The sequence below is a fragment of the Aotus nancymaae genome, unplaced genomic scaffold (genome assembly GCF_030222135.1).
Source record: "Aotus nancymaae isolate 86718 unplaced genomic scaffold, 86718_ANA_hifiasm-v0.15.2.pri h1tg000083l, whole genome shotgun sequence".
NCBI classification, from domain to species: Eukaryota; Metazoa; Chordata; class Mammalia; order Primates; family Aotidae; genus Aotus; species Aotus nancymaae.
This window is the reverse complement of record NW_026988498.1, coordinates 1,313,067-1,385,155: the sequence shown is the minus strand read 5'-3', so window position 1 is coordinate 1,385,155 and position 72,089 is coordinate 1,313,067. Positions and strand designations below refer to the sequence as shown.

At 37.4% G+C, this 72,089-nt stretch overlaps 1 long non-coding RNA gene across 1 annotated transcript; it reads left to right on the top strand.

Annotated features, from left to right (window-relative positions):
- Positions 1–21,349: 21,349 nt before the first annotated feature.
- LOC135271576 (uncharacterized) lies at positions 21,350–46,680 on the top strand. The gene is made up of 4 exons (XR_010339703.1): positions 21,350–21,425; positions 42,038–42,206; positions 44,631–44,751; positions 46,357–46,680. It is a non-coding gene; the product is annotated as an uncharacterized LOC135271576 (long non-coding RNA).
- Positions 46,681–72,089: the final 25,409 nt, after the last annotated feature.

The following is a 72,089-nucleotide window of genomic DNA, read 5'->3' as shown; positions in this document are numbered from 1 at the left end:
GTGAGTCTGGAGTGCAGTGATGTAAACTTGGCTCACTGCAACCTACACCTCCTGGGCTTGAGCCACCCTCCTGCCTCAGCTTCCTGAGTAGCTGGAACTGCAGGCACATGCCACCACACCTGACTAATTTTTATATTTTTAGTAGAGATAGGTTTTTGCCAAGTGGCCTAGGCTGGTCTTAAGCTCTGGGATTCAAGCAATGCACCTGCCTTGGCCTCCCTAAGTGCTGGGGTTACAGGCATGAGCCACCGCACCAGGCCTAAGGAATTATATCACATATGCCATTGATACGGTTTGGATCTCTGTTCCCACTCAAATCTCTTGTTAAATTGTGATCCCCAGTGTTGGAGGAGAAGCCTGGTGGATGGTGACTGGATCAAGCAGGAGGATTTCCCATGAATGCTTTAGCACCAGGCTCTCAGTGCTGTCTTCACATTACAACGAATGGGTTCTCTGGAGATCTGGCTGTTTAAAGGGACGGCACCTCACTTTCTCTCTCTTGCCTCTGATTCCACCATGTGATGTGCCTTCTCCCACTTCACCGTCTGCCATGAATGAAAGCCTCCCTGAGGCTGTACAGAAGCTGCCATGATGACTGTACAGCCTGCAGAACTATTAGCCAATTAAACCTCTTTTCTTATGAATTACTCAGTCTCAGGTGTTTATAGCAATGCAAGAACAGACTAATGTAGCCATAAAGAAAATTTTAAAAACTGTCAAATAAAGAAATGGCATAACCAACTTTATCTATAATAATGCAATCAAACTAAACACTGTAATAGCAGGAATAGAAATAAAAAAGTCATCTGATAATTTTAAAAAAAGAGAAGGAAAGAAAATGTCTCTTTGAGGAACTCACAGAAGAAATTATAAACTGTCTAGAAATTATACTCCATTTTCAGAGGACAATCAGTGCTTTATTCACAAAACAAAAGTCATAAATAGATTAAATTTTTATTATTAAAGACTGAGAATTGGAATACAAACTCAATGAAAGCAGAAGAAAGAAAGAAATACAGAAGAAAGCAAAAGTTAATGAATCCAAATGTGGAAAATGCTAGTGACTGATATATATATTCAAAATATCTTTGCAATAAAAGAAAACAATAAATCACTTAATAAGATAAAAAGGGATATGTTAAGGGGGTTAAAGTTTCAGAAAAGTAATTATAAGATTTAAATGCTATGCAAATATATCTGAAAATATGGCAACATGGCTAAACTTCTAGCAAAACCAAATGTCAAAACTGATTTCATAAGAGAGAAAATATGTTTATTATAAATTATATTAGGAAATAAAAAGAGAATATTATCAAAAGTCTAAGTAATAGATAAAGCTCATAGCTACATACAATTCAGAACAGATGGGGTGGAAGAGTTAACTTTAAAAAAATGAGGGTATATAAATTTAGAAAAGAGAGGAGGAGACTTTATTTCTTGTAAAAGGTTACAGCCTATAAGGTGGCCATCCCACAGGCTGGGAAGCACAGCCTCCAGCCAAGACCAGAGACAGGCACTTTGAAGGAGGAGGAGTTTGGGCAGGGAACTTTATGCTGAACAGACTGGCTAAACATACGCATTCAACAGGTAAGAGGAAGAGCTGTGAATATTCATGAAGGGAGTGCTGACACATGCTTAATGGGCAAATGTACATGTCACATACAACCCATGTTCACTTTGGGTGGAGACAACATATTACAATTAGGCCCCATACGTCAAAAGATCTTTTCAGGACACAAAGGCCCATGAGTGGTTCTGGGCCTTCTGGTTCTCTCTACAAAGATTGTAGACCGCCCAGAATCAGTCCACAGTTGATGATCTTAGCTGGAGAAAGTTACTGAAATCAGTCTCTTGTCCAATCAAAGGTGGAGTTATGGCTGATGAAACAGGCTCAGTTAGGCAGCATCTGTGAGCTGCAAATTGTTTCACTAGTGTTCATCTCCAGGCCAAGGCTCGTTCACCTGCTTGAGAAAAATACGAGCTTCATGGCAGTAGAACACAGTTTATTATTCAAGTATGGGGTGTGTCACTTCGCTGTTGCCTGACATGGCCTCAGGCTCTGTTTGTAGTCTGGTATCTTACTGTCAAAAGAACTCTGTTCTGTCAGCCTTCTGTTTTAACATTAATGCTGGTCAGTTGTTTTGTCTAAACAGCAAAGGAGAGGGGTATAATGAGGCCTCTGACCTCCAGTCGGGTCACGTTCAGGAACTCAGTTTTAAGGTTTATCTGGGGTCTCCTTGGGCAGGAGGGAGCCCACACACAGCCATTGGGGGCCTTAGGATTTTATTTTTAGTTTACAGGAAGCAGGACAAAAAGTCTCCTTGCTCAAACTCTTTTTCATAAAGTTTTGTTTTGAGATAGTCTTCAAGTAATGGAAAACTATATGCCCCACATCCACATATCCCCTTCAGCCATGTGGGGCTCACTGTGGACTACACTCTTCTCCTTTACAGCAAAAGCCCCCAGCCCAGAATCCCAGACTGCATTTGATGGTCAGGGCACATCAACCACCTCCAGACCAGGACAGTTCCTTAGTCTCCCCTGAGTATCACAACAATGCTTCTTCAGAGATTATAGGCCAGTGGTTATGTTGAATGTCCCTGATTTGGGGCCAGTCTTAATGATTAGATTCTTAATGATTACATTTTAATGATTTGATGTTACTTAATTACTGGATTCAGATGATGCTTTTTTTGGCATAAAAGTACAGAGATGGTGATGGCTTCCTTCACTGCATGCTACCAGAAGAAAAATGATGTCAATTTGTTCCACCACACTGATGGCAACTTTGCCAGGTTTCTCCATTGTAAAGTTATTCATTTTTTTTTTCTGTTACAATAGATATTTTGGGGGAGATTTGATATAGTTTGGCTGTGTCTCCACCCTAATCTCATTTTGAATTGTAGCTCCTATAATTCCCAAGTGTTGTGGGAGGGACCTGGTGGGAGATAATTGAATCATGGGGGTGGTTCCCCTATACTGTTCTTGCCGTAGTGAATAAGTCTCACAAGATTTGATGGTTTTATAAGGGGTTTCCCCTTTCACTTGACTCTCATTCTTTCTTGCCTGCCACCATGTAAGATGTGCCTTTTGCCTTCTGATTGTGAGGCCTCCCCAGCCATGTGCGACTGTGAGTCCATCAAACCTCCTTTTCTTTATGAATTACCCACTCTCAGGCATGTCTTTATGAGCAGTGTGAAAATGGACTAATAAAAGCTTCTTTGGGACTATATAGAGTCTCATCATTCGTGCCACCTTCATTAACTATTTTAGCATCCAATGAGGTTCCTTGTCTTAATTACAAGTCTGTGCCAAATAGTGATTTCTAATCTGAGAATTCCATCCACGTTTTTATTAATCGGTAAGGAAGAACTTTTTCTTCTCCTCACTAATTTATTTCATCAAATGTAGACTCATAGTTGTCTATTTTATTCAACGGAATGTAATCTGTTAGCATCATTATTTATTCTGATGCATAAGTTCAAGATTTAGCTAATGGAAGCCTTTCAAGATGGTTCCTCTGTCCTTCTGAAATGTCCTCATCTCTAAATATTTGGTAAAAACAAAATAAAAATAAAACTACTTAAAACTTATGAAAAAAGAAACTTCACTAATGGAAATTCTTTTTCCATTCTGTGTATATGTATATGTCATAAACCATTTGACTGGCACAATCTCCCCTGATATCATCACTTTCTAATAAATAATTTATGTTTTACACATACACAGAACTACATAAAGCTTATGTAGATATTTTGACTGATGCCTATCTCCATTAAGAAAAATCTGATAATTGAAAACACATTCAGTCCACATAAGGTAATGCAAATATGTTACAAACAGAGACATGCAAATAAGATATGCAAGTAAACATAGTTTTTTAAAAAAAATTATCCATTCAGTATTATAATAATACAATCACTGCAAACTTTTTGAGTGATTTTAAATATTCAACCTTTGAGTTTATGCTATTTCATTTTTTCTAATAAATAGAGTAGCTAAATTTGACCCTACATAATACTGTCAGGACAAACTTAATCTTTCAAAATGATACCACATTTTCAAGACACAAAAATCTTTCTGATGCCCTTAACATATGAAATTTCTGCTTTATAAAAGGCAAGATCTGCAAAAGACTCAAAAATGATGATGTTTATTCAGAGGTGATTTTTTTCTTTATTTTACAGTTGGACTATCCATGATAATAGATAGAGAGATAGATTTTTAGAAAAACCCCCATTAGATTGAGGTATATTTTAATTCTTTTTTAAGATTATAGGAACTAATTAGAAATATTTTGATCCTTTTTTCAGATTAGAAAAATGAATTAGAGAAAAGGTAACTGAAATGGCCAGAATTGCCTTGAAAGTTGGTGACAGAGCTTGAACTGTAGAACTCGGACATGCAGATTTCAAACAGGTAATAACCTCTTAGTTTTAAGCTTGTACCTTAATTAATTGAAAGCAAGCTCTACTAGGAAGAATCGTTCCGGGTTTGGCGGAACTAATGACATATTGGATGCTTCTATCTAAGTGACTATATTCTCGCAATTGCATGTTATCTCAGTAATGGACAATGTGGAACAATAAAGTAACTTACTGAAAGCCTTAGTTTTTGCTCTTTTTTTTTTTGAGTTTTAAGATAACTATATGCTCTCCTTAGTTGCAATAATTTTGGCATAGTGTTTAGCTCCTACTTTGTCCAGCAAAAATGGATTTTCCTCCTCAGGTTTATTACTTTGATAGTCACTTGAGCAACTGTGTTTCTAAAGCAATTTTGATCATGTCATTGGACATAGTTTAAGTAAGACAGGCTGACTGACGCCTTTTCATGTTTCTTACCATGGGTAATTGCTATTTCTACAAATGTCAGAAAGTGCCATGTTTTCACAGAGCTGTGAACAACATTGTCAATTCAAGGGCAGCAAAATGTGAAAACAATTTCAATGCTTTATGGGTATTGATTTAGTAATAAACAATAGAAATTCATATTTAATACTCAGTATTCTTGCTTATAAATCTAGTGCTTATAAGCTGCAAATATCTATTAATACAGTGGCTCCAGAAAATGCATAGAAAAGGATCTTGATAGTTCTGACAGAAAAACAATCATGACTTCCCTTAATCCTTTATATCCATCCTGCCAAGTCATATGCAGCCAATATCCTAAATTCAAGTTCCATTTTTAGTAGACTTCTGTGTTAACATTTTTCTTTGGCATGTGTTCATGCAATAAAGGGGAAGGTTTTAAGTGGCAGTTGTTATGTCCACAGGAAATTATAATGCCGTCCAGAATTAATTGAGAATAAGTGGTTGCTGGTGAAGTCGTGAAATGGCCTTGACATATTTCTTTATGTCTTTATTTCAAGTATTCAAACAGCAAAGATTTAATGCCTTCTCTGAGCAGAATACTGCTGTATGTTAATAAAGAATGAAATTTAATTTCCTCTGTTCATGGAGAGATAAAAATATCTTTTAGGTCTAGAAGAGAAGGTGGACAGATGATTTTTCATGCAGGTGTGGTGGGATTTTGTGAGTTTCCTTGGAAGTTCTCCACATCTCCAGGGAAGGTGCCTCTCTTAGGCTCCATCATGGACCACACTGGTGCCCTGGACCTGCTCACGGTGGCTTCTTCCCGGCAGGCGCTCCAGCCTGTGCAATCCTGTGGACCATTGCTCACATACAAAGCAGGTGGGGGTAGATGAAGGCCAAGCCCATTAAAGTCCTGTTGCCACAGTAAAGAGTACAACATGGCTTGAAAAGGAATATTCACAATTAGAGTAAGCAGAATTTTCAGTTCTGAGGTGGCACCTGCACAGATCCAATTGTTTAAAGGGTCATAAGACAGTGAGCTGCACTCCCAGATCATGCAGATTTCTCACCCCTTGGGACTATCCTGACCACTAGGGGTTTGGGTGTGTGTCTATGAAGAACTGGAAAAGCCCTGGAGTGGAATTCATTTACTACCTCAGCTTTTTAGTATGTGTGTGTTCCAGGTTCCTCTTCTGGTTTTCTGATAACTCGGTGCAAAATTGATAATAATCTACCTCTTCATCCTCACCAATCTTAAAAGCCGCACCAGACTCTGTAGCCTGGTCTGGCTCAGATGACGGCCTCTTTTGCCATAAAAATGGAGATATGTGAGTCAGTTAATGTAAAATGAGTCAACAGACCCTGCTGGGTCTCTGGCTTGGTGGGATAATGATAAAAGAGCAAACAAAGTTCATAGCTTGTTCTACCGCTTGAAAATCTTCACTCTTTGTGTGTCAAGAAAAAGGTGGGGAAATTGACCTTTTGACACTCACTGGCCAAGTTCATTCACTTTTAATTATTTATTTATTTGGCATGTATTTATTGGACACTCACTGTGTCCCAGGCACAGTTCTAGATGAAGACAAGAGACCCTTGGGGTGCTCATCTCCCAGTAATGGGGGACAGACAGTGATGTGATGTAAAAATAAATTACATAGTGTGTCAGAAGTCCCATGTGCCATAGACAAATAAGAAGTAGAGCAGTGAGAAGGATTGGGATAGAGGGAAGGGATTGTTGAAGTGTGAGCAGAGCAAGGAGGCAAGCTTCATTGCAAAGTTGGCCTTTGAGCAGACATGAAGGAGGTGGTTGCCAGCTGTGGGAATATCCAGAAGAATAGCACCAGGGCAGAAGGAGGAGGAAGTGTAACAGCAGCGTGGCCTGCAGGAGCAGGACAAGGAGGGATGTGCAGGGAGCTGTTTCCCCAGCATTGAAGAGACTGGGCTCTGCCGCTCCCTGCACTCACTCCCTTGGAATTCACATCTAGTCTTAGCATTACAGAGATTTCCATGTACTGAGGACTTCTAAATTTATACTTCCTATGCATACCTCTCCTGAACACCCAGTTTGCATGCATTTCTAGAAATTTCAATTTGGATATGTGCAAAACATCTCAAAGTAAACATTTTAAGAAGTGATTTTCAGACATGCCCCCAACTCAAAAAACACAAAACACACACACACTTGATCCACTGTCAGCCCATAACCTGCCAGTTGACAGTTCGACTGCTTGGAGTTGTTTATTTTTTCTCTGGATTTGTAGTAAACCCTGAAATTTCCCTTGGAAGAGTGAGGCAATGGAGGTGTAAATTGAATGTGTGTTAATATTACTCTCCATAACTTTTTATGTTAATGATTACTACTAAAACAAATGATTTCTCCCAATTTTTCTCTCTCTCACATGCATAAACACATACAAAAAATCTCTTTCTTTCTTAGATAACAGATGTAGAGGAGTGTAAAAAATTTTAATTCGTCAAATTGGTATCGTATGCTGACTGTTTTAAAGAAATAGAGTTTGATCTATCATTTAGTTTTGTACCATTGACATTTCAGAAAGAAACACCTAACACTATCAAGGACTGAAAGAATGCTCTGTAAATTAAGTGGCCTGAGCAGCCTGGGAAACATGGTGAAATCTCGTCTCTACTAACTACAAAAATTAGCTGGGCATGGTGGCAGGCACCTGTAATCCCAAGTACTTAGGAGGCTGAGGCAGGAGAATTGCTTGAACCCAGGAGGCAGAGGTTGCAGTGAGCCGAGATCAAATCACTGCACTCCAGCCTGGGCGACATAGCAAGACTCTGTCTCAAAAAAAAAAAAAAAAAAAAATTTAGGTGCCCTGGATTAGCAAAGATATTAGATTATTCAGTAGAGTAAAAAGTATTGCATTGGATTGAATGTAGTGTGTTTTGCTCATAAAAAAATTAAAAATCACTCCATGTGGTTTTAGAAGTATGACATTCTGCTAGAATAAAACCCACCTCACCCTAAAATATGTAATATTTGTAAATTACTATTATATAACTATGTATTTAGATTAAATGATCCTTGGTCAAAACAGAAACAACTTGACTAAAAGAAGACTCTTCTAGTCAAACAATAAAATTAGCGTTTATAATGTGTAAGCCAGTGTTAAGCCACAGCAATCGTAAATGTGTGATCTTTACCTACCTGTGAATAGCTTTGTGTTAAAATTATACTCATCTCAGCTGTTTGTTCATGATGGAAAATACACAAAGAAATTTGAAGAACTAATAATAGCTATTGCTTTTTGTTATGACAGTTGACTCTACTGCTTAATTGCTGGGTATGATACCATTCACTGCGACTGTAAACAATGGCAACTTTCTTTCATGCTATTGCAATTGCCTCGTGAATCACAGTACCGGGAGGCTGCAAAGGCATAATAATAAAAGTGTGTCGTAAATTTCTCTAAGCAATTATCATATTTCATGCCTTATTATTAAATGGGACTTTGAATTTTTCTACTTAGGTAGAGTTATGATTTTTTTTAAAATAAAAGCTCTTTTATTCAAAGGTATTGCGGTATGATTTGTGCTACACGTGATTCCACGATGGGGTTTGCGTCACTTGTGACTGTAAGGGCTGAAACTCAGGTGTGTATACTGGTCCACTGGCCTTCCTCATTTCCCCCACCTCCCTCATCCCACCGTGCTCAGGCAAACAAAGTCATCACAAATGATGCAAGTTGCTTTCTTCTCCATCCACTTGTTGTCTGAACCATCGTCTAGAAGAAGTGAATTCAAGCTCCTGTGTCTGCTTTGTGGTGCTCTGGAGGGCATCACTTTATCTCCATTGCAAATGGTAGCCCACGATGTCACTGACTTTCTTTCACTTTATTTATTATGTATTTATCTGAGACAGGGTCTCTCTCTGTCACCAGGCTGGAGTGCAGTGGCGTGATTATACCTCACTGCAGCCTCAACCTTCTGGGTCCAGGTGATCCTCCCACCTTAGCCTCTTGAGTAGCTGGGACTGTAAGTGTGTGCCACCATGGTCAGCTAAGTTTTAATTTTTTTTTTTTTTTTTCCAATAAAGAGGTCTTAGGGTCAGGCTGGCTGGTCTCAAAATTCTGGCTTCAAAGGATCCTCCCACCTCACCCTCCCAAGCCATTGAGATTACAGGTGCAAAACTACATAATTTTCTCAAAAATCTGAATATTTTAAGCTATGTAACTAATACATGTTATGAAGTACTCAAAATGTATATCAGAAGAATAATATACTCCAAAGGTATGTGTTGATTACAATCAACTTCTTAGTCTATGTTATTAGCAATAGACCATGAAACTCAGTTAATAACAAAGCAGAAAAATACAATATATGACCATGCTAGGGAAATTGATCTTTGTCCTTAACAAATACTCAATGACAGGAGATTAGTTTTGTAAGCACTAAAGAAGCTTTTGTGACACTAGGTTAAACAATTACTTCATATCTGGTTTTGTAATAGAAGGCGATTTACGCTAATGCTGTGATTTTCTCTGCATCTGACTCTATGGCTCTCCAGCACACACTCTGTTGGTCTTATTAATGCTATGGCCTAGTTAATAACCACTCCCTTCAGCTAGGATCACACTTTCCATTATACAGTGCACTGCACTAGAGAAATACCATTTGCTTTTCCCCAGCTACATGATGGCTATATATTTTGGTCACCATAAGCATGTTCACTAATAAGTCTTTAATACAAGATAAATGCCATAGAAAATACATCATGATTTTATTAAAATAGTTGTTACACTTGAGAGAGAATACTAAAGCCTGCACAATTCTTACCACCATAACCCACTTATCAAAATAAACATGCATGCATGAGCTCTCCAATTATTAAAAAAACATGCTGATTATGAAGTGTTAAGAAGTATGAGGGAGAGGAAAACATCCTGTAATTCCTCCACCCAGAAATAACATTAATAAAGTAAACACCTATATACATACTTTAAAAATACAATTTTATAGTACTACATTATATTATTGTGTTTTGAACATTTGTTCCTGCTGCTGCGTATTATATAGTCTAAATTCTGACTTTTTAGACTTTATCATGATTTGTATGAACAGTTTTCCACTATTAAACAATTAGGTTTTTAAATTTTAATCATAAAATATAGGGATAAACTTTATTCGATATAAAAAATTTCATTTATTTACCACCATTGCCTTTGGATATATTCTTAAAAGTAGCCTTTTTTCTTCAAAAGGCTTGAGCATTTATTGCATCAATATGTATTGACAACTGGCATCTATAAAGTTTGCATTGATTTGCAGCTTTCTCTTCACTATAAAGTTGTGCATTTTCCTGAATGTGAACTAACACGGAGTATGAGATGTTTTAATCATATTGGTTTGGTTACTGCTCTTCTAATTTACATCGATTATTGCTATAAGAAAAGAATATTTTTAGGTGTTTACTTGTCCTTTGCTTTTGCTTTCATGTATTACTTGCTTATACCTTGACAATTTTTCTATTGTAATGTTGGCATAGTTCTCATTGACTTATATGGGACTTAAATTATTAAAATGTATCATCATAGTTTATTGTGTGCCTTTTAGATTTTTTAATATTAACCTTTGCACACATTGTAAGCATTAACATAAGGACAAATTGTATATAAAAAAGTCAGGAAATAGTTGGTATACTCCACTTGCAAGTAACTGGGATAAAAACTTTATTAGATTTTTCTATTTCAACACAAAATTCCTTATTTTTGAAATGTACCTGAATAATAGATGTACAATCCATTAACCATCTTGTCCAGGACATTCTAAAGACAAGGGCACTTCATAATCATCATGAAAATATACAGTACAGTTAGTATTTACTGAATACTTGCTATGTGTAAGGCATGTGCCAGGGAGTTCCTTATACAGTAACATGCATGAGATTACAAAGCTAGTGTCTGTTCTACCACAATTTTACTCCAGCTAAGATTAAAAAACAAGTCCATAAAATTACCTAATGTTTTCAAGGTAGAGATCTTCTGTAATAAAATCTTAAAATTAATCTATTAAGCTGAACTGTATGAAATTATTCTTTTTCTTGTTCAATAGAGATTTAATATCAATATAATTATATAGTTCAAACTAATTAATTTAAAACTGGAAAAAACCGTAGAAAAAATTATGTTTCAACTAATTATAAAATAATTTTTTTACAGAAATATTATTGTTAAAGCCCAATTAATGTGTTTTACAGAGGTCAAAACTGAGACTGAGAGAGTTTAAGCAGACAAGTAGCAAAATGTTCAATTGGAACACGAACTCCAGCAATTTGTAAAAATAAATACATCATGGCCAAGTGGCCTTCATCTCAGGAATGTAAAGGTGTTTGTTCATAAAGCAATGAAGTTCACCATCTTGACATAACAAAAGAGAAGATTCATGTAATAATCTTATTAGATGCAGGTAAATCATTTGCCAAAATGCAACAAATAAGAAACACTTAGGATTACAAGGATTACAATGGAACATTTTCAGCTGATAAAAGGCACCTACTAAAATCATTAACCTAATATTTCACCTAATATCAAAATACAGGCAAGAGTATGGGTTTCCCCCACTTCTCTTCAGCATTGTCTTGGATTATCCAGGCAGTGCCATGAGGCAAGATAAAGAGAAAACACCATGGCAATTGAAAAGGAAGATGCAAAGTTGTCTTTATTCTTGGAGGTCATTATCATTTATATATAAATTATGTAGAAACTTACAAAACAACTATCATCAGGAATAAGTGAAAATAGTATGGTGGCATGATGCCTGGTCAAGAAACAAAAACTGTATTTTAATACTATAATAGCAAAGACTTGGAAAAAATATAAATACAAACGGCTTTTTAAAAATGCTATTTAGAAGAGTATAAAAATCATAAAGCATTTGGGGCTAAGTTTAATGAAGGATGTAGAAAGCCTCCATACTATTTTAAAACTATAGCATTTTGAATAGAGAAATTAAAGAAATATATAAAATGATCGTTATAACATGCTCATGGATTGGACATTATTATGTTGTGCATATGTCAGATATGTTGATTGTAGTATGTACCTAGGGGCAGGGAAGCAATCACTGCAATATTCCATTGACTCAGCAGATCCAGTATGAGACTGTCCTGGCCCCCATCCTCTCATTCTAAGAGGAGTTTGTGATACAACCTCAGGTGTCAAAGCAACATAAATTCCGAGCAATGTTTTCCATTATGTCCAGCTGTTCCCCAGTGTGTGGTTATCCATGTATATTTTAATATTTTTCTTTGAAGAAGCACAGGAGGAATCATTACTGTATATACTTGTTATGGTATGGATAGGTACTTCCTCATGGAAATTTGGTCTCTCCTTCAGACCAGTTCAATTTCTGAAAATTGGCTTAATTCTAGAACCTGGAGGCTAATTTTCAACATTATTTTGAGGCAGTATCTCTCAGCCACCTGATTGTCAGTCTCTGATGTCTTCTTATTATATTATAGAAGGATCAATGTCCTTAGTTGCCTTTGAATATGTAATACTTGTATCTATATTTTGTTTTGTTTTGATTTTTAGCACTAACTTTTCTGTTATCTCCATTGCTACCAGGGAACCAGGGTTAAAAGCATGTGCTGCTCTCAAACCTGGCCTACAGAAAAGAACTGACACAGACCTTCTCAGATGTTTTGTCTCTCTGTCACTGGCAGCTTTGATTCAAATCGGGGTAGTCTTCAGAATTCATGTTTAACCAGAATACATGGTTAACCATGTTTAACCATGTAAACCAGAATTCATGTTTAAGCATAACTTCTTATTTTTGACTACCAAAGAAAATGAACTAAAAATTTACCTACTGTTATCAGAAAATTGTCAGCAAAAATACAAAAAAAAAAAAAAACAAAAACCACACACCAAAAAACCAAAACACAGTAAAAATAAAAGCCCCACTGTTTCAACCTGTATTTTCCACATCCTTCAGTCATATTCACATGTGGTATCAAAAACTCTCAGATAGGACAAAGGAACTCACATAAAGAAATATAATTATTCAGCATGGTATTTAATCATGGTGGTACATACATTAGAAACATTTGGACTATTTGTTGAAACTGTAGGTTTTGGGGCCATGTATCTGATTTGTTGATCAGAATACGTTACAATTCCCAGAAGCCTGCATTTTTAAAAGCTCCTCACCCCCACCCCACCTTATTCTGATACACACTGTAATCTGGGAAAAAGTTACCTCACTAGGGAGGTACACAGAGTTAGTTACCATAATGTTGATCAAATAAAATATAATGGAAAGAGATTCCAAGTGGTGGTCTAGCAAAGTTAATATACATTTATGAGAAAGGAGTTTATATGTTGTCAGTTACAAGTGGCCCCAGGATGGTGGGAAAGTAATGTAGTCCTTTGAGGAAGGGAAATATTAGGACCAAGTCAGGTATTATGGTGTCCTGGAGTCTGTATCAGAGCCCTAGTCTGAGGCTGGGTAACTGAACACCTTAGCCAGTGACCTACTGAGAATGAAACACTGGTCTACGAATAGCTCTGACATCAGGATGCCTTGGGAGGTACTGGGACTCGGGGCCTATACTGATGTTGACAATTTCCATTTGATCATTAGGTCATTGGTCTTCTTGACAATATGGCTTAATTCAGAGGTCCAGAAAACAGAGAAATGCGGCTGTATTGACTCCTAATTCAGCTCCAAGGAAGATTCATCGTTAGACTTAGCACCGGGCTGCAAGGGACATAGTAAAGGAAAACCATGCACTTCTAGCAAAAGAATTTGATCCTTTTATGTTTTATTTAACTAGTTCTGCAATCCCATATTTTTAATAAAATTTTAAAGGTAAACAGCATATCCATAAATAGTCCACCAGCTGTTTGATTTTCTAGTTGTCTTATTGACATGTCCTCCCCTTATTTCTAACTGAGCTTCAGTTCTCCTTCCTAATATGCTCTCAGTCACAGCTCCTCTGTTCTGGACAGTGTCAGTGATGACTGTTGCGTGCTTTTTACTGAGAAGTCCTGGTTCATGATGCTACTGAAAAGACAGCTTTCAAATACAACCGTATTTTGCCTATGACAGATTTCAAAAGCAATTTCCTTCTAGTTGTAACAAAAGAATATTATTTTCATCGCTGCTTCTGTGCTGAGAGTGACTTAATGTGGTTGAGAAACACCGTTCAGTTCTTGATTTTTAAAATGTGACATGCAAATTATGCCATTTTCACAGCACGTTGCAAGCCATGCAAGATTGCTGACTGCAGTACCTTATTCTGACTGAGCTATTTGAAATGTTTCAGTGTGTGCTACTGATCACCTTTCATCTGTTTATGAATCATCCATAAACGCTGCCTAATGAACTAGGACTGGTAATTGTTCCAAAACTTTCACGTGTTTCCCAATGATTATTTAAATGCATAGCAACTATTGGCATCTCAAATTCTATCTTCAACTATTGACATCTTAAATTTTGATTATTAGACAAACACTATTTCCTGGAAATAACTTTATAACTTTCATTGGGTGAGTTATGTGGGCTTATGAGAGCTATTTGAGATGTATTTCAAAAACCCTTAATCCCTGTTTTCTTTTTGGTGCTAACGCCACATCTATAAAGATGTTAAAAATAGAATGCAACTCCAGTAGATGTGCTTATAATTCCTTCCAAGTCTATCAGGAGCATTTCTAGAGATATTAAACAGAAAACAGGTGAGGTGAAATTCGAATCGACATGTCAGTTTTGCTTTAATGGAGTTAGTGTTGTTTCCACCCTGCAGCGCCTTCCAATGGAGAGGCATTGAGCTACTTCTTTAATAGTCATAGTTTTAGCCTTGATTCGGTCAGCAACTGATTTAGGACCTTGTGCAATCCAGTTCCTGTATCTGGGCTTCTGTATACTTGGTCAAAAAATAAAAAAAAATTACGTATTGGGAAACGGACCCAGTTCAAGGTTCCTGCCATCTCTAAAATCCTTATCTTCCATGTTGAATAAATGGTGTTATCCTAAGTTTGTATTGGAGAAAAATCATTTACAGAAACATAAATTGTCATTATCCTTTGCTTCCTCCTCACATCTGGCTGGATTAGCTCTCTCCTAGTAACCTGACTTAACAACGATGGCTCTGGTTTGCCTACAGTGGTGGGATGAACTCGGGGATGCATATTCCCCGTAGAAGATATTCTTTGTCACCCCCAACTGGGACAGCTTAAGAGGCTATATGTTGCTGGAAGAGGAGTCAGTAACTAGTTATGTAATTATGGGCCCTGTCTTTCTTCTGTGGGCAATGGCAGGGCCCAGAAGTGCCACTCAGCTCTCACACTGACCCACTGGCATGGGTGCAGAAGGCACCATTGCTGGCCACTCTCCCCCACTGTGCGCTTGACCTAAACCACCACACCAACAAAGCCAGGCAATGCTCTGAAGGCCATTCCTCCACTAGCTGAAACAGAGTGGCTCTTCCCTTTGAGGACAGGCTTGGTGAGGTGAGGGCCTCATCCCTGAACAAGAACAGGGTCTCTGGAAGCACAGTTAACCCACTCCCTAAGAAAGCATTCCTTTTCACCACCAATCATGGGTTAGCACAAACTTGACTAAGAACAAGAAGGGTTTTGCCTAGCTCTCTGATTAGGACAGGAAGCACAAGTAGCACTTTATCCCAGAAATGCACCTTTACTGTGTATTACAAGCTTTCCTACAAATTTTGGATTCTTTGAGGGCATGCATGGATTTAGGTGACAGACAAAATGTGGCTGGATTGATAATGAACCCAAGTAAGATTTGCCTGGTTTCAGGTTTCACGTTCGGATGTCTCTTTCATGTGCAAGGAGAGTATCAGGTTGAATGTCAAACTTCTTTATAAGAGGAGCCCTTCCATTAAAAATTTATAAAAATAAAAGAGCTCACATGGTCTCATTTCTGTTTTCTCATTTTCTTTTCTTTTGGAAGTCTGTTCTTTAAACTTCACTGAATAGTTGAGTTATGCAGGGACAGAATATCATCTGAAGTGAAACTGGCCTAAATCATTCTTCTGGAACCCTGCCAAGTGCTGAATAAAGAATGTGTGTCATCCAGGTCTATTAGGAGTGACATGTAACCAACTCCAAATGTTTTCTACTTTACTGACACAAGGCCACTTGTGAAGTGGCAGTTGAATATGAAATAGCCTTTTAGCCTGAAATAGAATCTCAATATTTCTCTACTTTCTCTCATGAAAATATTGTTTTAAAAACATCAATAGATGGATACAATTCTTCAGCTATTTTTCCCTTGACTAGTATACTGTTTATGGTAAAATTTTAAGTTATACAGTATAATTCACACTCTGCCATATAAGATTTTTTTTCTATTCTTTCAAAACAAAATGAATAGTAACTTTGAGACCTATGATAAGATGAAAACACACTGTCCTCTTTTTCTTCCTGATGTATAACCAATCACTTTTAAATATATTCTATTTCTTTCTCATTCAATTGAAAGTTCTTTTTTATTCTGTGTTTTAATGTCTTTATGTACATGAAGGTATTTATATAAGCATAACTACATGTGCATGTGTATGTGAGTAAAAAATAAGAATTGCTTATTGTGTATTGCAAATTCCTATGTTTGTTCATATATGGCTCTTATATATTCATATGTTTAACAAATATTTATTTGACAGCTATATGCCAAGCACTCTTCTAAGTTCGGGAGCTAATATTCTGCTTTCATGAATTTTATATTCTATTGGGTTGCAACATTACTGATTTTATGGTTACTATGGTATGAAGCACATACATTTGTGGCTTTCTACAGTATCAAAATTATTGCAGGGAAAGTATAAATAATTAAGGTTACTATAATTTTCCGAGCTGTATTGCTTTATTTGTACCAATTACTAAGTGCAAGATGTTTTTGTCTTGATCAATTCCATTTTGTTACATTCTATAATCTTTATATAGGAAGCACCCTCTAACATTTATTGTTTATATTTTAGATTTTAATATATATTACCTAGAAAGAAAAAATAACACAAATTTAAATAAACGTATAGTCATTTATCTTCTAAATTAATTTGTTGACAGATAAGGTAGTATAGAGAATTTGTACTCAGTATTCCTACCATACTTTGAACTTCTTGAATATACTTTTCTCTGTTCAAATCAATCATGCTGAATTGTGTATTGGACTATGAAAATTATGCAAGACAACTTGTAAGAATGTATAAGCTACAAGAAGATAATACATTAAAGTTGGCGGTAAAATGAAAGTGAAGACTTATAGAGGCATACATATGCAACTAAAAAACATTCCTGATGATGGATAACTCAGTTGATGTCCATGTTCCTCAACCATAGCCACAGAATAAAATGATTTAAGTAGCTTGGAGCTTAAAAATACAGCTGCTTGGGTCCCATCCCTCTAATTGGCCCTCTGAGGTGGGACCTTCACCATGTTAGATTTTTAAGAATTGCAAGGCCAGGTGCGGTAGCTCATACCTGTAATCCCAGCACTTCGGGAGGCCAAGAAGGGTGAATCACAAGGTCAGGAGTTCGAGACCAGCTTTACCAACATGGTGAAACCCCATCTCTACTAAAAATACAAAAATTAGCCAGGCGTGGTGGCGTGCGCCTATAATCCCAGCTACTTAGGAGGCTGAGGTAGGAGAATGGCTTGAACCCAGGAGGTGGAGGTTGCAGTGAGCTGAGATCACACCACTGCATTCCAGCCTACGCGACAGAGCAAGACTCCATCTCAAAAAAAAAAAAAAAAAAAAAAATTAAAAGTGTTTCTAACCTATAGCCAAAGCTAGAAGAAGCACTGTTTTAGTTGGATCATAGATTTGTCTCCTAGCTTCAGGGCAGACAATGCAGTGGAAAATTTTAGTTATATTAGAGGATAAGTCACCTAATTAGTAATGTCTATAAGGTTAAAAACAAGGCAATTCTTCAGGATAAGTGCACCATTTAGTGGTCTTAGAACTGAATATGTTTTTCCTAGGGGATGTTCATGGGAGGACAAACTGTCATAATGAACTGCATCCCTAGTGGCATCTGTATAGCAGTACATGATGACATATGTGGGATTCTTTCTTTTAGCACCCTGATTAGTGGCACCACATATGTTCCATTGCTATTAAATTTTCCAAGCAACTGTGTTATTAAAAAACTTAGAAAAGGTGCAAGGCTGTGGAAATCTTTTGCACAAAATATGCAGAAGTGTTACATCTAGCGTGTTTCTAGTGGAAATTGATCAGTTGCAGACTAATTCTCACTGTATTGACTGTTATGTTGAACAAAGGACTCCCATCGCTAAAATTAACAAGGGAAACAACCTATAAAATTAGTTAGGGAAGACAGAGGGTAAAATTAACACCAATAAATGGTAAAGAAAGGATTTATTTGAGTAAGACTTGTACATTTTGCACCAGCAAGGTTAATGTTTTATAAGTATCTTTAGTCCCTGTAAAGGGCTGATACTAGGGAAAATTGAAAATGATGAAGCTTTGAAGTCTAATCTATATTCTTCTAGCCATGGTTTTGGAATTACGGTTTATGCATCAAAACGTCAACTTTCTATGTCTATGCTTACATTCTTTTGGTGTGGCAGAACAAGGATTCCTATCAAACCCTATTAAAAAACTAGCACTGTTGGGAAGCAAGAAATACTTAACATTAAGATCACAAAAAGAGCTTCTAAAAGTTGAATACTGTGACCTTCAAAAGGACGTGTTATAAAATACAGAAATCAACACCCTTCCTCAGTGATAACTGGGGAAATCAATTATCAGTGCTATTATGCCTGAGGGCAGATCACTAATCATTTCTATTACTATAGCTACGATTGCTGTTGCTACGGTCCCTAAACACTGCTCAAACCCCATCATGAGCACCAATCGTTTCCTGGGTACCAGTTTCCAATGACTCAGGAGGACAAGGTTGGAAACTCAGACTTGAAAGGTTGCCAAACCTTGGTGTCAATTGTTTTTTGATGAATTATTTGTTGTAAAAAACACTGTAAAATAACTCAAAAATATATTCATGTGTATAAAAGTGATGGTATCTCAAATTTTATGCTAAAAATCTTTTTATTTCATGTGCGGCAAAAGCCTGGAGAGCCATTGTAAAGATTCTGGAAAATCATGGGTGGCACCGCAGATCCAAGTACACGTGGAGCCTCTACTGTCTCGGCAGACGTGCTGGGCTAAACTCTCAGCACTACTGATAAGGACTCACAGTATTAAGAATAAGATTTTTGGGCCGGGCGCGGAGGTTGCGGTGAGCCGAGATCGCGCCATTGCACTCCAGCCTGGGTAACAAGAGTGAAATTCCGTCTCAAAAAAAAAAAAAAAAAAAAAAATGAATAAAATTTTTGAAAAAAGAAAATTTGAACACATATGAAGAAAAGGAAAGCTTTGAAAACGACTGTTCCATTCTCCAAAGTTGTTAAAAATACTTCCTGCAAGTCGAAAAAATGGAAAAAAATATCAGCTCTTGTGGGTTCCTTTGTTGTTTCTATTTTCAGTAAAATGGAATGCTCTTTGTGTAACGGGATTTAGTGATTCTTAGATGCGCCTGAACCCAGGTATGCCAGAGGGACTCAGAAAAATAGAAGGATCCAGAATGCTTATTGGCAACCTGATAGAGAGCTATACCTAAAAAGTAAGACAAAAACCACTGTGAGGCAATGAACACAGCTGTAGCAATCATAAAACAATGAATAGAGAAAATTCCTAAGGCAAGTGTGGCAGAAGTGTTGGCAAAAATACTGATCAATTTAGTCACTGATCCACTGAAGAAGCACAAGAAAACAAAATAAAACAAAACCGGGAATATTTCCTGAACTCTAAAAGTGATGTGCTCACTTTTCTTATGAAGAACAGGAAAGGGAGCATGAAGCACTTGATGGCCCCGTGTATTAGAGTGCAGCTACTGAGAATTAAAGATAACTTCCCTCGAGGTCCAAGCATCTTAGTCCTGCTCCTCCTGCTGTGAGCTGTGGATTCTGCCATCTGTCTCAGACTTGCAAGATTATAATCAAGTTGTGACCCAGGGCTGTTGTCTTGTCTGAGGCTTGACTGGGGAGGGATCTGTTTCTAAGCTCACATGGCTGTTGGCAGCATTTACCTTCGTAAGGGTGTTGCAGTGTGATAGAGGCTGCTGCAATCTGCTTGCTATGGAGTCCTCTCCACACACCAGCTTCCAGTCCACAGTTTGCCTCTTCAGTCTCCCAGGGAGAGAGTCCCCTGGCCTGATGGAAGCCACATCCTCCATGATGTAACCACATACATAAACAGGGAGATTCACATTTACTGCCTTCTATTGGTTAAAAGCAAATCACAGATCACATAGTCATGATTAGTGCATCAATGTAAGTCTGGAACCTAGATTGATTCCTCCCATTTTATTTTTATAAAAATTGTTTATTCCTATGTCTTTGTGCATAGGAATAAATTTGAGAATAACTTGTCTGCATCTACAAAAATTTTGCTGGGATTTTGATAGACACTGGATTGAAGCTTGATGTCAACTTGGAAATGATTGGCATCTTTACTATGTGGATTCCAGTCCATGATCATGGTATGTGTCCTCAGTTTTTTAGCTCTTTTATTATTTCATTAGCATTTTATGCTTTTCAGCATACAAATCCTATAGTCTCATGTGCACGCATGTGCACACACACACACACGCACACACATTGAAGACAGCGTCTCGCTCTCTCTCATCCAGGCTGGAGTGTAGTGGTGTGATCATAGCTCACTGCATCCTTGAACCCCTGGGCTCAAGAGATCTTTCCGTCTCAACCGTCTGAGTAGCTGGGGCTACAGGTATGGATCACCATGCCTGGCTAATTATTGCAATTATTTTGTAGAGATGGGGTCTCTCCATCTTGCTCAGGCTGGTCTCAAACTCCGGGGCTCAAGCAATCCTCCTTCCTCAGCCTCCCAAAGTGTGGAGATTACAGGTAGCAGCCACTGTGCCCAGCCCTGTATATGCTTTGTTATATTTATGCCTATTTATTTTTAAACAATTTTAAATTTTGTTTTGTTTTCAGTTTTCTCATTCATTGTGTTCATTGTTAACATGAAGAAATGCACATAAATTTTATATGCTTATCTTGTATGCTGTAATCATAACTGAGCTCAGAAACTAGTTCTAGAGTTTCATTTTGCTTTGTTTAGATATCTTGAGATTTTCTATGTAGACAATCATGTCATCTGCAAATAGTTTTATTTTTCACTTTCATTTTGTGTCCCATCTATTTTTCGTGCATTATTGCATTGACAGGAACTTCTGGTGATATGTGAAATAACCGTGGCAAGAGTAGACATTTTGCCTCGTTCCTCATCTTAGGGGGAAAGATTGAGCCTTTCATCATCAAGTAGAACAAGCTGTAGCGTTGTTTCTGTTGTTGTTTTTCAGTAGAAACTCTTTACAAAGTTGATGAAGTTCCCTTCCATTAGTATTTTTAGGAGAATTTTTATCATGAGGAAGTGATGACTTGTCAGAGGCTTTTTCTGGATCACTTGTTAAGAGCGCATGCTTTCCTTCTTTAACTTGGCTTGTTAACATGGTGGATGGATTGCTTTACTGGGTTTTCAAATATTGAACAACCTTATCTCTGGAATAAACTCATTTGGTCATGGTGGGTAATTCTTTCTAATATTTCTAATCTTTACTTGTTAATATTTTGTTAAAGATTGTAGTGTCTCTATTTTGGGATGGGTATTGGTCTGTAGTTTTTGTTTTTGTACTTTCTGAGTGTTGGTATCATGGTAATCCTAGCTTCATGATATAAACTGAGAAATGTTTTCTCCTTCATTATTTACTAGAAAAGATGATGTTGAATTTATGTTAATTCTTTTTTAAACATTTGGTGAATTCTTCAGTGACACCACATGGGCCTAAGAATTTCTTTTTTAAGAGGGCTTTTAGATTATGAATTTTATTAATTGTAGGGCTATTCAAATCATCTACTTCATTTTGGATACATTGTGATAATGTGTGTTTCTTGAGGAATTGGTTAACTTCACCAAAGTTATCACATTTATAGGTGCAGAATGGTCTGTTGTCTTCTCATATTATCCTTTTGATATCTGCAGTTTGTAGTGATGCTCCCTGTTTCATTTCTGGTATTGGTAATTCGCATCGTCTCTTGTCATTCTAGCTAGAAGTTTTATTGATCTTTTCAGAGTACTAGCTCGTTACTGATTACTGATCTCTTTCTCTATTTTTCTGTTCTCCATTTCATTGACTTTGCTCTTATCTTCATTATTTCATTCCTTCTGCTTGTTTGAAGTTACTTTTCCTTGAGCTGGTAACCTAGATTATTGATTTGAGCCTTTTTCTCCTTTCTAATATATGTTCTTATCACTATAAATTTTTGTCTCACATTCCTTTAGCTGTGCTCCACAAATGTTGATAGGCTGAATTTTCATTTTCATAAGTCCAATGTATTTCTTTAATTTCTCCTGAGACTTCTTTGATTCATGGGTTATTTAGTTGTTTTAACTTTCCAACTGTTTGGGAATTGTCCTGTTATTTTTATGTTATTAATTTCTAGTTTTCTCCCATTGTGGTCAAATAGCAAAATGTATATTTCAATTGTTTTAATTTTTTGAGGTTACTTTTATGTCCCAGGAAATTATCTATCTTGGTTCATGTTCTGTGTTAACTGTTAAAGAAGGTGAATTCTGCTGCTGTTGGGTGGAGTGCTTTAAAATGCCAGTTACCTGTGGTTACTGAATTATGTTGTTAAAATATGTTATGTTTTACTATATTCTTGCTAATTTTCTATCTAGTTTTTCTACCAGTTGTTGAGAGAGTAGTGTTGAAGGCTTCAACTACAATTGATATTTTTAAAAAAATGATCCTCTGTATTTTTGCTTCAGATATTTTGTTTATAATACATGTGGTGCATACACACCTAGGATTTCCATTTCCTTAGTGGATGACTATTTTATTAGTATATAATGTTCATGTCTGCATTTAAGCATTTTCTTTGTTCTGACTTCTACTTTATTGAATATTAATACAACCATTACTATTTTTTAAAAATTGGTATGTGCATAATATATGTTTTTTCATTCTTTTATTTTCAACCTGCCTCCATGATTATATTTGAAGGGAGCTTCTTACAGATAGCATACATTTGAGTCATGTTTTGGGGACTGCCATTCTTGGTCTTTTAATTATATTAAGAGCATTGTCATTTAATGTTAAGATTTATGACAAGGCTTAAATCTGCATGTTTGCATGTGTTGTAGTGTGTTCATAGATGCTCTTTCAAGCATTTTTACAATGTGCTCTTTAGAATCTCTGAAGCTTTAACATGTCTGACTTCCATTGTGTGTGTCTATTTCTTGTCTTCTTTCATTCTCTATGAGACTTTGTTGTGGTTCTTGTTGTGACAGTTGTTTGCAGTGAAATCTGGATATCTTGGTTATGATGTTGTGGGACTCTGGATGTTAGTGACATGTTTTGTTTTAGCTGGGTTCCTCCAGCTGCTCCATTAGGGGTAGGCTGAGCACCATGCTGTTACTGTCACCTGTGAGTGTACAGTTTAAATTTCCTATCTGTCTTCATTAGCAACCAGGGAGGGGATGCCCTGGTACAGCTGGGGGTGGAGGTTCTGGTCCTCACTAGACCTCCACTAGTAAATTCCTGATGAAGGGAATAAGCCCCTCTTTACTGTTCCCATGTGGGCCCTGCTGATACCATTTGACGGGTTGGGGGGGTCTTGCTACTGCTGGGTGTCCTGACTCCTGCAAGGGTCCGGGGCTGTGTCTCCACATCGTACCTTGTGGGGCTCTGCACTCAGCCCCGGCTGGTGTGGGCATGGGTGGGCCTGCAGTTTATTAGGTGACATTTGGCTACAATAGAGCATTTTCGTCTCAAAACATTCTGTCTTGCAAGGCTGCTCTTTTCAGATCCTTTTGTTGGACGTTTATTGCCTGTGCCCTTTGCTATTTCTAGGTTTCTGCAATTTTCAACTCCAATTGTGGTTTCTATCTGGGAGAAAGAAAACTTGAGGCTCTCACCCCCATGGAATATCTGGAGTCCTGGGCTCACTCACTTATCTGCCTTCTTCTCTCCACCTTAAGAGTCTTTCTGTGTTTATACATATAAAACATTCAGGCTTTTTAGTAGTGCTTAGTGAGAAGAAAAGGGGAAAGTATATCTACTTTTTCATCCCAGAAGTAGAAGCAATCTTTATTTTTTAAATGGGTTAACTGTCCTTTGGAGGAAAGTCTCCGGGTTCAAAAAGCTTTGCTAAAGTTCACATGGGAAAATTCAAATAAGAATAATCAGTCAAATAAAATATATCATAAAATTGAACTTTCCATGAGACTCACATTTAAAAGCCATTTAACAGGAGAATCTACGTGTAAGAACAATGTGTGAGCACCATTTAGTTTTATTATGCCTCTACCAGCCAAAAAACTCTCTAGGTGGAATCGACAGAGAATGAACCAACAGTTTTAGTATTTGAGGGTCATTGTATCCCACTTATGCTTAATTCCAACCAGAAATCACAGACCTTGCATTCAATTTACACCCCAATGGCAAATCTGCCCCTTGTTTGTAGTGGGAACTTTGTCAGAGAATGTATAACAAAATGTGTGATAATATGTACTGTTTCCCGAACGTTGAAGAATTTGCATGTTACATTATCTGCATTCTTGTGTTTTATTCTTCCTGTGTACTAGTTATATGTGACATGTGATAGTATGATTTTATATATGTGTATATAAATAATATATATAACAAATATAGATAGATATATCTGTATTTTATAAATAAAACTTTTATTACAAAATAGAATGATGATAGAATATTGTATATAAAAACTTGCAAAAATATACAAAAAATTAGTCATAGCACAAGTCACAAATATAGATAGATATATCTATATTTATTTGTTATATACATTATTTATACACACATATATATCTCTACATATAAAGAGAGAAAGTTATGTATACAGAAAACTTATATATATATTAGTTTATATATATCATCCACTGTTCCTGGCTCATAACTCCCATAATACTAGTCACATCTTTTGTTATAACATTGGGGTGCTTTAGGGCTCAGGAGCAGCCTTCAGGAAACAGAATCTCTCACTCTCTCTGACCTTCTCCTACCCTCCTTCCACCTGCCCGCTTGGCAGGACTCTAATCTGGCTCTCATTAAAAAGAGGGTCCTGCCCCATACCCTGGAGGAAGAAGCACTGCACAGCCACGCTGGAAGAGTCTGAACAGACAGGCCTCGCTGGGTTTAGATCACACCCTTTTTGTGAAATCACATTTCAACTCAGCCGTCCATGTTTCAATTATGGACAGCCAATGGAGTCTCCATAAAAGGCCAAAGGACAGGGTTCGAGAGATTCTGGAGACCTGAACGCAACTCCATGGGGAGAGAAGCTTCTGTGCTCAGGGCTCTTTCAGACCTCACCCCATGCGTCTCTTCATCTGGCTGTTTATTTCTATACTCTAACATATCCTTCATAATATACCAGTAAACGTGCTTCCCTGAGTTCTGTGAGCCTCTCTAGCCAACTAACCAAATGCAAAGAGGGTGTTGCAGGAACCCCAATGTAAAACTGGTTGGTCAGAAGCTCTGGAGACCTAGGACTTGCTTGTTTGTCTGGAGGGAGAAGAATCCTGGAGATGGAGGAGTCCTCAACTGTGGTATTGAAGGCTTCAACTACAATTGATATATTTTTAAAAATGATCCCACATTAGATGGCATCAGATCCCACAGGAGTCCTCAAACTGTGCAGGTGTGCTGGGAGCATGGCGGGCCAGAACCTCCAGAGTCCTTGACTGCAACTCCCTTCAGAGACCGCAACGCACTGGCGGTGCACCAAGATGGCTGGTGTGGGGAGGGCAGCTTTCTATGGGAGCCCTGCCAGGTAGAGCCTTTGTAATTACCTACGTTTGGGTCTGGCAATCACATGTAGGCTTTTTGGCCGGGAACCAGGTCCTCAGTCAGGTCTTGGAGGACCTCATGTGTGCCTTTTTAAGGAACGTGGACTTTAAACAGTTCATCAAGTTTGTGTAGAAAGATAACCCCAGCAACAGTGAATAGTATGAATGCACAAAACATTTGGAAAAGGAATGACTCAAGGCCTTAAGAGAGTCTTAGAATAATCGACAATAAATTAGAGGTTTGGCATAAGTTATGGATTGTGACTTGACTGATTGCCTTCATAATCCCCTCTACTTCTGCTGTTATAGAGGTTGAGGGCTAAAATATTCAATTCCCAAGATTCCTTTTTAGCAAGTATGGATCATGTAACATAATTCTCGCCAATAATATTTGAGAGAAAATCTGTTCATAGCTTCCAACTTCCATGTTGGGCATGTCCCAACCAGAAGACAGCCGTGCCCTTCAGAACTTTCCTCTCCTTCTGCCCACGCTCAGAGTGAAGCACCTGAACATACGGGGTCATCCTATTCCTTCAGGATGAAGCCACAACAGTGAATGGCAGAACAAGAAATCCAATAAAAAGAAGCCCATACACCAACATCGTGAGTCAGCTCTGCCTTTCTAGTGCGTGCTACTGACGATACGGCTGTAGGGAAAGGAGAAGAGAAGCGCTTGGGGCAACTTAAAGAATGATGGTTTTCTTCATGAAGATGGACACCTGAAAGCGGGTGATTTCTAGGAGTCTGAGATGGAAATGCAAATGGACATGGCCAGCTCACATTTGAATAAATATCTACTGCTCAGGGGGCTAAGACTGGTGGGCAACACAGATTGGCAGCATATAAACTGGAAGTCATATTTAAAGCCGTGAGAATGCTTGAGAGTTAAATGATAAGGATGTAGAGTCAAACAGAAAACCCTGAAGAACGGAAGGCCAGAGGAGAATGAAACTGGAAGGAAACGGTGAAGTGAATTCCAGACAGATTAAGGAAATACAGCGGGTGATGGTGTCCGCAACGCCGAAGTAGACTCCCGTTTCAGGAAAGGGTGCATGCTGCCCAGTGGTACAGACTGGCCGCCTCGACCTGTTATTCTGTGCATTCTGTTTCAGTGAACTGGTGGTGGCAGAAGCCATGTTTCCAAAGGCAAGTGTTCAGGGCAGTGTAGACAGTTCTTTGGTCTTTGATCCAAAGAGAAATCCATTCTTGGGAAGCCAGAAATGGTTGGTCCTAACATAGCAGGATACTCTTTTTCTTTGCCAGTGTGGTTGGAGAAGCGAGAAAAGGGTCTTTCCTTAGAGGATGTGGGTGGGAATTAAGCTTTATTGCTCCTGTTTGGTGTTTGAATTAATACCTCATCTGGTCTCATATTCTTTGCAATTTGACTCTGTAAAATTTTGCAAAGGCAGCCACAGTGTCTTAGAAGGAAATTTCTTTAAAAAAACATGTTAAGTTTAGGCATTAATATTGTTGAATGATCCCATTAAATATTTAAAAATGATAGTTTAATGATCAGAGTTTAAGGAATTTGCATTGGACAATTGTTGAAATAAATCACTTAAAATTGTCCACAACTCACTTTTTTAGACTCTCTAAAAGCCGTAAAACAACATGTCTTTTCATAGGTTTCAATAATTCTTAAATACTCCCTTTACATAGAACGATATTTCTTATTGTGGCTTTTGTTTCTTTACTCAAATTATTCATTAAAGCTTTCAATAAAACAACGTTTATGATCTGAATATAATTTTATCCCCTGCATTCTGGAAGGATGCTATGGGTTTTTACAGAACATCTTATAAAATGAATGACAAGATAATTGTGTGATTAGCACGTGGATGGTTAATGACTGGGAAAATGGGTCTAACATAAAGAAACTCGTTAAAATATATTGAATGGTGGAATCTAGAAAACAAATGAGTTAAAACAGCAGATGAGTGGTATCTAATTAACCCTAGAGAACCATAGGGAGAGAAATATATTTTTTTAATATCCCTAGATCATAAACTAAAAAATAATATTTGCTTTTAAAGCCATCAGGAAGCTCCTCCCTTCTCTTCTTGGTTCATAAAAGCACTATAGTCTGTCCCAAATCTTGGTACTTACCAGGCTTTTATAGCAAATGAGAAAATAGTAAAGTTAATGCCCCTTAACAGGAATTTCATTTGCACTGGTTTCATTCTGAGTATGACAAATTCATTCAATGCAACTCAATCTTTACACAAAAATGATTTAAGATGGACTATCGCATTTGTACAGTATTTGAACCTACCCCCTCGGCTATGAGGAAATCATCATGTCTTTAGTAATAAAAACTCTTTAAAACAACTGAATTTCAATACAAAGAATAACCTCAAAGGCTCAAGGTTAATTTATTATAAAATGTCTCCATTTTCTCCTGCTTGTACCTATCCCATGGCGTCCTTTTATTCCAGTTTCTTTAATTTCTTTCCCTTGAAGGTTTCTCACTCTCCAGCTTTGCTGCTGGAAGATGCACTTTCCCTTTTTGCCCTAAAGGGCAAATTACTTCTAAGTGAGTTAACTTTGCCTTAATAGTTCCCAACCTCCCATCCCCCTCCCCCATTAGTGCATGCCATATGCATTGTATGCTAAAATAGGTAGTGGGAAATTACTTTTTCCTTTTAAAAGTGTGGGGTTTCAGATTCTACTCTTTTATCTTTAAAAACCTTGGATAATGTACTGGGCAATGAAGAGTGAGCATAGACCCTCAAAAAACATTCCAGTAACCCATTGCATGCCTGTCTCCAATATCACATGCACCTCATAAATATATACAGCTGTTATGAACCCATAATAATGAAAAATTAAAATTGAAAAAGGAAAGAAATAACAAACACTCTAACAGAGGACGTAACATCACCTAAAACATCTATATCTGCATTTAGTCTGGATGCACTAGACTAAAGATTCAAATTTTTATAAACAAAATTAAATAGTAAACACATTGCATGTAAGAGTGAAATATTCTTCTGTTAGATGATTCCCCTGGCAGTTTACTCATGCGTATTTTAAGTACATAAAAGGGGTTGGGAGTGGTCCAAGGCACAGCTACACCAGTGTAATTTAGTAAATCTATCATCCTAAAATTTCCCCTGAATAGGGGACTGCAATTCAGTTAAATATTGAAATTCTTTTGTTTAATTAAGATGGTAAGGTACTTGACTCCAAGTCTTTCTTCAAGGAGATTCAGAAACCCAATCAAAACTGTTTTTTGCATTTTTATATGTTATGGCTTCTCTAGAGAGTCTGTGGCTTTCTGTGCTATAAATGAATAACAATTATATTTTTTCATCCAAAGAAATACAATATTTACATAACTAAATTTTAGTATATTCTACGTACTTGGGCCTGTTTGTATTTAACCCAGGTATCATCCCAAAAGTTTAGTAGTTTGAAAATAAGCCATAGTATGTTCTTCTGAATAAAATCACATAAATGTTACATGAATTTGAGTCATTTTATCAGTAGACTATATTATATACAATTCCTTAATATTCAAATATATAATAAGCTGATTTGACAGAGAAAAGCATTATCTTGAATACACGTTCCCTTTTATTGGAAATCATTTCTCAAGCTGCAGAAACAGGCAGAAGGGCCCCAAATCCACAATAGTATGTTCATTTGGTGACATCGTTTCAGAGTACTATAAATAAAATATTTTAAGAATGTCGTTACATGGATTACTAGTTTTAGGTCAAAAATAGATGGCATGTGTTTTTATATAAGCTATAGGATCATTAACCAGTAATGTAATTACACTCTTCACTGTATGACTTCATCAGTTCTGAGAGTGAATACACTGTTCACATGAATTTTGAGACTCGAGTGGATATCATGAGTGTCTGGCAATGTTAAAATACAACAAATTGTATTATTTCGGCCACACAATGAGAAACATCTTTCACACATTGAGAAATTAGGGAGTGAATGGTTTTGAAACCACTTTGCAATCAGAAGAGGGCTATGTAACTTAGAGATTGTTTTTAATATAATTGAAACCTATTACTGCTAAATAATTTAGGAGCAATTTGACATTAAGTGTGTGGTCTAAGAGGCTGTGAGGAATAACAACCTTCAAAGAATTCAACACAATCAACCAGCAATCAATAACCAAACTTTAAGAGCACCTGCTCAAAGTCTCTGTGTTCATTTCTAAAGGGAGCAGCCTTATACGCACACACCTCGATATAGCTGTCAATCTTTTTAAAAGTCACGAGCCACTGTTCTCTTCCCTTCTCAGCAGCAATTTCAATCTGTCTCTCAATCTGATCAAGGCTTTGATCTTCAAACTGAAACATTTTGACTTAGATATTTCATTCAGCAGGTTCTGCTTAAGCCTCACCTCTGCTGCAAAGCCATCCTCAACCCTCCATCTATGGGCATGCTATTTCTTCTAAATGACACTGTACATTAAACTACCAGGGCCATTCCACATCATCCTCTAATTATATTTTTTAGCTGTCTGCATCCTGAAGTAGACAATAAATTCCAGAAAAGAAGAGGGGTATGTCGATCTTATTTATTCTTCTTCATTTTATCCTCCCAAATGAATTTATCTTCTGCATCTAGCAAAGCTCATGAAATAAAACATATGCTAGAAATACTTGAATTAAAGTAAAATTTAAAAGTATGAAATCTAGACTGTAAGAAAAAGCATGCAGAATGTTAAATAAAACCTGATGGGATATGATCACTGTCAAGAAAAGTTAATACAAAAATTAAGAGATCAGAGTGAGGGCAAAGGTCGCCCAAATGCCAACTTAAATCCCCTAAAAGTTAGGGGATTTACCAGATAACTTTATGTTCTCAATTTCTAGTTTAGACCTGTTAACGTTTTAGAACCCACTTGTACAATGTCTATTCTTTCAAAGTCGTTAATGTTTGTTTCATGACTCGGAATTTATTCTGCCTTATTGAATACTTCATTACAAAGAATGCACAGTCTACTCTTCTAGAATGTTCTATAAATGTCTGTTAGACATTATTGGTTGGAAATATTGTTCATGTGACCCATATCCTTACCAATTTTTCTCTATATGAATTGCAGAGAGGAGTGTTATTAAATTGTTACTATAATTGTAGATTTATCTGTTTCTTTTCCCAAATATATCAGTTTAAGCCTCATGTATTTTGAAGTTCTCTTTGTATATGTACATACATTTAGGATTCTGATATATTTTTGGATAATTTACCACTTTATGTAATACTCTATTTTCAACTTTTCTAAAATTAATATAACTACTTTCCCTTTTTTGAAGAGTACTAGTGTTTCTACGGTATATCAGTCTTTATTCTTTTGCTTTTTTTGGCTATTACTTTATCTTATAATAGCTTTACTGAGATCTAATTCACATATGGCTCTTATCCTTTAAGGTGTATAATTCAGTGAGTTTTCATATATTCCCAGACACATGCAACCATCATCACTATGTAATTTTAGAACTTTTTTATCATCTCAAAAAGAAAACCTGTGTCCACTATAATCATGCGTCCATAATTTTTTAATTTAATTATATCTTTGCACTTAAGGTGGATTTCCTGTAGATAGTACACACTTACTCGGGCCTTCCTTTTTCAAATCCACTCACACAATCTCTGTCACCTAACATATATGCTTAGATCTTCAGATTTAGAGCAATTATTGATGTGGGTGAATTGCAATGTAAGATCTTGCTGTTTTCTGATTATTCCATTTGTCTTCATTTCCATTTTCTCCTTTATTGGCCTTTTTTGGGGTTATTGAGCATTGTATCTATATCATTGGAACGCTACTCAACTTTTAAGAAAGGAAACTTTTTCATTTGCTACAATTTCATGAACCTGGAGAACATTACAGTAACTGAAATATATTAGGCATAGAAAGACAAATACTGCATAATCTCACTACGATATGGAATCTAAATGCTTGAACTCTTAGAAGTAGAGAATGGAATGGTGCTTTCCAGAGGTGGAGGAATGATAAATGGAGAAATGCTGTTCAAAAGGTACAGGGTTTGAATTAAACAGGAGGAATAATTTCTGGGGATCTCTTGTACAGCATGGTAAATATTATAGTTTATAATAATGTATTTTATTATACTTGAAAATTGCAAAAACTGTGGATTTGAGTAGTCTCATGACACACAAACACATACAATATAACTATGCAAGATACTAAAGTATTTTCTGTGCAAAAACATCTTGATAATTCCCAACTCCCCAAAATCAATCAGATGAGAAAAAACAAACAAAACTAAACTAAATGCATGTCACAAACTGTGGGAACCAAAAATACTTTATTGTCACCTGTTTCTGGCTCTCAGTTGGAAAGGGATCACTGGTGGGTTTTAGAAGACAGGGGCTCAGCAGTAAGCCACAGTCACTGGCTCATGCATCTGTGCAAGCTGCTTCTACATGGGCAGCAGGGAGCTAAGTGGAAAGGATGAAATGCACCAGGAAATAATCAGGTAGGTCCAATACTCGGCCCCAGGCACACCTGCCAGCAAGTGGAAATGTTCCTACAACTTGCAAGGGAAGAAATCAAGAGGAATGGCTTAATTTTCCCTGACTGCAGAATCTGCTGAGGAATTCTATCTGGCTTTTGCAATTTCTGATTCTCATCTCTAAAGGAAATTTTATTAACTGCCAAGTCAACCTCCAAAATCCTCCCATGGAAGAAAAGTCATATTGTGGACACGCTCAACCAACTAATTCATGATTCTGCCCATTCAGCAAAAGAAATTTTACTTAATTTTATCAGATTACCAGGCTCTCTTAAGCCCTGATTTCTGTATACATTCTATGTCTACTATTTGAGTTAAATTCTTTAACTCAAAGGCAAGCCCTTATCAATAAATTAAAGTCAGAGGTTCTTAATACTCCAGCTACTCTGTACAGTAAGGTTAATATATTATATTCTTCATTTTTTTCTTTTTGTACTGGAAAAATAATGGTCCACAAGTTACCCTGAACTGCAAACTTCTTCATTGAACCATTCTAGAGATTTCACTGTAGAAATGAGAATGTCAAGGGTAAGGGATACGAATTTCCAGGGAGGGCTCCCAACTATGAGGTGGATGCTCTCACAAATAACGCTTCAGTACCATATAAAAGAAAAGAAAAACTTTAATGTGACACATTTGTGCACAGGCTGTGTTAGGTATGGCATGCAAATTGTTTTAAGATTCACCACTTGTAATTTGGCCGTAAATTTTTAATTAACGTTTGCTTATACCAATTTATTTTACTATACATTGTTTCTGTCACCCTAAAATGTTATTTTCTCATTTTCATGAAAGTATATGTGTGTGTATATGTGTGTATATACACACACCTATATAAAGTATAAGATTTCATTGTAATATGATGATATTTTAAGGGGATATTACTAAGACTGAACAAATACATTTTATTGTTTTGTTCAAAACATACCTGGTATTTATCAGGTTATAATGTTTCTTACGTATTTATTTATTTTAATTGAGAAAAATTAAATATCAAAAATGAAAATATCATATGTACAACATTGTATATGAACACATTGTGGAATGGCCAAATCAAGCTACATAACATTTGTGTTATCTTTGTGTGGTAACAACACTTAAAAGCTACTCTCTGAGCAATCGCCAGGAACAAAATAAAGTATTATTAACTACAGTCATCGTGATGTACAATGGATCTCTTGAAGGTATTCCTTCCATCTAACTGAAATTTTATCTTTTGACCAACATCTCCACAATCCTCTCCAGCATACCTTTTAAAATATTTGAAATTAGAATTAATAGGTTTTGAGTGTTATTGCTTTTAAGCTGATTATTCCAAGATCTATGTACCTTTTTTTCAGAAGATCGCTATTTAAAGAAAGTAATGAAAAATCTATCGAATCTCTTTTTAGATCATATAAGCTTCTATTCTACTTGTATGTTTTTATTAGAAAATGTTGGAAATTATAGTTTCATGGTGCTTCATTAAAAGAGTTACATACAATTGGATGCCACCTTTGTACTTGCCTCAAATTAAATAAGAATTGCAAATAGGTGTCCCCTGTAACTGATCAATGTGATTAATTGCATGAATGTGGTCAGGTGACTGCCTGCCACGCACATTTTAAGAGCAGTCATCTGGTCCTCTTCATAAAGCTGAGGTATGTGTTCAGGGCCAGTCCCTGTGCCTACCCGTTAAGTGGGTAAGTCTAGCTTGTGGCTGAGTTCAGAGAGGGGATCTGCCTGGAGCAAAGGCAGTAACATCTCAAAGTTACTAGAATTGCTGCTGCAGAAACCATCACAATGAGTTTATGTCCCTTGGTATCCTGAAATGTTCTCAAAGAAACTCTGGCCAATTCAGAAGATTCTTGTCTTCCAGATTCTAAAATACTAAACCCATAAGTTCATTTAAAGTCTCATTACATGATTCATACCTGTAGTCCCAGCTTCTCAGGAGGCTGAAATGGGAGACTGGATTGAGCCCAGGAGGTGGAGGCTGCCACAAGTGATGATGGTGCCACTGTATTGAGCCTGGGCAACACAGCAATACCCTTTCTCTTTAACGAAGAGCTATTGGGTGACTTAATTATTATAGTGAACTATTGATTGACTACTAGATAACATTTTACTAGATATACAGAGCATCTCTTGGGTGGCTTCACCATAAATACAGATCCAGTTTTCATCATCTCATTTTCTAAATGTTCTTGTTTATCTCCCTGAGTAGCACTCACTTATCCTCGAGATAGTGGATGACCAGACACCATTATCATCTTTAAGCCTTAGATATTAGAAAAACAAACTATTGATACTGGCGATATTTAAAGAAATATGATTTGTTTAGAGATCATTATTTGAAATCTAAAATTCCCTCTAAAACCTAAATGTTTAGATGATTGGTAATCATATCTCTAGCTACATTTATCCAGGTAAATTATACTCATTTGTTATTACCACTTGCCACTTTTAAACCGAGTGGATTTATTTCATTTCTATCAACAATTGTTATTCATGTGTGCAATTCATAGTGAAACTCATCCTAATGAAAATCACTAATTTATGTAGGATGTTCTCAGGTCTTCTGTCAAGAACCTAACGATGGTTTCATTTCCCACTTTTCAAAATAAAATATGTGTGGAGTTAATGATATAATGATTATAATGCCTGGAAGATGTCGGAAATTAATGCAGTGCCTTGCAAGATACAAAGTCGCTTCTTCTAAAGAATGAGTGATGTCTGCGGTGGGAAATGTAACTCTCACCCAGCTTTAATGCTACTCAGAGCTCACAAAGCCTGGAGCTTCAGCATTAAATCATGATTTTATTCTTTGTCTAAATTGTTTTTCCCCTTTTCTTCAATATTTTTGTACTTTATTTTTGAATTCACTCAATCATAGAATATAGCTGCAGTGCTGCAAGCCTAGGGTTGTAATTTTAAAACGAGTTGAGGAAATACGAATTACTCATTTTCTTTTTCACTGATTATTGATCTTTGGAACAAAACAAAGACAATGGTGGGGATATTAGGGATCTTCTAGTCCAGTTTATTTTATGGATGAGCCAACTTGGGCAGAGAGAGACGAAGCAAGCGCCCCGAGTGAAACCAATACCTAGTAGCAGTGCAGCGCGGACGCCCAGGCCGCCCTCCCAGTGGTGCCCACACACCAGCCAACGTCCTTGGTGGTTCCCACATTCAACGGGAGCTTCTTCCACGGACCTTTCATCTGAAAACAACACAGACACGCAGGTCCTCTTCGTCTATGTGAACACAAATTTAAGAAACACATTTCTCCATCAATAAAAGGCCTTCGCTTGTCTTTTCCTTTAAAACCTCCCCGTTAGGAAATGTAAAAAGGGGTGGAACCTGCCTTTGCTGGGCTCCTGCCTCCTTGCTCTGGGCCCTGGGCCACTCCCACAGATGCCTGCCCCTCACACTCTCTGGCGTTGGACCAGGAGGGAGGCTCACTCCCAAGAGCTTCAGGAGTGTCCTCACCAAGAGAATTTGCAATCAAGAAGATCCGGTTTTCTGTTTAACGAATATCTCCCTGGTGAAGGAATATGCGATAGTCGTGTTGTCATTTGGACCAAAAATCCTGCCTGTTTCCGCGCCCATTATGCCACAAATATTTATGCATATACTTGCTCATGTCCCTCTTGTTTCCAAAGGATTTGTGGCCATTCCACACCCTATAGGAAGCCAGCGTCTTTTTTGCCTATGTTTAAGGCAAGTCTTTTGCGGCTTTTAGTGTGCATATTAATTCTGAGGTTTCAGACATTTTTAGTCTTTATATACTACTAAGATCTATCAGACTGTCCCTAAGGCTAACTACAAAAAAAGAAAGAAAGAAAGAAAAATAACTAAAATGGCAGCAAGAATAGTAGTTGACCATCAAAATAGCCATATTTTTTAAATGAAAATTTTTGCTTATACAAAAATAAATTCAAAAGCCATGTACTCAAAGTCTAATAAGCTCCTTTCTACTAATAGGTGAACACATTTTGTCTCTTAGTAAAATGTTAATGCAATGCAAATGATATTTTTGTACCTTAGGTAAATGTACCCCTCTTGACTATAAATTAATAGAAATAGACACAATTTTAAGAGTTTAAAATACTCCCACTCTTTAAAAGTAACATCTAAATTATATAAATATTAAAATCTAGAAAGAAAACAATACATTATTGGGTCAATATCTGACCACAAACATCACAAATTAATTATTAATTTTCTCTATTCAACTAATTATTTCTATATATTAAAACATACAAGGTCCCACATAAATTATTGTTAATGGGATCAGTGCGTTTGTAATGCTATATATTCCACTGAGCCTCACTGTGAGCTATTTTAATAGACACTGTAATAAACGTATTACATATCAGGTTTTTTCACCTAAACCTGCAGTCACAAAGGAAGAGTATGATCAGAGATCAAGGGGAATAAAAACAGTATAATTTAACAGAACCCTGGGAATGACCATGGGGAATACATTGTTTGGAAATTGTTTTTCTTTACTTTCAGCTGGTGTTCTGTCATATAATAACTTATTGTTCTCATCAACTTCCCATAATAGTGCTTCTCAAATGTTCATCTGCATAACAAATGTCTTGAGAAATTTCCTAAAATGAAGGTTCTGATTCCATGAGTCAAGAATGGGACGCCTGATTCTGGATCTTTGACAATCTCTCAGGCAATCCCAGTGCCACTGGCTTGCAATCATAATTTGAGTAGCAACCACTCAACGATACTTCAAGGAAGCATAAAGCAAGGTGTTAGAAATGAAAGGATTATACTCAGAGAAGTCCAGAAGTTCTAACCCAGCTTGGATTGGGTTAGCTTAGATTGATTTAATTTAATGAAAAATACGGCAGCGAAGGTGTTCCTGTTTGCCGTGATAGCAAATTGAAAGAGCATTAACTCAATATTTGTAGATTCTTTGGACTTTTCTATGAAAGCGATTGTATCTTCCTCAAATAAGAAGTACTTGGTACTTTCCTTTCTGATCCTTATATTTTACATTTATTGTATTTTAAAAATATTTCTTTTTGTGTTTTTTCAAATATGTAACATTTCATGTGGTTCTAAAACAGAACTGCCACAGTGCATGATCTGAGAGGATTCATTCACAACTATTCACATGGGGTTCTAAGAAAACAGCTCCCCTTGAAGCTGGGCTCTGGGGTTTGAATCTGATATGACTAATGTGACCCAAAGGGTAACACACTGGTTTTCATGTTTCTTGGATTCTTCCAGAACTTTTATGCTTATTCAATTACAGATGGATATGTAAGAATATTTTAAACATTTTTTAAAAATTAAGTTTTCAAATATTACATATTGTCTGTAACTTGTTTTAGTAAATTGAAATATGTAACTTAGAAATGTTCCATGAATACTGTTTTTTTAAGAGTTTAAAACTTCCCACTTTATAGATTCATCATTGTTTGTTTCACCAGCCTGCGATTAATGTATATAGAGGCTGTTTTCAATGTTTTGCTATTATAAACAAGACCAATGTAGGCAAACCCTCAAAAGAAACTCAGACCAGAGGACTCTTGACTTCACCCAGGAAATAATTCAGGAATGAGCCAGCAGTGAAAGCAGGCAAGTTTATCAGAGCAACAGGATGAGACAAAACGGCAGCTCCCTAGCCAGAGCAGGGCTTTCTCGTAGGGGGAGTAGCCTGACACTCATGATTTGCTGTCTAGCTCTATTTATGTCCACTCTTAACTATGTACTAATTGAGGAGTGAGGAGTGACGTATTCAGAATTTTCTGGAAGACGAGTTGGAAGTTCCCAGAACTGTATGAAACTATATAAGGTAACCACAGGTCTTTGTCATGGCATTTGTAAACTGTCATGGTGCTGGAGGGAGTGTCATTATGTTAATGAGCAGTGAGAGCAACTAGAGGTCGATTTTGTCCCATCTGTTGGTTTCTGCTTTTTTTTTTTTTTTTTTTTTGAGACAGAGTCTCTCTGTGATGCCCAGGCTGGAGTGCAATGGTGAGATCTCAGCTCACTGCAACCTCCGCCTCCCAGGTTCAAGAGATTCTCCTGCCTCAGCCTCCCAAGTAGCTGGGATTATAGGCAAGCACCATTGCGCCCAGCTAATTTTTGTATTTTTAGTAGAGACAGGATTTCACCATGTTGGCCAGGCTGGTCTCGAACTTCTGACCTCAGGTGATTGGCCCTCCTCGGCCTCCCAAAGTGCTGGGGTTAGAGACGTGAGCTGCCACGCCCAGCCTCTGCTAGTTTCTTTACTGCATCCTGTATTGATCGGCAGGGTGGTGATTTGTTTTCAAAAATAAATCCTGTTGATCTACCTCAAGACCACAATGAATGAACTCATTCATGTTACACATCGAGTAGCCAAGTTGTATGATCCATGGATCATGAGCAGTTAACTGCCAGTTCAAAGAAAACGTATGCACTTTTTATTTTGCTGGTATTGTCAAAACACCCTCTGTAGGGTTGAATGTATTTGCAGACCAAAAGGCAGTGTGTGGGAACACAGCTTTCCTCAAAGTTTTACCCTCTTGGTGCTTTGCTGGGGGAGCACACTTTTCCGGGGATGTTTTGTCTACCCCATTGGCTTTCCTAATTGCCAGCTTCTCCAGCGTACCCTCCTGGATGTGTGATGCAAGCAGAAAACCTAGAGAACCTAGCACCATGTTTTCCCTCACGTCCTGAGCTCACTGGCTGATCTGCCATCTTCTCGCCATTTTTCAGAATCTTTGTTTTACATATTCCACCCAGGGTGTGAGCTGTACGTAGCAGGGTATATAAGGAAAACTGTCTATTTCATCTATCCAGCTACTTTCTTTGCTTTTTAGTTATACTAGTATATTAACTGAAATTCACATTTCCTGAGTATTTATATTTAAAATGCAACAGCAGTTGGAAGGTTATGCTACAAAAAATGTTTACTAAATTTCAAAGATAGTGGTAACATTGCTCGAGAAATTTTACTGATCTGTGTATTTTGTTGTAAAATGCTGATTTTTAGTAAACCAGTTGTTTTCTGCCGCTGTCAATTTTATACTCTTCCTTGCACCTGGTCCTTGGAATGTATAATTCTCACATTTCCAAGCAGGAGCTGGGAAGAGACAGCAGACAGTGGGGGACCCCCACAGCAGGCAGATTCATGCCAGAAGACTGAGTACAGAATTGAGAGTCTGAGCTCCCTCCTCTTATATTCCCCCACTGGCCACAGCCCATTTTTCATTTCTATATGAGTGTAGGGGAGGCAGTATGCATGATTTCATTTGATTTTAACAAATATTTATTGAGCATCTACTTTGTGATGGATGTTGTGCTTGTTCCTTGGGGATACAGAGACAGCAAAGTGAAGGAGCTCCCTCTGCCCCCTCCGGGGGCTCAGAGGCAGAGCCTTCCAGGAGCAGCAAAGCTTTTGCTGCAGGACAGTAAGAGCTGAGCAAGGAGAGCTGCAGCATTGCCCTGGGGCCTTGACTAAGGGAGGATGCAAATACTGCAAGCAGAAAATAGTCCCATCACTTATTATCTACCCAAATGAACATAAATAATTCTATTATGAAGAAACATGCGTATGTTCACTGCAGCACTATTCACAATAGCACATGGAATGTGATTCCATACATGGAATTGTTGGATTCCATACATGGAATCAACCCAAATGCCCATCAGTGGCAGACTGAATAAAGAAAATGTGGTACATATACACTATGAAATATTATGCAGCCATAAAAAGGAATGATATCATGTCCTTTGCAGAGACATGGATGAAGCCGGAAGCCATTATCCTCAGCAAACTAACACGGGAATAGAAAACCAAACACTGCATGTTCTCACTCATTAGTAGGAGCTGAACAATGAAAACACACGAACACAGGGAGGGCAACAATACACATTAGGGCCTGTCAGGAGGTGGGGTAGGGAGAGGGAAAGCATCAGGATAAATAGCTAATGCGTATGGGGCTTAATACCTAGGTGACAGGTTGATAGGTGCAGCAAACCACCATGGCACACGTTTACCTATGGAACAAACCTGCACGTCCTGTGCATGCATTCTGGAACTTAAAATAATTTTTTAAAAGAAAATACCTTCTGAGCTCCATTACTAAAAGTGAGCACCTCTTACTAAAGGGGGTAAAGCCAGAGAAAGAGAAAAGTGCCTTCAAAGACCTGGCCATATTTTTAATTGCAAGGCAGGTGGAGTTTTCTTTGGTGGTGCTGTTCATGTTTTCCTCCAAAAACTACCTAATCAGTTCTACTTTGGTGATGTCATACTGACCGACAGCCCCAGTTAAGAAGTCAATTTACAAATTTAATTTTTTTACAGGTATATTGGTATTTATTGAACTATTTAACTCTTATGTAGATGTGAACATTTTCAAGCTAATAGGAAAAAAATTCTAACGTAAAAAGGCTCTTTACAAAAAATGTGGTCTCCTCCACCCATATGTACTTTTCTGTTCTCTGGGATATCTACTTTTTTTGTTTTTATTTTTGGTTAATTTTTTTAAAATTATACTTTAGGTTCTGGGGTACATGTGCAGATCATGCAGGATTGTTGCATAGGTACATACATGGCAAGGTGGTTTGCTGCCTCCATCCCCTTATCACCTATATCTGGCATTTCTCCCCATGTTATCTCTCCCCAACCTCCCCACCCTCCACTGTCCCTCCCCTAGCCCCCCACAACAGACCCCAGTGTGTGATGCTCCCCTCCCCGTGTTCATGTGTTCTCATTGTTCAACACTTGCCTGTGAGTGAGAACATGTGGTGTTTGATTTTCTGTTCTTGTGTCAGTTTGCTGAGAATGATGGTTTCCAGATTCATCCATGTTCCTACAAAGGACACGAACTCATAGTTTTTTATGGATGAACGTAGTATTCCACGGTGTATATGTGCCACATTTTCCTTAGGCATGAGTGATTAAATGTTTCTCATTTCAGTCACAGCTGTACTTTGGAAGTGAATATAAATGTTGAATGTTGCTAGTTTCAAGGCTAGTGATAAAATTTCCAACACTCTGTCACTTGAGCATGAGATAAAAATGGACTTTATAGGAAGAATATTAAGGGCCTGGTCAAATGCCCCATTGTTCTGACTATAACCACAATTGAAACTCCAAAACTGAAAGAGAAAAATGAAGGAAAAAGGAAGGCATGGGATGAAGGAGCAAGGAAAGGAGCAACAATGTGAAAGAGAAAGAAAAGACGTTGGGTGTTGCCACTGAAAGATGCGTGGAGGCCGACAGCTCAGTGAACAACTCTCATTCACAACTACAGTGGGCCAGGCACTGAGGGTATCAGGGTGACCCTACACGGATATAAGCAAGGGAGGGCCAGCTTCACGGGAGTGCAACCCATGCCTACATACCAGGCCTTACTCTCTGAAGGATGCTGAACTTGGTTTAATGCTCTGCTGTGGCTATCTAGAAATTTACAGGCCAGCATGGTGGCTCACTCCTGTAATCCCAGAACTTTGGGAGGCCAAGGAGGCGGAATCACTTGAGGTCAGGAGTTCAAGACCAGCCTGCCCCATGTGGCAAAACACCATCTCTACCAAAAATGCAAAAATTAGCTAGGCTTGGTGGCACAGGCCTGTCATCCCAGCTACGTGGGAGGCTGAGGCAGGAGAATTCCTTGAACCCAATAGACAGAGGATGTAGTGAGCCAAGAATGCACCAGTGCACACTCCAGCCTGAGTGACAGAGTGAAACTCTGTCAGAAGGAAGGAAAGAAGGAAGGAAGGCAGGAAGAAAAGAAGGAAGGAAGGAAGGGAGGGAGGGAGGGAGGGAGGGAATTTTACCATTACATGCATAACAAGTTTACCTTTGAACTTGTGTTTTTTAGGTGAAATTTGATGGAGCAGTAGACAATGTATGTGAGTGGAGCAGATGTGGGTAATACGTTTGTCCCTCGTCCCCACTCCTGATGCACAGAGTATTGCAGTGACCCACAGCACAGGATTCTGGTGGCCTGTGAACAGTTGGGGATTCAGCAGGATCCACTTGAGTACAAGGTAAGCGTTAAGTGGGGAAACTGGGCACCTTAGGAGGCTCTGATCTTCGTCCAAACCAAATATTCCAAATGCAGAAAGGCGGGAGAAATCCAGGAATCACAGACAATCACGGGTCCTTCCGTATCCTTTCTTAACAAGTGTTAGTTCCCACAGATGCTGAAACGACGGTGAAGAAAGAAAGGACAGAGGAGCCTGCAGCATCCTCTTCATTCTACACTTCCTCAGTCATCAGTAAGTCGATCATAGATAATGCTGGCTGACTGTGTGCATACCAAAAAGGGAAATAAAAAGATAAAGCCCTCGAGTTTGTTTTGTGAAGGATTTCCTGTCTTCTGCTAAGAACAAGATGCAGGTACAAGCTATGCACAGCACACTGTCTAACTTCAGGGATGCCAAAATTGCAGGTTAAAGAGCATAATGCTTGAATGCCTTTTATTTGTACTTAAAAGTGGCATTTTAAAATACAAATGCAAGGCCCATGCTAGTGATTTAAATTTTTGTATTTTGTTGGATAGAATGACATCAAATAGCACATTAATAATGCAATGACAAGTTGAGAGAGAGACTGTGGAAGGAGAGAAAACAACGTGTAAGCAATCACGTTTGTTTCAGCACAAATACCTACATACTCGTAAGTCGTGCACTGTCTCTTACTGATTACAGCCAAATTAGGGCTATCTGAATATTGCTACCATTTTAAGATATTTCTTTTATTTTTACATAAGCTCCAGTGTTTATTAAAACCCTATCTATAGAGCTAATGTCTAAGATTATGATAATAAGATTATATAATTAAGTAAATTTTTACAGTGTTAGGGAGAACTATTAGATGCCAATCACAGGAAGGAGCACAGAAAATGTAAGAGAAAGAATCTGCGTAATAATTAAATGGAAAATAAATCCTATAGTCTGCTCACTCAAGTAGGTAGTTCCATCATGCCTCTCAGTTTATTTATTTACAAAATTTGGGAATGATACTTTAAAGTTTATTGTTTATAAGTTGAAACAAGAGTAAGCCATTTACATTTTAGGACTTAAGTCAGGCCAAATTAACTATAACTGCAAATCATTTGATAGGAAACAGCTGCAACTGTTTAAAAATGTAGCAATTAAAATTCTTCCAGTCTTTGATTCTGCTGAAAGTAATCGTGTGTGTGTGTGTGTGTGTGTGTGTGTGTGTGTGTTAATGTGGCAGAATTTATTAGTGGTCTGTTTAAAGGTACATTTAGAATGTTACTTTAATTCATAAAATAATTACCATTTCTTCACACTCAATAAATCTAACTTTTTTCAAGTTTCTCAACTTCTAATTGATGATGAAATTATACCGTGTTTCAAAAAATAATTCATTAAGAATAAAATTGATTAAACTATTACACATTTAAATTGTGTCTTAAAGTAACATTTTTTTCATAGCCTTCAAAACCAGATTTTACTTTTATTGATTAGGATGCTATCACTGTCTGCTCCTGGCATTATTTACACTATGTTAGGGAATTTATTATTGTTATTATTATAGATGTTTAGTTTCTCTTCCAGTATTCTTCTTGGTTCCAGGGAGAAATCCAGTAAATTCTCACTTAACACCATCAACGGGTTCTTGGAAATTGTGACTTTGAGAGAACAGTATAACAAGTTTGACCATAGGCTGATTGGTAACTCTCAACAAGAGTTATGTTCCCATGGCCTATTTCTGGTCACAAAAACATCATCAAATTTCTAATGCAGGACCACAGCACATCTAATATTAAATATTGAAATAAATGTGAGCTATACATAGCATACATTTTATAGTAAAAATGAGTGAGATAATTATTTACCCAGGTATTCCAGTTCAGCTTCACCTGACCTGGATGCCATCCTATCGCAGGACACACTCGTGCCTGCACCCACACTCACGCAACCTGGGACCACGTAGACTTGCCACTTCAGCTAACGTGGACCAGAGTGCCCCAGAGAAGACACACAGACTTGGGGGGAATGTGCCAACTCCTCTCAGTGGATGTGGCTGGGAATTGATGTTTATTCTCAACAGTCTTACAAGAAATTGACGTTGATCGAAACATTCTAGGAACTGCTGTCTATTCTCTCCAGACCTAAATCCTGCGTTCAGGTGAATATTTATTAGATTTTGGCAGAGATCTTTGATCAAATTTACACTTGTTCCAGCTAGGTATCCAAGTAAATTCAAAATTGTAATATTTCTTCTTCTACTATATTTTAATATTATCTTGATTTTACAATAACTTATTTTGAGATATTATTTATAGATCATGTGAAACTATCCGAAGCCTGCACCCATTTCTTGCCACCATTGCTGCTGGAGGAAGGACAACTGAAATAATGTTTATCTGGTTTTGTCTAAACACTAAAAGCAGAACATCAGACTGAGTAAATGGTACTCTTTGCACTTCCTTTTCTCAGGTCGTTCTACAGCAAAAGTTTTCCTGGGTGATCTATTTGTTACAAGGACAAGTTTTAATTTCTCACTGTGGCACTAGGGAGCTGAGGAAACCTTCTTGACACCACCTCTGCTGTGTCCAATGTAAATATTGTGTTCTAACAAATGTGTCTTGTCCCACAAAACTCAGTGAGAACAGATCCCCTGCCTGATATCCTTCCCCCAGTGAATCCGGCCTGCCCCTCAGAGCCCCTCTACAGAGTGGCCAGGGGTCTGGTAACTTTTGGGAGTGAAAGGGGCTGCTCAAGATAGCAGGTGTGCATCTGAACTCCCCTGACTGTATTAGAGTTTGGAAGATTACTTAGTGTATGATATCACATCATCTTTTGAAGAAAATGTTTCACTTCGTAGCCACTGTGTAGTGACCAGGCCGTTTTCAGCGGCTTCTGTGGCAGAGGATCTATCTGGTGCTTCACCCCGTGTGTTTTCTTGGGATTCCCCACTACAAGCATCTTCCTGAAGCTACTAGAGTTCTGTGCTCAGGAACTTCCTCTTAGCCCCCTGCATGGAGGTGCTGGAGCATTAAAGCTTCCAGAGCAGTCCTGCCAGGTGGGAAATGACAGGTGGGACTTCAAGGACAAATATCCCAGGTCCCATGCCCTGCAGGTGCGATAAGTCAGAACTGTGGCCCACACAGTCTCCAGAGATGCCAGGGGACACTGAGCACAGTTGCTCACAGAAGCAGTCTACTCAGTCGCCACGCTGGCTTGGTTTCCTTCCTTTCTTGACTCTATCCCAGTGCTGTAAAGGTGTTTCCTATGACCCCCATCCACATAAACCACTGCTCAAATCCGTAGATCAGGGGCTGCTTCCAGGGAAATTCAATCTAAAACTCCAAGCTACACAAAATCTTGTCATTACACAAAAGATGCACTTATAGTACCTTCAACTTTTTGTATTCGCCACTTACCAAAAATCACCCATTCTACGTGCTGATTGTTTATGTGTCTTTGGTCCTGTGGTCACTCATGAAAGGACAGAACATGAAATGGGTTGTTGGAAGAGCTGGGTCTTCACACCTGTGGGTTCCATGCTTTGGCTGTGTGACCTTTGACGAGTCACCTGCTCTCTCTTGAATGTCACCTCCATGTCTATGAACATTAGAGTAACTCTCTAGAGTTGCTGGACAGTAGTAGTAAAAGTGAAATTACTCTGCAGGCGGAAAATGTGAACTATTAATAGCAGCATAGTAGCCTGCAAAATACAGCCCATAGCAAGACAGAGACACACGCAGATAGATGACTCTAAACCCTAACGACTCCCTCACTTCTTTTTTTCTAAAATACTGGAGTCGATTTCTTTGATAGAAAAGATGTCTTACAAAATATTCATTCAAATATATTTTTTTCAAATATAATTTTTACAAAATATTTTCTTTGGGTTTTATATTATTTTCAATAATAACGCCTCTCTTCACATACCCCTTGGTTAACAAATCTACATGGATATTCAGCATTTGAGGTGAATTTCACCTTTACCTAGCCAAACGCCAGCATCTCTAAAACATTAACCTGTTATCTGAGGTCACCTCAGCTAACATTAAGCAGGTGTTTACTAAGGCTGAATTTACTAAAATTCATTTGCCTATTCCAAATATCACATATTATGCATAGCACATATTCTCTCTCTCTCAATCTCTCTCTTTCTCTTTCTCCCTTTCTCTCACTTGTTCTCTCTTTCTCTCTGAAGTTAAAATTTCCAGAAGATTTTGGAGGAACCAAAGAACATTCTGGAGCAAAGGTCACTCTCAGTCACGAATACTTAAATGAATGCTTGCATTATTTCACATCCTCACAACAATCTCCAGTAATTTCATTTCCTTCTATCAGCTTTTGTTCTAATGTGGAAGTGCAAGTGAGTACTGGCACAGTAAGTAATAAATCACACAGAGGTGTCATTTATCTGTTGGCTCTATTATCATTCATATTTAATGTAGCCCATACTTGACTTTTAAGCCTTTTTTTTTAAAGGGAGAGCTCAGCGTTCCCTTTTACAATGCAATCCACAGAATGCATTTACACACAAGAGTTCTGCTCATTCTTCTATCTGTGTGGCTCAAGCATAGGTTTGAATGGTGACTGCATCTAGCACCAGCTGCACTGTGCACTGGAGCTTTCACTCTGCAGTCAAATTCATAGAAGAAAAGGGGTCTCCATCAGACACCATCAGATGCCGCACTTAACTCTGAACCCAAACCAAAGCCATTTATAATTTCTGGCAAAGCCAAAATTTATTGCTTACTGGACATTAATTTTTTCTTTGTGGAGCATAGGAAAACACCCATATGTGTGTGTGTGTGTATATGTGCGTGTGTATGTATATATATGTACACACACACATATATACACATATATAAAAATTCTATATATATATATAATATATATATATATAATTTTTTTTGAGATGGGATCTTACTCTGTTGCCCAGGCTGAAGTGCAGCTACCTATTGAAGAACAGTACAGAATAAATTTTAGCCAGAAACGGGTCAGGGGGTTGATACTGAAATCCTCAGTCTTTCCCTAGCACGTGTTACATATTGTTAGTTTTCTGTTCTTTCTTCCTTTTGCCTTGTTAGAAAGCACTGACTATAAGTGTTGACTTATTTTCAAGAATTCATACTTTTTATCACTTCAAGGTTCAGGTCAGCCTATGTGATGAAGCAGATAATATGCTTACAAATGGTCCCACTGCCAGGCACAGCCCTTCTGACTATGTATGGCCACCACTGTAAGAGCTTCACATTCGGGACACCCTGTGTCTTGCTTTCTTAACTCTCCCTCCTATGGGGTCTCCATACTGGGTGTAAGGACTCAGAGGTGTGTGTAGTGAAACAGGCTGTATTACTCTATTTTGTCATTCCTAATTCTGCTGTTTCATTACCGTTTGATGTCATAGAGTCAATAATTTGAGGCCTACAAACCCCTATTGCATGGGATACTTGTGAAAAGCAAGATAAAGCACATGAAAGCATTTTGTATAGCATCTGTGATATGTTATGTCCTCAAATCTCAGTAGCTCCCTTTCAAGGTGAGCATTATAGCTTTAAGATTTTTTAAAATTTTGTTTAAATTTGTATTTAGTGTTTATGTTTTATAGCTTTATTGAAACTTTACTGTGTGTCAGCTTTATCGAAGATTTATTTATTTATTGAGAAAGCAATTGTATTGATTTATTTATTGAAATCAATACTGTATTTATTTAATGAGTTGCTAGTCCATTAAGCACACACATGTAGATGGTGAAACCGTTGTAGCAATGAGAATAATAAACATATATCTGCTGCCTCCACATGTTCTCTGTTCCCATCTCTAATCCCACACACAGCCTTTCCTTCTGCCTTGCTTGCCCCTCCCCAGGCAGCCATGATTCTGTGACCTGTCACTTCAGATGAGCTTGCATTTCCTGTAACATATGGAAATGGAGTGATAAAGCACATGCTCTTTATTGTCCAGCTCCTTTCACTGAGCAGAGTTATTTTGAGAGTTGTCTGTTCCATTGCATGTATCAATAGTTCACTTCCTTTCATTTCTGAGTAGGATTTCATTTTAAGGACATACAATTTATTTGTGTATTCATCTGATAATGGACATTTAGGGTGTTTGCCAGTTTGGCTATTACAAATAAAGCTTCGATGAACATTCCTAGATCTAAATGTGAGAGCTGAAAGTATAAAAACTCTAAAAGACAACATAGGGGGAAAACTAATGTCCCTTGGTTTGGCAAATATTTCTTAATTCTCATATAAAAAATAAGATCTGTGAAAAAACACAACAAAATGCACTTATCAAAGGTAAAAATTTATGCTTTTCAGAAGACACTCACAAGGAAAAAAGAAAGGCAAGCCACAGAGTAGAGGAAAATACTCATGCAGCCTGTTGGATATATGCAGTAAACCATATATCCATCAGGGAATATGTATCTAGAATATATAAAGAACTTTTACAACTCAATCACAAAAAGCCATGTAATTTGAACAGCAACAACAACAAAAAATCAGGCAAAGATTTGAACAGACTCTTTACCAAAGAAGATATATAGATGACTAATGAAAACATTAAAAAGTATTCAAGGCAGGGCACAATGGCTCACACCTGTAATCCCAGCACTTTGGGAGGCCAAGGCGGGCAGATCACCTGAGGTCAGGAGTTTGAGACCAGACTGACCAACATGGTGAAACCCCATCTCTATTAAAAACACAAAATTTAGTCAGGCATGGTGGTGTGGACCTGTAATCCCAGCTACCCAGGAGGCTGAGGCAGGAGAATCGCTGGAACCCCATAGGGCAGAGGCTACAGTGAGCTGAGACTGCGTCACTGCACTCCAGCCCTGGTGACAGAGCAAAACTTCATCTCAAAAAAAAAAAAAAAAAGTGTTCAATACATTTAGGCATTATGGAAACAGAAACCAAAACCACAATAAGACACCCCTGCCTACCCAGTGCAGTGACTAAGATTAGACGGACCACGCCACATGCTGATGAGGACAGGACTAACTGGAGCCTTTCACTGCTGTCTGGTGGGTGTGCAACACAGTGCAGCTGCCTGGAAAACCATTCCGCAGTTTCTTAGAAGTTAAACATAAACCTACCATATGACCTAGCCGTTCCTTTCCTAGGTGTTTACCCAAGGGAGATTGGTTGAAGTTTTTAGATATGTTTCACGGGATGATGTGCTGTCACAGACTCACAACCAGGCTGCAGAATGAGACCTGGTTGCGAGTCCGTAGATGCAGGTGTGTAGCCCTGGGAAATCACTGCACTTTCCTGGCATTTAATGTGACGCTAGCCTTCCGTGAGTCCTAGAAATGTCTACAAGGTTTAAAATGGTGATCTTCCAATGAAAACTACAATTTCAAATATCACCTTTCTAATGGGTAAACTATTTGGTGTTACTACTACATCATCATAACATTACTACTCCCACAAAATTTAGGAAAGTTAGAATTGCCGCTGATGTATGGAATGGTCATTTTAGAAAAACTTTTTAAAGTTAACCATGACTTACACAAAATAATTTTTAATTTGTTATCTGCTTCAAGAATTTGAATAAAGTGTTTTAGTTCAAGTTAATGATGGATATTATGTAACATGTACAAATGCAGCAAATTTCTTCTCTTTCTTCCAGTTATCCATGTACTATATTAAGCTATGTAATTCACACCCCAGTTGACAGTTACAAAATAAACTGTTCTAGAAATTTGAAACCTTTGTCTAATAAATCTCCCCATATGTTTCTGGTAAATAAGTAATTGAGGCTTAAAAGAAGTGCCATCTTTGCTTTTGTTTCAAAAGAACAAAGACCTAGTATGCTTTCTGCATCTTAAAAAAGTCCCTTGCATACACATCAAGTCACTTACATTCGAAGAAAGACAATATTAATGTTTCCTTTTCATTTTATAGTGCTTAGAAAGTAATTCAAATGATTTCCACACATCTGCAACTTAGATGTAGATATACCATGCCCTTTAAAAATGCAATCCTAGCATTCTCATGCTTTAAAAATTATCCAAAGGACTGTCAACCATTTGCCTAAATCATCTGGCTAACTGACCAATGACATCAGCCCAAATCAGTAAAAAGAGAAGTTAAAATCTGGCTTTGCTGTTTAACACTAAGAGCAATGATGATTTTCCCACAGTCTTTTCAGCTATTTCTTTAAAAAGCTCACTTAAGTTATGAGAAACTTAGGCAAACAATCTAAAGCCTAGCCTTTTTCATGAGTCAACAAATGACAGGACACACTCACTGCAACTCAGGTAAACAGAGGTAGAGGCATTAGGTGGGTTCATTTTTTTTTTCCAATTAATTCTTTTTTTAAATTATACTTTTAAGTTCTGCGATACATGTGCAGAAATTACAGGTTTGCTACATAGGTATGCATGTGCTATGGTGGTTTGCTGTACCCACCAACCTGTCATCTAGGTTTTAAGCCCCGCATGCAGCAGGTTGGCCCTCGCCAACAGGCTCTGGTGTGTGATTTTTCCGTCCCTGTGTCCATGTGTTCTCATTGTTCAACTCCCACTTAGGATTGAGAACATGTGGTGTTTGGTTTTCTGCTCCTGTGTTAATTTGCTGAGAAGAATGGTTTCCAGCTTCATCCGTGTCCCTGCGTCGTTTTTCTTGCCCACTCCAAGCACACCCAGGTTGCATCATCCCTGACAACTATACCCTAAACTGTCTTTCCTGATGAAAAAACAAAAACAAAAAAACAACAAAACTCAAACATGAATATATTGGAACTTCAGTTCTCCGTACATTAAATAAAAAATAAATAAATAATAAATATGCATTACGCAGGTATATCTCTATTGGGAATAATTTTTGTTAACGTAAGAAGAATATCTGCCTGAATGACATTAGCAAGTCCTACAGGCTGTGCACGCCTTTGCTCTCTTTCTTCCCAGTGACGTCATGGAGCACCCTTTGTCAGCATTTAGTGTTTCCCATTTGGCAGTAATAATCTTTCTAAGTTTGACAAGAATTAAGTCATTTCAAATGGTTTTCAAGGCTCACTTTCAATTCATGTTTCAAATTGCAGTATATGAAGCATGTAAAACACTTGTTTCAATGAGAACATGATGCTTGCATTTAGTATTTACACAATATGAAATAAATCATGTCAGAATTAATAAGGTCTAATTCTATTAATGTCAGAAAAGATTAACGTAGGTTCCCTCTTCTAAGCAGACTCACCCAATACTCTGTGAATTATTCTTGACAGTGTTAAAATTAGACTAAGCCTACAAATAAAATAGACCAGCAAATAAATTGAAGTAATAAATTAAGACATCGTGTAAATAAAGGTGTCTGTGGTAGAAGAAGCCAGATTTGATTGAAAATCCTCACTAGATTTGTCACCAGGAACATACTTATGACTGTATCTCCTGGTGATCCCAGTTGCCTCTGAATTGAGCTTGTTTCTTGACATGCGTTTTTTTATTAAAATGTAATATTTATACTTGGGATATAAAAAAAGAAGTAGTGATAACTAGGAGAGACTATGCCAGAGCAAGTGGGCATGATTTAATAATATAACAAAAGAGATTTTGCTTGTCAGGTAAATTAGCTTGATCAGAAGTAGCTAAATGCCTATCAGCTAAATGCATAACCTCATCAGTCTGTATAGTTAGTGAAAATGTTGGTGGGTGATTTAACTTGAATTATCCCTTTTATTTCTACATTTACTTCCATTTGTTTTCTTGTATGGATTAGTACTCAGGGGATCTGTTTCTCTAGAAAGAAAAAAAAATGTCTGCTTAACTTTTCACTGAATTTTTCTATTAGGCACACAAAAAATGTTATTTTAAAATATGCTTAGTATTCCAATTGGTAATAAATGATAGTATTCCTGAATTTCATTAAAATATAGATCAAGTTGGGAGGATTGGGAAAGAAGGAAGAAAAGATAAATTTGGCTGAAATAATGAAGAACAATATAGGAACTTCACTGTGCTCTTAATAGGCAAAGTACTTGACAAAGGGTGTCATAGATGTTACTCTTTATGATTTAGATATCATATACACGTTACTCAAAGCTTAGTGTATGTGATTTTTATTTATATTCTCTGAAATATTTTATGTAAAATTTATTAAAATCCAAAGAAAAAAGTGTAGTTAATTCATGGTAGAAAAGTTAGTAAGTAACTATAAATAAACCATGATTTTATTTTCCCTCAAAAACCTGGGTTTCAAAGCCATGGGTTATAGGATAGCTTTAAACATTAAATTGACCAGAATAAAATGGGGAAATATGTAAGATTATAATTGCAAAGCTTATGAGGAAGTTGCTTATAGTTTATATTGTAATTTTATAACATATGTGTAACAAAATATCTCTGAAAGGTTCAAATAACGTTTTGTAGGAAAATGTGTGGGAGACCTGCAGGACAAGTGGGTAAAAGTTGGAAAAATGCCCTTCCCCCCAGAGTGGTGTGCTGGGGAAGCAGAGGGTACATTACATATTTGTTAAACAGTTAGTAGTTAGTATACTGCTGTTTCAAGGACTGTAAGGAATATGGAAAGTATACATGACATTATGAATGCCCTCACTAAGTTTGTAATCTAATATGACAGGTAAGATTTATTGTATACAAATTAGTGATGACGATTAATAAAATGACTAAAACAAATCAATGCCAAGCAGGAAGTATTAGAATCGGTTGTAGCTGGGGACTGTCAAGGCTAAGTGACTTTGGACATTATGGTACTATTAGAGCATTAGGGCACAGAGACGGTGAGGGAACCTGAGAAAAACCCCTATGAGCAAGTATTTAATGTCAATAAAGTTAAAAATGCTTCCTAAATGCACCTCTGTGTGTAAAGAGATGTCCCACAGATGACAGCGTATAACAAGAAAAGCTTGGAAACAATCTTAACTTTCAATAACAGAAAAATGACAAATAAAAGGAAATGTTAATCCATATCACATAATTATCTAGAAGTTGAAAATTATGTTTTCCATGTTTTCTTTGTGTATGCCACATTTTTTAGCACTTTACTATGAGTATATAGTGCTTCCATATTCATAAAATTATAATTTAAGTATAAAAATACTAATGCCAATGTCATTTGGCAGGAGGATGAGGAATAAATTGAATTGGAATAGTGGAAGAAATCTGTGTTAGGACCTATGTTAATCTCTGAAGTTCTTGTACAATTTGGAAAAATGAACCCAACAGTACTAAATGAAATAAGACCTTTTTTTGGTAGTTGAACATCTTCTAAAATTATAGAATCCTATTAGTTTCTAAAAATACAAAATCAAATTATACATTTCTCAATGTAAACCACCATTTGAAACTTACAGAGGTCCCAAGCCTATTGATAAAACAAATATAACCCTGGATTTTCCCCTTTTAAAATCTTATACCCGAAAGGTCATAAAGATACTCCCTTTTATCAAAAGAATTTTATTAGCAGCTAACGATGAATATACTCCTATCTCTTCCAAGGAACAAGGCAGGACATTGCTTTTCTGTTATTGATTGCCAGCTTTCGGACTCACTTACGATGAGTATTCAACATTTTCTCCACTCTCATTTTTACTTGCTGATAATTGTGGTTATTATGCAGCCAATGTTCATTCCTAGCACCTTCCACTCTGGGCAGAGTATATTTCTCCAAACCACTGTTGGGTGTGACCACGTAACTTACCTTGGCCAATGCAGCATTAGGATATGTGGTGTAAGCAGAGGCTGTACATGTGTTTGCATGGTATGGCTTGGCTCTTGTGCTCTGATGGTCTGCCATGGGAAGAACATGCCTAATTGGCTACTACACCACCTTCAGCCCTAATGCACAACTAACATACATGGAGCAGATCTGAATCAGATCCATAGCTTGCAGCCAGTCCTCGAATCAGCAGCTCAGAGAAGCACTGGACAGTCAGCCATGAGCCAGATCAAATAGTGCTCTACTTGCAGACCCACAATATAAGAACATAGGCTTACTGTTGTAAGCCAGTTTGGTGGGGATTTTTTTGTACATTATTATGACTTTAGCTGACTAATAAATCCTTTCTCTTTTATTTTCTTCATCTATCTCGGATAAGGCCTTTATTATTAGAAAAAAACAACAAATAAGATCTGAGCTGAAATTAAATGAAGTAAAAGGATATTGGACTTCATGGAAAACTTTGAGCTTAAGCAAAAGTGAACGTCAGGCATGGCTGAGTAGGTAGGTACTGAGATATCATTATATACTGCTAATCTGGACACATTGAATCTGTCTGTATCAGGCAAGTCCAAATTGTTTTGATTCAGTAATGAGATTGGAAATACTTTCTAACGCCCTCTGCTAAAAACTATTTAAGCTATTTTGCTTTCAATGCTGAGGTCTTCCACAGTTAGGGAAGTCCATCTAGCCTTTCAGGGTGCCTGCAGACATAAACCCATACTGGATACATTGCTATGCCATGCTGGTTTGAAAGTGGAGGCACCTGGATGAAGGCCTATATGTGGAGTCTTGGCCTCCTGGTGCTGTGGTAGGAGTCCCTCCAAGCTCCATGACTTTCTGGGTCAGTGATTGCTAGGAAGGGTTTTCAGTCTATTCCTTACCCACTGACTCTTCTCCAGCCCCAACCTTAAACTGCCAATTAATACGTGCATAATTGTTACTACGCTGGGAGTAAGTGAATTCCCTCCTGGCTCACCAATCGCCAAATGGATTAAAGACGTCAGCACAAATTAGATCAACAGCTGTGGCATTGGCATCTGTGCATCACCTTATTAGCTAGTAAGAATGTTATGAGACTAGCTGAGACTGACCCACGACCTCACAGCAGTATCCTCTTGTTCAAGATGCAGCCCTTAATTCCTCACCTGAATGTCATGGTATCTTCTCTAAACAGTCTGTGCATCCTGAAATGTCACAGCCACCAGTGTTAAATGTCTTCACATGTGCCCTTTGGTTTGTCTGCATACTGTATTGGGCTATTTCCATCTACTTTTGTGATGCTTACTACAAAGTGTCTGGCTTTACTCTTTTTCTCACAGATGTTTTAAGTAGGAAATTCAAGTACCAGCTTCAAACTTTCTCTCATCTGAGCAAGAGAGCCTACTATGTTTAGTAAAGTTTAAAAATCTTTCCACTGGGCAGTCCCAGTGACAAGAACTGGTGATATTCTGGGAGTGTGTCCCGTGAGCTCCTCTCCTTGGCTTATTTTAATCCGTATCATTTTGCTATGATACATGATAACCATGAGTGTAACTGCTTTCAAGGAGTTCAGTGAATCTTTCTAGAAAATTATTCAACACCAAGGGTCACCCTAGGGACCCAAAATTTACAAATCATGTAAGAAGTGAGATAGTCTTGGGACCCCCACATTTTTCAATTGGTGTCAGAAGTGAGCATCCTCTTGCAAACTCCCTAACTCGGTAGTTGGTGTCACGAGTGAGACTGTCAGAAGGAGATGCAGGGCTGGCTTACATACCTTCTTGAGTGTGTGCTAACACTCAACATGAAGTGTTTGGAAGGAAAGGTTCTTACTAGACAGATACACCCAACTCTGTGGGTGATCTTGTGAAGAGTGGGTGGGGAAAATGCTGGTATGATTATTTCCCACATCACCTCAACTTTCTTTTCTGCTAACCAATTCAATGGTCCTGAGACTAGGGCTGCGAATCTGGATGCTGGTAGCATGGATTATCCTGTAGCAAGAAACTGAAACTGTATCTTTCTTTTATACCAGAATTCTAAGGGACAGATGGGGTGGACTGTGCATTTATCCCTTCTAGGAAAACTGGCATTGACAAGGAATATAGCAATATTGTCTAATTGAAGATCATCCTGGCCAACATGGTGAAACCCCATCGTCTCTACTAAAAATACAAAAATTAGCCAAGCATGGTGGCATGAACCTGTAATCCCAGCTACTCGGGAGGCTGAGTCAGGAGAATTGCTTGAACCCAGGAGGGGTAGGTTGCCAAGAGCCGAGATGGTGCCACTGCACTCTGGCCTGGGCGACAGAGCGAGATTATGTCTCAAAATAAATAAATAAATAAAAGACCTTCAGATGATTAGCAAATTAATATAAAGTATAAAGTTTTAAATTACATGAACCTAGGATGATAGCCAGGAAAGTTGCGGTTACCACATGGAGTGAGATGCTGGGATCAGAAATGATAGCTTTGTTGCCAGCTGAAACAAGTTGAACAGCTTTTAAAATTTTTGTGATCCACTTAATAATATAAAAATGACTATTATTTTGAAACATTTTCTTAGAAAAAAAATTCTGTTTGCAATCCTGCTACTTTGAGTGATTATGGCTCTGATTAGCCCAGAAGAAAATATACATACTACACTGGTTTTATTTTTAATTATAGAAAATGAGGTTTTTTTGTTGTTGTTAAAGAAAAAATTTAAAGTCATCAAGCTTTAAAATATTGTCTGAAATTCAAGTATTAGGAATACAGACAAAAATAAACCATGAAAGTGGCCCATTTTCTTTTATTGGGGGGATTATGAATTCCCTGTAAATCCTCAAAATACAAGTAAATGCCAATTTGCAGTAGTTCTTAGCTACAAAATGGAAGACTGGTCATAAAACAAAATGAAACACGTATCTAGCGTTTCCACGGGAACACTTGAGTAATATGATGAATAATATTAGTGAAATCCTTTCTGGGAAACGTTTTGTAACCTGATTTTCTCAGTAAACATAAAACATTGACTTCTCCATCTGACTAACATTCATATCAATGGATTAAACACACCATGTGCTCCCCATCATAGCCCTGGTAGCATGACACAAAACACGAAAAAGATGAAAATAGTTTCAATCTTTATGGGAAAGGATTAACTGACTTTTAACCAGTTCAATCCTCTGATATTTGATATCAATTTATCCTTTAAATACTACTTAATTTAGCCTGAATTTATTTTCTGGCAGATGACTCCAGGCAAAGAGCAAGCTGGAATTCAATAAGAACCCGCTTTTCCTTCTTGACTTTCATCCTTTCAAAGAATAGCTAGCACAAATTGGTGGAGAGTTTTTAAACTTTATTTGCCATGTAATTTCACAAAGGTAATTAGAAAATCAAACCAAAAATGTGGATCATCTGTTCCCAAAAGCATGTCAGACTTCCAGAAGTAGTTATGTGATCGCTTACAAAATAAAAACATTGTAAAAATACTTATTTGAAGATGCACCTTTATATCTATATTTGATACATATATATTACACACATTCGCCCACACATGCAAGAGCGCACACACACTCCTACGTAGGTAAACAGGTATAATAAGTACCCTAAAGCAAGGAGGAGAAGGGAGCTTGAACTTGATAACGTCTCAAGTTCCTGGAACCTGATAAATGATTTTGGAAGAAGGAAGAGATGAAAGTTGTGACTTCCCAGCACAGTTCTACTCAATTTTCGTAGCCGCAACTGCAGAAAATCAGTGCTGGGCAAAACCACAGCCTCCGTAGGTCAAGGTGCCAGATGGTAAATTTCATGACTGGAAATGAAGCTAGAAAATTTAAAGGTTAAATTAAGTGCTGCATGAGAACCATAAGAGTACACGAATCTCAAATTGATAAGCCCAGAAGATTAAGAGGAGATTTTGCATTTACCAAATAAAAACAAGATAGCAAGAGGAGGAAAAAAATCATAGCATGTAAAAGGTGCTGTGGGAGTTTAAAATCAAGATGGCAGAATTGCTGATTCATTACAATGGTGGAGAGATAAAGTTAGGAAAAGCTCTCCGAATTAGTATAAAAAGAAAAAGAAAACAAAAATGGTTAAAATATGTGAATATAATAAAATAAGAATTTTGATTTATTATATCCAAAACCCTACTTGTGTGTTTGTGTAATTAAGGAGACAAATTAATCAAGAAAATAGTACAATAAAATTGCTAGAATGGAAGAACTTAAAAATGCCATATAAAAACTGTGCATTCAGCACCTAGCAAAATGAATGCAATGATCTGTTTTAAAGCACATTTTTGTGAAATCTGAAAATGCTGAGGATGAATAAGACTCTGCTAACTTACAGACAGAAAATTTAGTTTTCCTTCAAATAAATAAAAATAAAAAATAAATTCATACTTCATCTCCACTTAAACTGGAAGATAAATGAAAATTAATTCATACTCCTCATGCTTCAGAAACACTTGTAGCCAGAATACAACGGAATATGTCCTTCAAGTTTTAAGAGAAATTTATTTTTTTCTTTTGTGACAGGGTATTGTTCTGTTGCTCAGGCTAGAGTACATTGGTGTAAGCATGGCTCATTGCACCCTCAACCTCCTGGGGTCCAGCAATCCTCCAGGCTCAGCCTCCGAGTAGCTGGGACTACCGGCACCCTCCACCATACCTGGCTACCTTTATTTTTATTTTTTGTAGAGATGGGGTCTCACTATGTTGCCCAGGGTGGTCTTTAACTTCTGGGTTCAAGCAATTCCCCTGTGTCAGCCTTCCAAAGTCTTGAGATTACAGACATGAGCAACCAGAAAATAATTTTCTTTTCCGTTTTTTACTTTTTTTGAGATGGAGTTTCGCTCTCGTTGCCCAGGCTGGACAACCTCCGCCTCCTGGGTTCAAGCAATTCTCCTGCCCCAGCCTCCTGAGTAGCTGGGATTACAGGCACACACCACCACGCCCAGCTAATTTTGTTTTTGTATATTTAGTAGAGACGGAGTTTCTCCATGTTGGTCAGGCTGGTCTTGAACTCCCAACCTCAGGAGACCTCAGCCTCCCAAAGTGCTGGGATTACAAGCATGAGCCACCATGCCCAGCCTGAAAATAATTTTCATCTTGGAATTTTTTGCTCACCAAATCTGTCAAGTGAGAGGAGAATAAAGGTACTAGACGTGCAATGCCTTTCAGCCTCTCCTTAGGAAGTTGCTTACGTCATTGTCCTTTTTGCCTTCCACCTTACTGAGTTCTCTTTGTTTTAACTCCAAAATGCATTTCTTGCCAGTCAGCTTTCCCTGTCACTCCCTCCATTCCAGCCACCTTTCTCTCTGTCCCCTAGCAACCTCCTTCTTGTTTCCCCAGAGCACCTCTCACTCCTTTTTCACGTAGCATTGTGCAGCTTTCTAAATACACTCACGTTCACTTATCTCACTAGGCTACCCCGGAGCTTTTAAAAGCTACTTGCTGCATTTGGGATATAACGCTGCATTTAATGTCGTTAATAATGCTCTGGTAGCCTGGCTACAGTCTTTGGGAGTGGAACTTACTTTTCCAGAATCACTTGATCTTATTACCCTCACTTCCCTGACCTCCAAATATGGAGCCCTGTTATTATTTTCTTGTGCACATAAAACTCTTTCCTTCTGTAGGCTTGTAGCCCGCCTTCTCTACTCCATCTGATTGACTCCGCCCCTAATTTGTAATCTTGTCTAATTCTTGCTTATTCAAACTTTATGCCTCCAGTGCGCTGGGCTTTTGATTAAAGCAGTGCTCACACACACGTTTGACAACAGCATGACGCATCGTACCAGGTGTAGGTGGACGATCAATAAAAACTGGCTGAATAAATAAATAAATATTTTGTTTCTTTAAAAACAAGATTGTTCTGTCTGGCTGGGCATGGTGGCTCAGGTCTGTAATCCCAGTTCTTTGGGAGGCTGAGGTGGGAGGATGGTTTAAATCCAGGAGTTTACGATAAGGCTAAAAAACATAGTGAGAGCCCATATCAAAAAAAAAAAAAAAAAAAAAAAGAAAGAAAGAAAAAAAATATTAGTCAGTTGTGGCACTGTGCATCTGTAGTCTCAGCTACTCCAGAGCCTGCGGTGGGAGGATTATTGAGGCCCAGGCAGGGGCTGGAGGCTGTAGTGAGCCGTGTTCATGCCACTGCATGCACTCCGAGATCCTCTCTAAAAATAAATAGAAGATAAAATAATGAAACAAATATTGCTGTCTGAAAGGCATGAAAAATAGGATGGGTATTTTTCATATGAATTGAAAAAGGTAGTCCTGGAAAGCTTATGGTTAATTTAAGCAACATAGTGGCAGGATTGAAAGCAGCCCGACGGCATTAGAAACACACTCGAACTTCATTATCTCCTCTTTGGTTTCTTTTACCCATTCCTTTTGTCTTTTGATTTTTCTGGCATTTAAAAAATTTAATCATTATAAACAGATTTGGCTCTCTCTCAAGTGATTTAGACAGCTAATGAGATTTAGGTTAAATTGGCCAACAATATGATCATTCCAACTTTATAGGATTTATAACAAATACATTTCCCAGCACGGTGAGGATTTTATAATGGCAGCATCTTCTTTTCTATTTCCAGCACTAGCTTCTTCCAGGGAGTGAGTGGCAAGTGCGGTGTGGTAGGTAGAGAACAGAAGCCATCTGTATACTATTTATGTAAAGTAATGTCAGTAGACATTTTTAGTTGAATACTCATTATAATTATGAAAATACATTTTTTACTTTTTATTAAAGACATTACAAAAGTACAGACTGTTACAAAAAGCACTGTGTATCCTTCATTTATATTCATTATTTATTCCTCTTTCTCTCTGAATGTTGTTTTTAATTTTCTTTTCTTCCCCTTCTCCACCTTCGTGTCCTTCTTTGTAGCATCATTCTCATTGTTTTATCATTGCCAACTCATTAGAAAGAAAGTGGCAGACATCAGGTTCCTTCAACTGTGGACGTCATCATCTGTCTCCTAAGAACAAGGCCATCATAACCATCTACAATATAATTATCAGATTCAGATAATACATCATAAATGCAAATTATCTTTAGTATTGTGTCATTCTATTTTATATAACATTCATGTATAAAATGGATCTTCCTTAAATTAGTTTTCTTAAGCTTCTTTGTTCAAAATGTTGAACTAATGAACTGGTGCTTGTGAATGCTAAGAGTATGTGACACTATTTTCTAGACAAGTAGTGTTCACAGTACAAAGTCCAGTTTTCATTTATCAAGAGAAATTCCTTGCTCTTTTTTTTGTATACTTACTCCATTTTTAGCCACGTTGTAAATGTCAAAAAGACAGTTTATCATGATATAATATGATTACATATTATAAACCCCATATTCATATTTCACTACATAGGCTATTAAAGTTTCAACTGAAGATGCAATCTAATATCACTGGTTTTTTTTTCTTTTCTTTTTTTTTTAACCTGTCATGCCTCCTTAATCATTTTCTGGAATGCCTCCTCAACCTTACTTTGTTTTTTATGACATGTATGTTTTTTCAGCAGTATACACCAGTTGTAGTTTTAAATTGTCCCTTGATTTGTGGATTTCTGATGCTTCCTCATGACTAGATTGAGATTTTCGTTGTTGGCAGAAATACTATGTGAGTTATGCGCTCTCAGCCCACCACATCCGGAGACACATATTTGTCCCATTCTTGGAATGTTAACTTTAGTCACTGCACTACTGTCATGCTATGGATTGATGGTTTGGATGTATCTCCAAAGCTCATGGGTTGAAACCTCAGTCCCCCATGCAGCTGTGGGAGAGGTGGAACCTTTAAGAGGTAATTAGGTCATTAGAGGTCTACCCTCATGAATGGATTAATACTGCTATTGTGGGCATGGGCTTCTGCTGAAGGTGTAAGCTTGCCCTCCCCTTTCTCTCTGTGTCGTACACTCCCTCGTCCTTCTGCCTTCTGCCTTAGGAACATCCTGGCCGGATGCCAGTGCCATCCTCTTGAACTTCTCAGCCTCCAGAGCCATGAGCCAAACAAACTTCTTTGTAAATTACCCAGATTATGGTCTTCTGTTATAGCAGCAGGAAGTGGAGTAGGACACATGGTATCTGTCAGATTTCTACACTGTAAAGTCACCTTTATTCTGCATCATGAAATTAATAATCTTGGGAGAAGTACTTTGAGGCTGTTCAAATATCCTGTTCCCATCAGACTTTGTACCAAATGGCTTTAGCACTTGCTGATGACTTTAGCCTGAATCAATTATTACTATTGTGCTTGCTAAATGGCGATTTTATTGCTTCCGTCATTCCTTTTACATTTAATAGTAGGCATTGCACCATAAATAAGACTTTTCATTTCCACTACCACTTTTGAAGTTAATTTAATCCTCTATCTTGAAATCAGCATTACAAACATTAAGCTATGGCAAAAACAGGACAGAATATATGTCTGGTATGTAATATATCATGTGGCCCACTGGAAAGAAAACAACCAGGTTTATTTCTTATTTTACTAATAACTTGAAAGGAATTTTTAAAAATTTCTTCATATATTTAATTTTTAGTATTTACAACTACCCAATAAAGATTTTATACCATTTAATATCTATGTTTTCTTTCAGTTTTAACGGTCTTTAACCCCTGAAAAAAAAAATCAGTCTGTATTTATGTGTCCTAAAGGAGCTAAGTAAAAATTTTTCTTCTCAGTCTTACTAACAGCCAAGCTGATTAATTGCAATTGGCCAAAAACTGGCAAAAAATTCCCTAACCCCATTAACTTATTTTGGATCTCATTAAACTTTTAAATTCTCTTGCTTTCCCTTTCACTTGTCTATTTCAAGCTTGTTTTCGGCAGTGTTTCTTCTCTGGCAAGCGTATTTGGAAAATGCACAGATTGAGCACCAGTGTGGGAGGAATTATACAGCTAAAAAACATCCCACGAAATGATCCTGGGTATTTCAATTTGCCTCAGGATTAATTATAGCCCTATAAACCCCGTATCAAGGCAGTCTGTGAGTGAGAGGCTGGGCTGAGAGAGTTGTCATCCTAGTAATGACATTTAAGGCGAGTGATTTACTAAAACAAAATCTGTACCAATTTCAACCTAAATTTTAAAACAAGTCATCTAAGTACTAAGAAAAATGGTCCCAGACGCATTCCTAGCAAATTCTGTACTATAAATTGTAAGCCTATGAGAAAATGTGGTTGAAAGCTGAGGGATGACAAAATGTATAACCTAGGGAACCATTTAGGAATGATAATTTTAACATTATTACTAATACTTTGCAAGAATCCAGAGAGCAGAATAAAATATCATTCTGGGGATAATACAAGGAATATAAAATAGTTAGGCATAGTTCAAATTTTTAATCCATACACATCAATGTATTTGCTTGTTTCTCTAGACATTGTTTAAACAATAAATTGCATATATACAAAACCATTTGTTGCTTTCACGACTATCATTTTTTAAACTATAAATTTTACATCAAAAAGCATTACAGTTTACAATTTCACTGTGATTTTCCTAGAAATAAAATATTCAAAAAATATGTGATGAATGGTCATTCTGACTAATCTATCATCTGTGTCTGAGATGTATATGCATATATGTGCATAAATATATCTCTATAAATATGTGAGCATAATAAATCATTTTTATTGAGTATTTCCTTGGAAAGAAGTGCTAAGCACTTCACATGAATTATGACTTTATATAAATTACACCTGTAGTCTTTTTAATACGTCTATGAGGTATCTATGACTGTTGTCCGATTTTGAGTCTAGGAAACCAAGTTAAAAAGTGATTAAGTAAGTTTCTCAGAGTAAGATCAAATTGTAGAACCCACTGGAGATACAGGTTACGTGTGGTCAAATTTCATGTTTCTTGTTCTTAAAATTCATTTAGTCAAATGACTTCATATGGATGCATTTATTTTTCTTCCAAGGCATACTTACACCACATATATGCAAAATATATAATTTACATCTGTTTTTACATTTACATATATCTATATTATACACCCACAAAAAACATTATGTACATATACATTTACTGTTTGTTTTTTCAACAGTTTGAGGAGCCCAGATGGGCCATGTGGGCTGCCCTATACACAACTTGATGAAATGGTGATGATATTCTCTAGAGAAAGCCTTGTGCTCTTGGTCACTATGACCTTCACATTCTATTAGCTCAAGCTTTTGAGAATAAGAAGGAAACCATTTCTCTGTGATCTATTAAAGTGAAAATGAGAGAGGCTGGTCCTACCTCTGTCCTGTGGTTCCCAGTTCTTACTGTGGTGTCACCAACACAATATATTGCTTGTGGATTAGAGGTTCAAACAGTGTTCTTTAAGCCTGCAACCCAAAAGCAGTAGATGCTGTCTCCTGGCTACCAATACAATGTAGGCTTCAGTAGGTCATTGTATTGTTCCATCAAGTCAGCTCTTCCACAATGACAAGGTACCTGGAAATACCAGTGTATTTCATGGGTGTGAGTCCCCTATTGCACTTTCTATTGCTATAAAATGAGGCATTTGTTAGTAGTAATTAACAAGACTTTCTGAAAGTCTATGAATAGTAATTCTGGTAGAAATGTTACAGAAAATGAAGGAAAATCTATATTGACATATGTAAAACCAAGGACTTCTCTTTCCATAACTAAAAGAATCTGCTGCAATCAACTTGCCACCAGGTAGATGGCTGGTTCTTCATGGAATAGTGCTATTAAGGATAATTAGTAACCGTCTCTCCTTTAAGAACTGAGCCCCCAGCAGGAGCACTAACCCAGTCACCTTGGTGAGTAGGATTCTGTTTTGTTGACCCTACACAAAGCCTCTAATGCTGCTGCCGAGACCACTTTGTTCATGAACCGTTAAATAATTGTGGGTAGTTTTGATTAACAGGCACATTCTGTGTTACCTTTTCCACCTGATTACTGATAGCTCCTCTGCAGGGAATTCCTTCTATTAAGCGTTTGCATGAAACACAAATTTATTTTCATCCTCCACCCATTTCCAAAGGGCCAACCAAGCTACCGTTTCCAAAAATATTCTTGTTGATGGTTTTCTTATCCTTGCTAAGACTGTAATAATGACTACCCCATTAACCATGGTCTCTGGGTTATTGTAGATTATTTCAAGTCATTTAACTTTATAGAAAACATACACAACCAGATATACAACCTGAAGTTGTACTCACTGAGAGGCTTTCCTCTCACTACAATTTTGAGGGCCACTTTTGATTGAAACTGTACTTGACATTCACTTTCTGCTAGTATCAGTGTAACAGGTAGAAACATCTCTACAACAGGGCTTTTCCTCTTCTGTTAACTGATCATTGGAAGCTCCCTGTGATGCCAAAGATTGCAACTGGACAAAAATGGCAATGAAACTCCTATGTACTTAACTGTAACTTTGGGTTGTTGAGTTGGTATAATGATTGAGAGAAAATGAGGCAGTAAATGAGAAGGCACAGGTATTATGAGAACACTAAGGCACCAGGTTATGAGGTTGACTTGTGTTTTGCATATCTGTTCTCAGATTGCATGATACATACAATTTCCATTGAAACTTGGAATTCGCTGTGCACACACAACTTTATGATTGCAGAAGATGATGCTTACTTCATGATATTAGTTCTAGGATCAAAGTCACCTCAGGTGACATGACCAGGTGTTCCATCATCATTAGGATTGCCAGAAGCAAGCCTGAAGAGTACTTGCTGGTAGCAAAGTACATGATCTTATACCAAAATCCTGGGGTTATAAGAGCTTCTTAGAAAACCATATGACATCTGTGTCTGCCACGGACATCCCAAATTAAAATTAGCTTACACTGGACCTTAGAACCATTTCTAAGAGAAGACTTTTGCTATCCCATGCCTCTCTTAACACTGTCAGTACTACTAGTAACCTGCTTAATGGATTGGTACACAAAATGCAGCTTGTGTTGCCTCCAAAATCCAGATACTCAGTGAGAAGATCTCCTTTTTCTTTCCTCATGAGCTGTGCAAATTGAAGCAATAGGTGTCTAGTTTTAGAGTTCAATTTTTGTCATACCCGAAAGCTGTGGACACTAGACTCTTCTCCAGCATTACAGGTTTCTGAATTTCCGTGAGTGTGATCTTTTGTCCTTGGGCATGCAAGTGCCTTACTAAAACATGTAGGGTACTTGCTACTTCCTGCTCAGTAGATTCAGTTAGTATAGCTACCGGGAACTCAATGGATTGGTGTAAAAACCTATGGAGCAGTAAGGCAAAAAATGTCCTCCCAAACAATTTTATAACCGAGAGCAAGAGAACTGACGAACTTCTAAGTTGAGACAATGAAATACATCTCTGTCAGTGCCATGTGATTGTGAACTGCTTTTGAGTTTTTTGTTGATGGGAATTAAAGTACTTATTAGGTCAATATACCTAGTATATGGCAATACCAGGTATAGCCATATACCTGATATTTATCTAGTAAAAATACCATATCCTGAACCTTGCCTGCAATGGGCTTCCCCATCTGTTTATGGTTAGAAAAATTCACATTCAATCTCCAAGATCAGCACTTAGCAAACCAATAATTTAAATGTGGGTGCTGTACAAATTACAAATGTTGTAACTTTCTAGTATGTGGTGCTGGCACTAATTCTGCAATTCTAGCAAGACACGGTTCTAGTTTTGACTTCCTATTCACATAGGCTGCATCAATTCAACGGCTTATTTCTGGCTTTTCCTACCCGATACGTCTTGCTCCACTGATCCAGAAACCGAGATGAAATTCCGCAGGTTTCAAAGCCTCCTGATTTGCGTTTGCACTCTCACTGTGAAACATGCCGGACCATCTCCACCTCTCATCTGACCTCCGTGAGCCCCTGCTCTGACTGGTGACTACTGTGTTCTGTTTGGTTTTGACTCTGAGTATTGACATCACTTCAGTGCTAGTATTTAATATCCCAAGAAAAATCATGGTGTTTTCTCTATGCATCACACATTGTCACTTTGGTGCATGACAGCTAATCCCAGTGGGAAGGCTTAGAGGAAGAGTCATAATACAGGCAAGTGGCTGTTTTGCAGGGATCTTTCTCAAAGCGACATAGAAATGCCTTCAATCAAGGTGTCAGGTCTGTCAAGTGGGTGCTAGTCTGAAAATCCCCAAAATGATAATAACTGAGCTAGCTTTCTTCCCATTAGATGCAAAATGGTCCTGCTTATATATCTCAACAAAGGTCCCAATTATTTCAATCTTGGAACCTGATGATCAATTTCCCATCACCACACACCCTTCCACTTCTCATGGTTAATGTAACTACCTTGCTTCTGATGGAAAAGCAGCCCTGCCTGGGCTTTTCAATGACAAGATTGGGTATTTTCTTTAGATCTTGGTCCCATGCAGCCTCTTACAACTTCATCTGCAGGTTACAGAAGACAGAAACCATTGAGTTCTTCCAGGATGTCTGTGCTTCACTTTCAAATATGCCTCTTTTGACTTCATCATGAGATGGTCTTGTGACTGTGGCCTACCACGGAATCTGAACTTCAATAACAAACCTAGCATGTTATTAAAGCTAACCACTGTTGCTCAAACCATACAGTAAGTCCTGAATCTTGTGATAAATACACTGATATGAGTAAATTTGAACCAATCCAACATTATGGTACATTTAGCCTAATACCTTTAGAATATACTCTTATACATTCATTTTAGACTGTTAACCTTCTCAGTGTATACTTCTCTATCTGGAGGAGTTGGAATCCAGCTTTCATTATAACATGCAGGAAAATTTCCATTTTGAAGACTCTATATAAATATCTATATACACACATGGTATATACACACATTGTGTGTATATGCACATATTATACATTTTTTCTGAATCTTATTAGCCACCTCTATAAAATTTTACTAGTATTTTTAAAGTGGTTGATTGATAGATTAAGAATAATTATGAATATATGTGTGTTTATATATACATACACATATTAGAGATACACACATTGTGTGTATAGTGTATATATATACACATTGTGTGTATATATAATTAGTCTCAGCCTATCAATCAACTATATATATATATGGCATATATAAGCACTGTATTTATACACATAATTAGTCTCTATCAATCAAGTATGCATAGAGAGACATATAGGTATGTGGTTCTATGACTCCCTCTTATATGTGTGTGTGTATATAGTCATAGAACCACATAAATATATGGGTGTGTATATATATACACACACACACATATATAATTATTCTTGATCAATCAACCACTTTAAAAATATTAGTAAATTAGAAATTGTCTCAAAAGTACAGAATTGTTCATAGTGGTTGAGAATAGAAAAATAAATTCTGATAATAAGTACAACTGTGTCAGCATTGAGAACTATTTAAATCAGAACAAATCAGATGACCCTTACTTAGATTCATAGTTGAAACCTTAAGTGTAGAACAAGGCTAACAGATAGAAAAAAAAAAATCTCTCAAAACATAAAATATTTGGAAGAGGAAGAAGAGAATTATATCACCACATCTTCACACAATTCCCTAAGTTTGGCTGGTCAGACAATGTAGCAAATTTTACATAGGTACAGCCAATCATTAGTTGTCAAAAGAATCAGTGAAAAACATCTGAAGAAATATTATCCATGTTCAGAAATAAGTGTTTAATGCCCTGGGATTATAAATAGTACAAATACACTTCTTTAGTCTGTTTTGTTTTGCTTTTGAATTGTTTTCCATTTTGATAAGGAATTTAAGACTCAATTTGCTTTTATTCAGCAATGACTTTAAAAAAATGTATACATATTACAAGGTCATGTCAAGAGTCATTGCTCCTATCTCATGGAAACATGTGTTGGGAAATACAGGGTCCCTCTGGACATTCTTGTGAATCATTATATTGATGACATAATCAGAGTGAAGGATATTAGAAGGCTCTGGAAATATTGCACCATATTATCCAAATCAGGAACAATGAATTCATGCATAAGAGAAGAAAAAATTATCTTAAATGTTAGCAGAATTTTATGAGTCATTAGAAGAACTTAGAAGATAAAATACCAAAAGGAATGAAGTAATATAATTTTATTGTGATAGCTTTCCAAAATAAAAGTCAAGCACAGGTGTAAGAGAAGTTCCTTCGCTCATTTTTAGTAACACCGCTTGAGTTAATAATGAAGTAGCTTGAAAAGCAAAGATTTTGCTTAAGAAGCACAACACTAGAGTCCCGGCAATTAGAAACAGGTGCACAGCAGCGCGTTCCATTAGCAGTCATCTCACTCAAGTGTGACTCACTCTCCTTGTCTTCTTGGTCACCAGAACCATCGTTTCACAGTCTACAGGTGGTCTCTGCAAGTTCACAAACAAACCAGTGGCAACAGAAGCAACTTGGTGCACAACTTACCTGCATCTCAAAAACGACTCAATTAAGCACAGAAAATGTAAACGCTAATTTCTACAAAGAATGTACCCCAGGAACTATATAAAAACAAGCAAGCAGGCAAGCAAACGAAAAACTAAAACCTCAATAGGGCCAGATGATTTCACAGGGGCATTATTCTAATTCCTCATATATCAACTAGATCCTATTCCTGAAAAACTGTATCCGCATTACTGTTTAACAATGTACCAGGGGAATTAGTCAATGAAATTAGGTAAAATAAGTTAACCAGAGGCATAATATTTGATAAAAACAACAAGCAAAATATTCTATCTATGCAGATAATACAATAATATAACTAGAAAATTCTATATAAGCAATGATAAAGCTATCTCAAACAACAAAAGAATTTAGTATTATAAAGTAATAGCTTTCATATCACAAACAATAACAAGTTAAAAAGATAGAGTGGTAGAGAGCACACAATTTACAATTTGATTAGTAATGGTTCTCCCTTGAAAACAAGCTTAATAAACTTGCTAATGAACTTTGCAAAATGTAAAAAGTAACAGGAAGAAAATTTAAAACCATCCCTGAAAAGCACAAACATAGATTTGAACAAACAGAAAAGCACTTCATATTATCATATAGAAACACTCACCATTATGCACCTATTAATTCTATGAAAAGTTAAGACAGTCTCAAAAATACCAAAAAAATTTTTTTTAAGTTAGATAACAGGCTTCTGCTTCTACTAGCATTTTGCTTATAGGAAAAATAGAGCAGTTATCCTTTTTCTTTCTAAGTGTAATTAAAAATCTTGAAACATATACATATATATTTTTTATGTGAAAACTTTAAAGAAGAAATGGAGAGAAGAAATCAGGCAGAGCCAGGACCTCGAGAACTGAGGAACAGCAACAGCATAGTGGTAGGTGTATCAGTCGTTTTTTACACTGCTATAAAGAACTGCTGGAGATTGAGTATTTTTGCCAAATACTCATCACCTCAATCTAATCTTAAGAAACCATCAGATACATTGAAATTGAGGGACAATCTACAAAATAACTGACCAGTACTCTTCAAGAGTGTCAAGGTCATGAAACACAAAGAAATCTGAAGAAATTCTCCCAGATAGATGGAGACTAAAGAGACATGAAAACTAGGGGATGATGAGTTAAGGTGACAAAGGGTAAAGGTGAAAAGATGTGGTCATCGCAGATGAATGTCTAGAAAGAGAATGTATACCACGAGATCAACAGGCAATAAATGCAGTTAATGACATTGTGTTGTGTACTGAAATTTGCTGAGAAAGTAGATACCTAATATCTTAGTTGCAATTATTTAATCTTAGTTACTTATCTGTTTATTCTTCCACTGGAATAAAATTTCAAGGAGAAAGGAAATTTAATCTACCATTTTTGCTACTATGCCCCAAATCCTAAGAAGTGAAGGATGTAGTAATTGCCTAGTGAACATTTTTAATTCATCACAGAAGGTGAATCCACATTTGGTACCGTTGTATACTTGCACAATTAAAAACTAAAAATGAAAATAGGTGCAGGTGCAAGAAGACTTGCTGATTTGGTGACTGGAGCAAAACACAGCTCTGGTCTGGTGGCAAAGTCACTAACGAATCATGACCCAACGGAAGAGAAGTAGAAAATTTGAAGAAGAAGAAGAAGAAGAAAAAAGACATATTATGAAATAGCATGGGAAGCCTGTGAGGGTTAGCTGAGCATAATAGAAAATTGGGTGACCATTTTGTTTTGAAATTTATGAACACATGATGACACTTAGCTGCCAAATTTAATGATGTTATGCAGCATTGGTCTTTATAGGCACAATGAAGACAGATTTCTGAATCGTCTAGGGTTAAAGTGTTTCTAGGAGGAAAAGGAGGGAATGGAAGTGAGAATATTTGTGAGGGGATAGATTTATTTATGAACCTGGCGATACAGATCAGATGAGTAGAGAAATAAAGACAGAAGGAACTGATAAAGAGAAAATAAAGGGTCTGTATAAGGCTGCATTTTTTTTTTATGTTGCACTTAAGCAAAGGAAGCAAAGCAATATTGTGATGGAGAATGGGACAACCGGATTATTCACATCAGAGTGTTAGCAAATTCAGGTAATTCCTGTATGTCGGTGGCTCAGAAGCAGTAGAGCAAAGTCATGGTGATAAGTACATAAAGGAACAGATAGTGCAACATTTTGGACAGTCATGGCAAGAGCACTGCAGTCTCTAAGAATGAAAAGAAGTGTTGAGATGACGAGTCTAAATAATTAGGAAATAAGTTTTTGGAGAATAGAAGAAATGAGCTGAAGCTTACTTGATGACAGAAAAAGTAGAACGTCTAAAATCTGTAAAACCAGATGTCATAAACTTCAAAAGAGCGGTGGAAGCTTTGGGGATTGGTGTGGAAGGTGACACTGAGCATCAGGGAGGACAGGAGGCCCACCTCTGGAACTGAGCCTCTGGGATGCAGGAGAACTTGTGGCTTCCTGCATAAATGGCTACCAAGGATGCTGAATCTCCATCATGAATCTTGGTTGCAGGTAATGCCAGGAAGCAGAGGGAAATTCTAAGAAGAGGTTGCAGGTATAGGGAGTGTGCTGATCTTCAACCAGAGTGTTGTCCCTGGAATTTTCTTTTTAAATTATACTGCAAAAAGACGATCATAAAGGCAAACCCCCGAAATCCTCAGAGAAGTCATGCCATCAGAAAGTAAGGTTAAAGGCACACCCAGTCACCACTGTTATTACAGCCAGTGCAAGATACAAATCCAGAGAGAACAAGTCCTAAATGCATCAAAGTGAAAGGCCTTCATTACATGTTATATGCATATTTTTGGGTCTTTTAGAATGTCTTCTTTAGCCAAGTAAAGGACAACTTGGTACTTTTATTGTGTGTTACCCTAACAGTGC